Genomic DNA, 63,738 nt, shown 5'->3' with positions numbered 1-63,738 from the left:
TATACAGCAGGTTCTCATTAGTTATCTATTTTATACATATTAGTTAGTGTAGCTATGTCAATCCCAATCTCCTAGTTCATACCATCCCCCAACCCTTTGCCCCCTTGGTGTCCATATGTTTGTTCTCTATGTCTGTGTCTCTATTTCTGCCTTGCAAACAGTTTCCTCTGTACCATTTTTCTAGATTCCACATAAATGCATTAATATACGATACTTGCTTTTCTTTTTCTGACTTCCTTCACTCTGTATGACAGCCTCTAGGTCCATCCACATCTCTACAAATGACCTTATTTCATTCATTTTTACGGCTGAGTAATATTCCATTGTGTATATGTACCACATCTTCTTTATCCATTCATCTGTTGATGGAGATTTAGGTTGTTTCCTTGTCCTGGGTATTGTAAACAGGGCTGCAATGAACACTGGGGTGCATGTGTCTTTTTGAGTTATGGTTTTCTCTGGGTATATGCCCAGTAGTGGGATTGCTGGGTCATATGGTAATTCTATTTTTAGTTTTTTAAGGAACCTCCATACTGTTCTCCATAATGACTGTATCAATTTACATTCCCACCAACCGTGTAATATTAAGATGTTATTTGCCTTTTTCCACGTTGTTGACATTTGCACTGATGGTGCAGAAGTGATGGGGGTAAAACTGCCAGAGCCTGGCATAAATCAAGGCAGTGCCATTAACGCTTGTATTCTTCGCCACCACACACTCGCAGCTTTTTAAAAAAATTGCTAGTTCCACTTCGTCCCAGCTTACCCTTCCCCCCTCCCCCATGCCGTGTCCTCAAGTCCATTCTCTACGTCTGCGTCTTTATTCCTGTCCTGCCCTTAGGTTCATCAGAGCCATTTTTTCCTTTTGTTTAGATTCCATATATATGTGTTAGTGAAGTGAGAGAGTAGCATTGACATATACACACTACTAAATGTAAAATAGCGAGTGGGAATCAGCTGCATAGCTCAGGGAGATCAGCCCAGTGCTTTGTGACCACCTAGAGGGGTGGGATAGGGAGGGTGGGAGGGAGGCACAAGAGGCAGGGGATATGGGGGTATATGTATACATATAGCTGATTCACTTTGCTATACAGCAGAAACTAACACAACATTGTAAAGCAATTATACTCCAATAAAGATGTTAAAAAAACTGCTAGTTTCACACAGAGTGTCCTTGATGAAGAAGTAAAAATTATTAATTTTATTAAATCTTGACCCTTGAACAGATGTCTTTTTCACATGCTGTGTGATGAAATGGGAAGGACGCATGAGAAAGCTCTGCTGTTGTGTGCCCAAGTTCAATGGTTCTCTTGAGAAAGAACGCTCTGTGTGTGATTGTTTGAGTTATGAGTGAAATTAGCTGGTTTTTTTTTTTTTGCAGCTTGTGGGATCTTAGTTCCCTGACCAGGGATCAACCTGGACTCCTTGCTGTGGAAGCTCAGAGTCCTAACCACTGGACCACCAGAGAATTCCCAGGATTTTTTTGGTTTGTTTTGTTTTTTAATGAAACACAATTTTTACCCGAAAGAATGACTGGCAGACAAATCATGGTTATTCGAATTGGAACCTTTGGCAGATGATTTCTCAAAAATGAATGATGGAAAGCTGTCACTCCAAGGAAAACAATGGTCAGTAGTTGTTGCCAATGACAAAAATTTTGAGCTTTCAAGCTAAAACTAGAATTTTGGAAAGCCTGTATCTACCACTGTGAGCTTGTCAACTTCCTAATAGGTGTTTTTCTGATGATATCAGTAGGGATATAAGCAAATGTGATTATTTTGGGATATAGTATAATGAAACATGTCAACATTTGGAAGATCTGCTCAGTAAAATTATCTTTTCCAAATGACCACCATGATGTTACAAAATTACAAATGGGTTAAAGATCTATCCAAAGCACAAGATCAGTGGATTTTTTTTTTTTTTTTTTTTGCGATACGCGGGCCTCTCAGTGTTGCGGCCTCTCCCGTCGCGGAGAACAGGCTCCAGACGCGCAGGCCCAGCGGCCACGGCCCACGGGCCCAGCCGCTCCGCGGCACGCGGGATCCTCCTGGATCGGGGCACGAACCCGCGTCCCCTGCGTCGGGCAGGCGGACTCTCAACCACTGCGCCACCAGGGAAGCCCCAGTCAGTGGATTTTAACGTAATAGGGCTCAAAGAGTTCACTGAATAGTTTCAGATTCCACACTGCAACTAAACTTTAAAAACTGCCACTTGTTGAGTTTTGGTGTAGTAGCAAAGAATATCCATGATTAACTGCAAAGGCTAGTAAAATATTTCTCTTTCTTCTAACTACATATCTATGTGAGGCTGATTTTCTCCTTTAAACAAAACAACATATTACAACAGATTGAAAGTTTGTTGTTACTTATAAATTAATAAACACTAATTAATATATAATATAATTCATTGGGTCGGGCAATTCTGTGGTGTAATATTCCTGTCATGACTGATTTCAAGCTACCAACATGACTACAGAATGTAGTGTTGGCTCTCACGAACTGGTACAATCTGGCTCCAGACCACTAATATAATCCACATTTTAAAAAGCCCTTTGGGTCCTCAATAGTTTTTAAGAGACTAGAAATTTTGAGAACTAGTGCCCTAGAGAAATGGCTATATCTGGCTACTAGGAGACATGTTCTGTGTCCAAAAGTATTTAGGAACCACAGCTACGTGCAACATGGATGATCCTTAAAAACATTAACCATATTGAGGAAAAGAATTCAGACTCAGATGAATACATGCTAGAGGATTCCATTTAAAGTCCACAATCAGGCAATACTAAGCTTGAGTGTTTAGGAATGCATCCTTTGGTGCTAAGCATATACAGAAAATCAAGGAAGAGATTGCCACAGAAGTCAGGTTGGAGTGGAAGAAGGCATATGGGAACACTTCTGGGGTGCTGGGAATGTTTTATTTCTTGACCGACATGCTGGTGGGGTTTTGTATACTAGAATTCATTTTTTCTGTACCTTTATTTTTAAAGTAATTTTTCATGTTTGTGTTACATTTTACAATAAAAAGTTTTAAAAAATGGAATTATACAGAACACGTAGCTCTCTTGGGTTTTGATTGAAAGGATAACCCATCTTCCTGGCTCAAGACTTGCCCAGACTATGGTACCTGCCAAATAGAAGTTTGCTCTGCTCTATCTTCCATGTCCTTTCCCTGCCACATAATTAGTTTCAATATGGAACAAATAATTTCCTGGATTTCCTCTATTTTTGTTTAAAAGCCATTGGAAAACACTTTCTCTGAATTGCTTTCTTGAAATGGAATGTCTTCATTTGTGGCAAGCAAGACTACAGTGTACTGCTTCTTTAACTTAACCATATATTGCAGGCATCTTCCTATGTCAGCATTTTTTAACAGCTACAGGGTATTTTTTTATATGATGTGTCACAATCAGCTCTCTGCTGATAGATATCTAGGTGGTTCCTGATTTTTTGGCTTAATGAATAAGCAAGATCATGGTCTTTATCCCACTGGACTGAGCTCTATAGGGATGGGGCCCTGGTCTAGCCACTGATGCATTGTAGCCCCAGCTCAGTGCCAAGGATGTGGCATATGCTTGCTAGAATGACTCTGGAATGAATGAATGGAGATGATCTGAATGAACAATATTTATTAGTTTGACCACAAAGATAGGATTCTTCCTCAAGCCCCTTAGGCAAAGGGGCAGATGCGCAGTGAGTAGAGCCCAGTGGTTTAGACCTGAATCAGAGTGGATTTAAATCCCAGCTCTCCATATGTGTGACTTGAGGCAGCTACTTAATCCCTCCTTGCTTCAGTGTCCTCATCCATAAAATGGGTACAGTCATTGGCACCTGCTTCATAGAGCTGCTCTGAGGATTAAACAAGTGAGTACATGTAAAAGTCTCAGTATGGGCCTAGCACATCAGCACTCATTAAGTAGTAGAATGTGATCATCTCAACTCGTTCTAGTTGTAAAAATGCAGCAAAGATGATGCCTTTTATCAGGTGGTGACATAGAAACCAGGTCCTTCTGCCTCCTGCTTTTGTGGCGATTGTTGTTGGTTTGATTTGCTTTTGTGGTGTCAATTTTGCTCCTGAAGAATCAGCTGCTGCCTTAAGGAGAGTATTTATACTCAGAGTCTATCACCATGGAGACAGTCAACAGTAGGGAATCCAAGATCACATCACCTCTCCCTGGAGGCTGAAAGTGGACTCTCAAGGCCCTTTTATTCTGTGAAGTTAGTAGAGTTTCATCTACTACCACTCCTTTTGACTGATGAAAAGAAAAAAAAAAGCATCCCAAACTCAGCAACTTCATAACATCTCCCACCCCCGAAACCTTAAACTGTGTTAAGTCAAAGAAGCTTGGGGCAAATCCTTACCATGCAGTTTCTTACTGCAGTAAGTCCACAGTCATTCTCCACTCCGAGCTGGAAGATTGAGGCCAAGTATTCAACCAGAGTGCTCACTGGAAACTGGTTGGAGGAGAGGAAGATGGTAAGAAAAGAGGAGGTGGACAGAGGGCTCAGAGGGAGACCTGCTAGGGAGAGGGACGAGTTAGGACATTATTATTTTCAAAGGGCCATAGGCGACTGCATCTTAAGAAGGTGGCACTGTGCTATACATAGAAGAGTTACGTTCAAGCAATCATCAAGGTCCCTATTACATCTTGAAAACCTCATAGCACAGGTGTCAATATGGTTGTGCCTTGCAGTTCCATATTCAGTGGAGTGTTTCTAGGCATCCAGTGTTCCCTGTCCCTAATTCCACTGCACCTTGATTTGAAGAATGTCTGCTCTCCCTGGGCTGGCCCTTCCCAGGATGTGTTACCTGCCAAGGCAGGCTTGACACTCCTTGTGTTGATGTCCAGGGATGAACTGCTGTTCTCTGGCACCTGTTATGCAACCTTGCCCTGCCTGTGCATTTCAGCTTTCACTTTCAAAACAGAACAAATGGGCTTTTGGTGTTCCCATGTACCTTAAAGGTCATCACAAAATACTTTGCCTGAATTGACCTACTTAAAATAGAATATCTTCATTCGTGGCAATCAAGACTGACCCACTTAAATTTCTGCAGAGATGTCTAGACATCCTCACGTCTTCTTGGAAAATAGGCAAGGGAAAGAGGGTGAGATAGAATTGGCAGATTTGATGCAAGTGCGGGGAAGGTTGATGGTGATTTCTGAGAACTGGAAAAGGCTGTTTTCATGGGGGGAACATGAACATTTACCACCCCTCTGGTCAGATGTGGCTTTTGGCCATTTTTAGCCCTGACTGCACTTGGCTTTGTTTAGGGAGTAGGGGTGTGTAATCCAAGGGCAAGAAGGACTGGGTGAGCAGTCCCTTCAGGCTCCTGTGGGCAAGGCAGTACCCAGGGATATTATGGACTGGTCCAACACCTAGAGGAGATTGCATAAAGAGAGCAGAGTTGGAGTGATGTCAGAAAGATGGCAGACTAAGAAGCTCCAGGTTCCTTGTTCTCTCATGGAAACACTTAAAAAGCAACTATAGCCTAACTGAAACAACTATATGGGAGCTCTGCAAAACAAAGGTCTATAGCAAAAAATCAAATCAAAAAATCAAAAACCAATAGAAAAAGCCACATTCAAAATAGTAGGAGATTCCATGGCATTTTTACTTGCCCTTTCTGCATTCCCTCCCCAGCACAGTGTGGTGCAGTGTGGGGAAAGCAGTGGCTCAGGTCCCAGTTCCCTCCCTGGAACCCAGAGAGAGTGGAGCAACATTGTAACCTGTCTGGAAGCTGCCTGAGGGATTGGTCTCTGTTCTGCCTAACTCAAGAGACCAGACAGGGAAAAGTGGGTAGTTCATATTTTAGGCTAGGAAGAGCTTGAAAAGCAGCAGTGGTCACAGTTAATGAAAGCTGCCAGGGGACTACAAACTTGCAAATGTCTGGGGGCAAGAAATTATAGGTAGAGGAATGCAACAGAACATCGAAGGCTCTGAGAAGAAGCCAGGAAGAGACTCCTCAGATAATTAAGGCATTTTAAAGCAGCCATGTACACAGGGGAAATAAAAAGTGTGCGCATGCATGCGTGCACACACACACACACACACACACACACACACACACACACACAGAGGCCTAAGGAGGATGCATGCTCATGTTCAGAAAAGTCCTGAGAAGAACTTAAACCTTCATACCTGGCTGATTCCAAGGCTCAGAACATGCCCTGCTACTTAGTGGAGAACTTTCCTTGAGTGGAGCCAGTCTGCAAAGACTAGGAGAGATGGCTGTTTTTTTCAAGTGCTCAGTGTTCAACAAAAAAATCATAAGGCATACAAAGAAACAGGAAAAGATGGCCCACTAAAAGGAAGAAAATAAAGTGGCAGAAATGGTCCCTGAAGAAGCACAGGCAATGGAAGTACCAGAGAAAAACTTTAAAAAACCTGTCTTAGGGGCTTCCCTGGTGGTGCAGTGGTTAAGAGTCCACCTGCCAATGCAGGGGACACGGGTTTGATTCCTGGTTCAGGAAGATCCCACATGCTGCAGAGCAACTAAGCCTGTGTGCCACAACTACTGAGCCTGTGTGCCACAACTACTGAAGCCCGCATGCCTAGAGCCCGTACTCCTCAATAAGAGAAGCCACAACAACGAGAATCCTGTGCACCTCAATGAAGAGTAGCTCCTGCTGGATGCAACTAGAGAAAGCCAACCAACATCAACTGAGACCCAACACAACCAAAAATAAATAAATAAAGTAAATAAATTTAAAAGAATTAAAAAAAACCCCACCTGTCTTAAATATGCTTAAAGATCTAAAAGAAAATATGGACAAAGAATTAAATGGAATCGGGAAAATAATATACAAGCAAAATGAGAATATTAATGAAAGATAGAAATTATAAAAAGGAACCAAACAAAAATAATGGAATTGAAAAACTCAGTAACTAAATTGAAAAAAAATTCACTAGAGACATTCAACAGTGGATTTGAACAAGCAGAAGAAAGAATCAGAGAACTTGAAGACAGATCATTTGAAATTACTGAGTCCAGGGAGCAAAAAGAAAAATGAATAAGAAAAGTGAACAGATCCCAAGGACTTATGGGACATCATCAAGCTGACCAGTATACAGATTATGGGATAAAAGAGAGAGAGAAAGGGGCAGAGAGATTATTTGAAGAAATAATGGCTGAAAACTTCCCAAACTGGAAGAAAAGATATGGATCTACAAATCCAAGAAGCTCAATGAAGATCAAATAAAATAATCCCCAAAGAGACCCACACAGAGACAATTATAATCAAACTGTTGAAAGTCAAAGAAAAAGAGATCATCTTTAAAGAAGCAAGAGAAAAATGAATCATCACATACAAGGGAGCCCTAATAAGATTATCATTAGATTTCTCAAAAGAAACCTTGCAGGTCAGAAGGCAGTGGAGTGATATATTTAAAGGGGTCAAAAATAGTAACAACAAAAACCCCCACCCCACTATCAACTGAGAATACTGTTTTAGCCAGCAAAACTCTACTTCAAAAATGGAGAAATTAAAACATTCCCAGATAAACAAAAGCTGAGGGAGTTCATTACCACTAGGGCTGCCCTACAAGACATGCTAATGGGAGTCATTGAAGTTGAAATGGAGAAATGTTAGACAGTAACTTGAAGCCATATGAAAACATAAAGACCTCTGGTAAAGATAAATACACAGACAAATATAAAAACCATTATTATTATAATTTTGGTTTGTAATTCCACTATTTTCTACATGATTAAAAAACCCAAGTGTATAAAAATAATTATAAATCCATGTTAGTGCATACATGGTAGATCAAGATGTAATTTGGGACATCAATAACATAAAATGGGAGAGGGCAGAACTCTAAAGGAGTGGAGTTTTAATTAACGAGTTAAGGCAAGTTAGGATCAATTTAAAATAGATTGTTACAAAGTACAGCTAACATCATACTCATGCAAAAGAATGAAGTTGGACCCTTACCTCACACCATATTAAAAAATTAATTCAAAATGGATCAAAGACCTAGATACAAGACCTAACACTATAAAACCCTTAGAAGAAAACATAGAAGAAAAGCTGCATGACCTTGAAGTTAGCAGTGATTTCTTGGATATGACACCCAAAACATAGGCAGCAAGAGAAAAAAAATAGATAGATTGGACTTCATCAAAATTAAAAACTTTATGCATCAAAGAACTCTATCAACACTATCAACAGAGTGAAAGCAGGATCTTGAAGAGAGATATTTGCACATTCATGTTCTCAGCAGCATTAGTCACAGGAACTGAAAGGTAGATGTAATCCAATGACGAATGAATGGATAAACAAAATGGAGCATGTACATACAATGGAATATCACTCAGTCTTTAAAAGAAAATTATGACATATGCTACTGTGTAGATAAAACTTGAAGACACTATGCTAAGTGAAATAAGTCAGTCACCAAAAGACAAATACTCTATACTTCCACTTATCTGAGGTACATAGAGTAGTCAAATTCACAGAGACAGAAAGTAGAATGATGGTTGCCAGGGGCTGAGGGAGGGGAGATTGGGGAGCTGTTGCTTAATGGCGACAGAGTTTCAGTTTGAGAGGATGAAAAAGTCCTGGAAATGGAGGGTGGTTGTGGTTGCACAACACTGTTAATGTACTTAATGCTACTGAACCACACACTTAAAAATAGTTAAAATGGTACCTTCTATTATGCATATTTTACCACAATGAATTTCAAAAAAAAATCAACCACAAAAATGTAATATAATGGGGGAAAGAAAGAGTAGAGTTGGGAAGAGTGAGCAACAAAGGAGAAAAAGAAAGGGAGGAGTCGAGCAGGGAGAGAGAGGAGAGAACAGAAACAGGAGTGACCATGAGATATGGTCAGATGACACCAAAACAGCTTTCCCAAGGGCTCTTGGGGGGTTGCCAAGTCCCTGAGCACACTCCTTTTCAAGTACTGGAAAGGAGGGGGGCACAATTAAGCCTGTGTTGTGCAGGATGCCCGGGGTCCATATTTACCCTTTTTCTGCCCAGCTTCCAATGGTTGGGAGCTGAGGGGATGCAGCAGAAGTTTGAGAAGGGGCATCACAGAAACTGTCCTGAATATTTGGTCTTTTTCAGTTCACCAAAGCCACTGAGAAAACACCCCAGACCATTTATAGAAAAGAGTATATCCCCTTCCCAGGCCACAGACCGGACCAGACCTCCAGGTGGTACAGCAAGAGGAGAGTTGAGGTAAGAGGGCTCGGGACCCCCCACTCAGGCCTGACTCCCTCCCAATGCTCAGGAGACACTAACAGCCAGACTCTTTCTAGATGCATTTCCCTCTTAGAAACTCAGGAGTAACCTCATTAAATACCCTCCCCAGCCAGATGGCTGCCAATGTCACTTACCCTTATTTACTGGGCGGACAGATGTCAATCTAATCTCAAGCTGGTAGCATTCCCCTTGGCTGGTATCCTAGCACTTTCCTGGGCCATTTCCCGCCTTCCTTCACACTTTTCCAACAGGGTGCAGGCAAAGAATATGGGAAACAAACAAAGGTAAGTGTTCAATTAAGGTGAATGTAGTCAGGAATCACACAAAGTACTCCAAAAGTTAAGTGGTGGTGATGTTTGAACAGTGTTTGTAGCAGCTATGCCCAAGCGTCCTGTTCTTTTGTATGAAAAGTCAAGGACCGTTCAGTGCACTCTCACTTCTTGGTTGCCTGTTTGTGAGTGTGGCTGTGTTCCAGGCTTTCAGAACAGGGAGCAGGGCACTGCAACCTCAGAACATGCCTTCCACGCCCAAGACCAGGCATTAGAGACATTTATCAAATTAGGTGAGAGTGTTCCGGAGGCTCAGAGATCCTGGCCCTTCCAGGAACAGGAGAGAAAGCCTCTTCCTATATCAACTCTCATGGGTACTTCCCACCAGGTTCAGCCTGGAGAGAATAAGCTTGTAGGTGCTCACCCACTGGGTGCACAACTATGCCCTGTCCCCACCATGATCTGGGTGTTCCCCCAAGTTATTTCTTCTGCCAGCCTGCTGCTCATAGAGGTGATTTCTGTCCCCTCACTCCCACCCCACACAACCCTACCTTTGCCTAAATTCAGGATGGGGGCAGGGAGGCACAGAATGAGGGATGGACATCCTTCAGAATGGAGCATTTTAGAGCTGGAAGGGACCCAAGGGATTGTCCAGCTCAGCACGCTCATTTTCAGATAAAATGTGCCCAAGGGTGGCGAGTGTCCTGTCTGAAGCTGTGTAGCCTGTCGGTAAGGGACTGAACAGGGGGCTGCTCAGAAAATCGAGAAATCAAGCAAAAAGTCTCCTCAGATCCCTTTTCACCACCTGCCAGAGTTGACTCTTCAACGTCTGCATTTGGGGATGCATGTCAGTATAAACAGTGCCAGATGTTCAGTTCTGTGCTAGCATCCCTGGACCATGATGGCATCTCTGGTTTGTGCTGTCATATCTGGGTCGCACTGCATGGTCCTCGGACCGTGCTGATGCTTTGGTGCTGCCAACCATTAGCATTAGTGTGCACTGAAGACACAAACATATTTGAATACAAGGAAGTCAAAATTAGAATCCACAATCTTAACCATCCCCTAACCATCAATGTGCATGGGGCATTTAGCCTAACTCTCAATACACCTTTGGTGCCCTTTTTTTTTTTTTTTTTTTTTTTTGCGGTACGCGGGCCTCTCACTGTTGTGGCCTCTTCCGTTGCGGAGCACAGGCTCTGGACGCGCAGGCTCAGCGGCCATGGCTCACGAGCCCAGCCGCTCCGCGGCATGTGGGATCTGCCCGGACCGGGACGCGAATCCGTGTCCCCTGCATCGGCAGGCGGACTCTCAACCACTGCGCCACCAGGGAAGCCCCTTGGTGCCCTTTCTTAAAGACATTTGTTTTCCCATCACAAACCCTGATGAGGGATAACCACACACACATAGAGCCTGGATAAAATCAAGATGCCTCCTCCAACACATACACAAAACAGAACCCAGCAACTGGGTATTCGTTTCTAGGGATTCTGTTCAAATAGCCTGTTTGTGTGCTGAGGACACTGGAAACAGCATCGCTTCCACATCGCTGCTTCAGTTCTGTCGGCTCCTCTGTGTGCTCCATCCTGTGCTCCCCTACTGGGACAGCCTCCATTTCCATCTCCCTCCCCACTTTACTCTCCTCCCTTTGGCAAATGCTGCAACTGCTCTTCAAACTGACCATGGATCAATGGAGTTTTTACCCCCTAGGCAGGTGTTTTAATCATGTTTTTTATCTTCTGTATTTTACTTTGATATTTTAGGGGTCTTGCTCATCCTGGAGAGGCTGCCCCTCCCAGGGTTAGCTAATTCCTAGGGACAGTAAACAACTTGCCTGCCATCATGCCTTTCAGATGCAAACCAACCAATCCAGAGACCATCCCTCCAATCACCTCCTTTATCTAAGGCTCACATGCGAGGCCAATATTCCCCATTCCAGGCCCAGGCAGTGACAACCAGAGACACCCTGAATTTATTCAAACTGTGCAATCCACACTTCTCAAACATGCCTACCCTGCTTTGCCCATTCCTTTGTTGGAAAGCACAGCAAAGGCTCTGGGCCATGTTCTATCTTCAGTCCTTCTGCCTCCTGACTCACCCTTGTGCTTCCCATGTGGTCCTGTGCGATGTGACATGCCCCCTCCTCTTGGGAATTGTAAGTGATAGACTTCTTTCAAAGGTAGTTGTCTCTATGTCTGTCAGCTTACCATACCTGATCAAAACAAAAATCTTGTGTGCATGGTCAAGATAGCTGAGAACCCCTCCAACTTGCTTTCCCTGACCTTGGAAATATACTCCAGACACCTGGTGATGTGGACCTTGGGAACCCCTGCTTAATGTCTGTGCCCATCCCCCTTTGTCTCCCTCTGGCCTTGTGATCTGACGGATTCATGGAACCACCACTTGAAATATTCGGTGCAGCCGGTGTTTTTGGGCTGTAGTAGGCACAGACCTCCCCACGACTCCAGACAAGAGGACGAGCATGGAAATCCACATTATCTTCCCTGTAGATCAGCCCAGTCCTCTAGGATTCCCTTTTAGGGCCAAGAGGATTTTCTTAGGAAAAGCACCGATTCAGGCAAACGTCCCAGAGTCGGGAGAACACGGCTTTCTTCTCCCTGTGAATAACTCCCCACCAAAGAAATCACTCCCTGAGTTGCCAACTGAGGGAGACATAAATCCTTTGCAGAAGAAGGCAATTTACGGAGCATTCTCTGACTCTTCCCATAGTAACTGATCGAAATAGAAGGTGCAGACGTCAGGCTCGGCATTTAACATCTTTCACTTGCCATGGAAATCGGCGCTTGGAAGGATGAGACTTGAGACAGATCAAAGGGGGTAATTTCAGATCACCAGGGCATGCAATGAGATGGCCCGGACTCCCCTATTCAGCTGGGTATCCTGACTTTCATGTTACTGCATCCCCCTAGCTCGTTCTCGGGATGAGTTGTCTTGGCATAGGCTGGGAGCTCCTCACGCAGAGAGCGGACTGCAGCTGAGGTGGGATGTGTGTTTGAAGGTGAACTGCGTCATGGTGGGCAGACAAGTGTGTTTCCTGTTGGTGGCTCCCAGGACTCAGGCAGCCACCCTCCCATGGGGGACCTGTCTCCTTCAGCACCACGGATCTCCATGGCGGGCAGATTCTGTCTCCAGCCGCAGCCAGGTGGATGCCTTCATCTGATTGGTAACATGTGCCCTGTGTCTGTCCTTCCAGGGGCTCCCGTACAAACACCTGATCACCCACCACCAGGAGCCCTCGCGCCACCATCTGATCAGCACGTACGACGACCATTACAACCGGCATAACTATAACCCAAGCTTGCCCCAGCTCCGCACGTGGGATAGACATAGGTTGCTGTGGCTCCCGGAGAAAGCTGACTTCCCCCTTCCCGGTATTTTTATAATTCGGGATCGCCTCCTTTATTGGGCTCTAAAGGATTCATAGCTGCATAGGGCTGAGGTGTGCCTACCTGGTGCAGAAGAACCTCACAGGTGACTCAGACTCCAGAAAAGCATTAGAATGAGAAGATAGGGAAAGAGTCCTATTTACCTCCAGGCCACCTGCCCTCTCTCTGTGTTGCTGGATGATGTTGCTGTGTGATGAAACTGTCACCTGCAGCACCATGTTTACCTGGAGCACAGGTGGTGGGGCGCAGCGTCACTGCACACTCAGATGCATCATCCGTTTCATAAATACTACTGAGTAATCCCCAGGTGCCATGCCCTATTGTAGCATCTGGGGACACAGCAGTGACAGATAGGGAGGAATTCCTGCCCTCAGGGAATTGACACCCTCATGAAGAGACACAGAAGACATCATTAATGAATAAGATAACGTAAGATCCAGTGCACTGCACCGGGATATGTGGTATGAAGAAAAGAAAACGGGTAGCGGAGAGAAAGTGAGGCCGGTATATTGATTCTCGTTGGGATGGGATGACAAAGGACGGTCTTTCTGGAGGAAATAACTGAATTGAGAAGGAGGGAGCCGTGCAGGAATTGGAGGGAAGGACATCCCAGGGGAGGCAAGAGCGAGTGCCAAAGCTGCTAAGCAGGGGTAGAGGAAGGCCAGGTAGGGGCTCACAGGCCACAATAAGGAGTGTGGACTTTGTCCTTCCCTCAGTAACAAGACTTTGCGCAGATTTACCAGGAGAGTGCCTTGATCTGACTTACATTTCAAGCTGCCCCTATCCTTTGCACTTATCTTTTTGTGGAGAGTGAGCGCTTGTCACAACGCATTACTTTGCAAGGGTTTCTCTCAAGGTCACTCTCGCAAGCTCGCGCTGCTTCCTTCCCTACTGGGGTGGGGCAGTTATTATCCAGGAACTGATGGGGCCACACTTTCAATCAGGTCATGGGGCTGAATTTTCCAAGGCTTCTCACAGCGTCTGGTCCCTCCTAGGTACACAGGGAGCAGGCCACACCCTGAGGCTCTCGGGGGGGTTGGCAGGACCACCACCCTCCTGCAAGCCTCCTTCTCCCCTCTGGTGCACGGCCAGCCTAGCTCCCTGGTACGGCAGCCTGGGAGAACCTGCAGGGTCCAACCAACCATTCTCCTGTCCCATCAACACTAGCCTCCTCCTCTAAGCCCTGTTCACCCAGACTCTGGTTTGCCTTGCAGCTCCCCCTACAAACTACGGACTCTATGAGCAGTTGAAGCAGAGATGGCTCCCATCACCCGAGGCCACCCGGAGGGAGAGCATTTACACTTCTTCCTACCCCAGACCACCTTCTGGTGCTACGTCTCAGCGGGAGCATGCGATTCCGGGGCCTCCGCATCGCCTGCAGCCTGTCCCACACTCCTGAGAACTGCCACCCCATCACAGCACAGGTGGAATCACGTGGAGACCCACCACACCGTCGGACCTGCCAGACAGCAGGCGGCTGCACGTACTTCCAGAATTTTAAATCAAGCCGATCTGAGCGGCCCTTGGAATCATGGTCTGTGTTTTATACTTTCTACCCCTCCTCCAAACCCACAGGTCCTTTCTTTTCCAGCCCACAAATAAAGCCCTTTGACACAAGGAGTGTCATGTATGTGCAGAAGACAGACTTGAAAGTCAAGAGTAACTGGAAGAACCCATAAGTTCCCATATTTCACACAAGGGGAAACTGAGGCCCAGAGAGGTAACATGACTCCAAGTTCTCACAACTCGGTACATATCCTCCAGGAATGTTTGTTGAATGAATGAGTGATATGATGAATGTGGAATAGAGGAAGGGTGGGTAGAAGACATAAGAGATAGCTGGCATGGAGCCAGCTGGCCTCCTCACGCCTCCTGCACCATCCATTCACCCCACAAACATCCACTGAGCCATGGTCAAGGCAGCCTCTGGCCTCACAGCCTTCTGTCCAGCAGGAAAGGGATGTGAATGCATCCCTTTCCTGCATTCAGGAGAGGGTGACGTTGGGGGACAGGCTTACAGAAGTGAGGACCTTGGGGGCCAGTAGGTCATAAGGGAGATCACTGGGGTTGTGCTGAACTAAAGGGGTGCATGAGAGCAGTAATGGGGGCATGGAGACATGAGCTAGTGAGCGAGGGCTTCCCTGAGGAGGGGACATTTAGGCTGAGACTAGAATGTTGAGCTGGATGAGCCAGGTGCAGGGACAGGTGGGAGGGAGGACAGGGTGGCTCAGGCTGCAGGAATGGCATATGTGAGGCTTCGAGTTGGGAAGGAGCTCGGCAGGTTTGTTAAAGGTCCAGAAAGGTGGTGTACTAGTTCTTATTGCTGCTGTAACAAATACCACAAACTCACTGTCCTAAAGTAACACAAGTTTATTCCCTTACAGCTTTAGAGGTGAGAAGTTCACAGCGAATTCTCGGGGCTGGGTTCCCTGTAGGGGTCAATTCTTTCCTTGCCTTTTCCCGCTACCAGGGGACACCTACATTCCTTGGCTTGTGTCCCCTTCCTCCATTTCCAGACCCAGCAGTGTAGCATCTTCTTTCCTCTCTGTCTCCCTCTCTAAGGATCCTTCTGATTATGTGAGGCTCACTGGATAACCCAGCGTCATCCCCCATCTCAAAATCCCTCAATCCATCTAATCCTTTCCAGGCAGTTGAGACGGTGGAGGGACAATGGTTAGGGGTGGAGGTGGGACTGAGTGGATCCCAGAGCCCATGGATGTCCATACGTGGTCAGCGTTCCATGACCTTACACACACACACACACACACACACAGACACAGAGTCTAAAAAGTGGCTGTTAACACTGTAGTGACCGGAAGAATCTGTGGGATGTGCGTGTGTTTGGTTGTGGCAGGTGGAGGAGGGGACGGGGAACAAACATTCAGGTCATAGCAACCCATCACCGTAAAGAGAACAAGACTTCAGTGGACCAATCAGCATTCCAGCGGCCCTCCTTCTCTGGACGCCACCCTCAAGCCTCCTGTAAACTGCCAAGGCTATGGGGACTCCTGTGTCTTTCCACCTCTGTGGGTCTCCAACCCGACTGCTCTGTCCAGGCCAGCATGCAGGCTGTGCTCTCTCCCTTCTTGCTCCTTTGTCCACGGACATTATCTCCAGGCACCCATGACAGTGGGTGTGAGACTCTTAATCAGATCATGGAAATCTTTCAAAGGATCCCGTCTTCATTCCAACTCCCATGTGACCTGCCTCTGCTCTCCCTGCCCAGCATCAGTGACTTTCACCTGTTCCCAAGTTGGCCGCACTTTTCACTAAATCAGCGTTTGCACAGTCTACCCAGTGCCCCAACACAGTCCCCTCAAATGAAAATGTTCTTTGTTTGAGCAAAATTTATTCAGCCTCCTGAATCCTCTCCTGGGATTGTCTGTGTACTTCCTTGTAAAATCTAGTTTCAATAAGAACCAAAGGTCAGTCCAGCAAGAATCCCCATGCTTGATATCTGATGACCCCAAAAATCTGATCAAATTTCCTCACTGCCCACTATTGGTATCAGATCATGCTGGGCTGCCTTTAGCAAGAAATCTGTTACATTGGTTCAGCCAGAATCCCTCCCAGACTTTATTAATTTACCAGCCAGTAACCCCCCTGCTTTTGGATGTGAATCCCTATTCCTATCTGTTGAAGTTTGAATGAAGCCAAGTCACATGCTGGGGTATCTTTCCCTCTATTGTCATAGCCCTGAATAAAATTTGCCTTCACCATGTAAACCTGTGTCTGTCTCTGATTTCCTTCTGACACGCCTCGCTCAACAGATGACTGCTCAGGCAGGAAACCTTCTGATTTTCCCACAAATGCCCACAAATCTGACAACGACCAACTTGGAGTCTAGCCACTTTTGCTATTTTCCATATCAGCCCTCGAGTTTTTTTCAGAGAATTAGTTTCAACTTCTCACTTTAAAACAGTGGTCTTTTTGGACCTCATAGAAACTGCCACCCCATAGAAACATCCCCAGCTTAAACTCTGCACTTTCCGCATTTCCGCTAACATCATGTGAAGGCTCTCTGTCAGTCCTTTGCAACATGTAGGTTGTCTGACAATTTGAGGGGTCCTTCTGATCCTGTCACCTAATTATTCACTGTACAGAAATGGGAAGATTCCTCTACCTGGAAGAAACCTTGATTCACCAGCCTAAAATTGGAGAAAATAGCAGCAATGTTTAGATTTTCTGTGAAGGTGATCAGAGGTAGTGAATAAAAAGCGTCCGCACCATTCTTACCCAGTTTTTGTTCAATAAACAGAGATGTTTATGATTATCAGTGGTACTAATCTCACTCTACCGCAGGTCTTTAATAAAAGGGATGGTTGGGGGCTTCCCTGGTGGCGCAGTGGTTGAGAGTCCGCCTGCCGATGCAGGGGACACGGGTTCGTACCCTGGTCCGGGAGGATCCCACATGCCGCGGAGCGGCTGGGCCCGTGAGCCATGGCCGCTGAGCCTGCGCGTCTGGAGCCTGTGCTCCGCAACGGGAGAGGCCACGGCGGTGAGAGGCCCGCGTACCGCAAAAAAGGGATGGTTGGCCTGGGAGTTAAAATGCCTATTGAGTAGAATCCAATTTAACCCTATTTTATGCAAAGATCATTTATACCCATGGCAGAAATGTGGTGAAAGGAATCTTCTGGAATGTGACCCAGAGGGAAAACACCCTTAAAGAATCTTTGACTTGGTGGCCAGTGCTATATAAGAATTGTTTGGGCATCAAATAAATGGGGTGGGAGAGAGGCATGGAAAATTCTTAGAGATAGAGAAAGGGTCTCCCTTTATTTGTGAACTTAAACTTCAAAAGAATCTCTGTGTGATGCAGCCCAGGTGGGAGTCATCCCTGAATGTGGTAGAACCTTAAACACCAAATAGAAGAGAAAAACATTTCTCTATTTATGAAGAGAAAAGAATTTTATTTCTGTGCCTAATGGTGTCTCCTTGTTCAGAATCTGTCTTGAACTTAGCTAAGTTTGAGAAAACAGTAATTATCTAAATACATTTGCAAAGTGGCCAATGGGATTATGGTTCGGCTTCCAATAACCAGAAAAATGTCTGGGGCTATTTGCCATCTGGAAAGTGTCTTCAGTGAGAAAAAAACTTAAAGAAAACCTCTCCTGGTAGCACCTGCCCCTGGATGACCGTGTTATTTGCTACTGACCCACGTTTATTTCTTCCCTGGCTCCAAGTTCCCAAAGAGCCCACAGTGCCCACCCTCACTGGCTCTCAGTCTTGGAAATGTCTGATTCCAGGACTCACATCTCTTCCTCTTCTCACATTCTTAGATTTAGTCTTTTCATGGTGTTTGCTGTGCTGATCCCAACTTTCTAGGAGGAAACACCCTCAAGGGTGACACTGTTTCCTCCGAGCCACTCTCTTTTACTTTCCAAATATCACCCAGAGAAATGTCTTTAAGTCTGCAACCTCCTTAGGAGAATAAGAACTCTTTATTTTCAATTGTTGCAGTCATTCAGTGGTCCCTTCAGGAATGCTCAGCTCCGAGAGGTGAAGCCCCCTTACTCCTTACTGGAAAACCAGCCACATCCACAAAAGCTCTTCCCTTGCTCCCTGAATAGGCTCATCATCTCGTATCTTTGCTACATAACATCCAAGTGACAAGTTGATACAGAAACACGTTTATTTTGTTTACTTTGGGAACAATACCACTGTCTTAATGAAGCTGTTTTAATTCAGGGACATTTCGATAACTTTGATATGGCCGAAGATCCCCCAATAAGAATGGTTTCAAGTTATGTTTTTTTCTCGTTCGATGTCAGGAAGCAATAATCCCTTTCCTGTTTGAGCCCCCAGGAATATAACTGTCTGTATTGGTAGAATTCAGTCAATGTTTGTGGAGTGAATCCATGAATGGGTCCTTGATTCCCCCTCCATCATTCTTTCTGTTTCCTGAATGGATATCTGATTCAATCAAGTAATCTGGAGAAGAATGGAGATCCAATCAGGATCAATCCAATGGGCAGTATGGAATATAATCAAGGATGCTTTTCTGATTGAGTTAGTAGATGGCCAGAGGGATGATGGGATTAGAAAGGTGTATAAAAGCCTCAGCCTCTGAAGAAGGAATGCAGACTCTTCTGGCTCCAGCGTCACTGGCTGGGGTCTCCACATGGTCTGAGGTCTGAGCACCCTGCCAACCCCATCACAGCAGTAAGTTACCAACCTCAGCTGAGGACACCCTCTTCTTACCCACGGTAAGCTGATCTTGAAGGGTAGCATGGATGTCTGGATGGCACAGAGAGTTTTTGAAAAATCATTTTTTTCAGATGAACACATTTCAGGTTTTGGTTTTGCCTCTCAGTGTGGTTTTGCCTAAATCTCAAATATTCTGATTTGTTCTTTGGCTTATCTCATTTTTAACTGTCCCCACCAAGCAGATATTATTTTTAAAAATAGTTATTTATGTATTTGGCTGAGCCAGGTCTTAGTTGCAGCACGTGGAATCTTCGTTGCGGTATGCGGGATCTTTAGTTGCAGCATGTGGGATCTAGTTCCCTGATCAGGGATTGAACCCCGACCCCCTGCATTGGGAGTAAAGAGTCTTTTTTTTTTTTTTAAACATCTTTATTGGGGTATAATTGCTTTACAGTGGTGTGTTAGTTTCTGCTTTATAACAAAGTGAATCAGTTATACATATGGGAGTACAGAGTCTTAACCACTGGACCACCAGGGAAGTCTCTCAAGCAGATATTCTTAATAAAAAACATCTGTTTGGAATGTTATTTCTTGAAATTTAAATTTAAAATATATATTTTGTGGACAAATAGCATTCACTGTAGGAGTATCTCCTTAATCTTTACCAGCCAATTAACTGAGGTAACTGAGGATGTAGGCTGTGTTGGTCCACCGGACACTCCTCTTCCCACAGATTTAGGGCTCTAAGTCATGGTCTACAAGTCTTTCCCAAATAAAGATTGGAGTCAGCTCTCAGGCTCCTTGGTACCCACTTCCCAGTAGGACAGGAATTAAGCAGAGCAGTGGATGGAACTGAATGAGCTAGTGGTTGCCTTTCCTCCTCATTGGTACTTGTGAGATGCTTGTTCTGGATCCAGTAGGGAACATGTTATAGTTTTCTGCCCCCTGAGTCCACAGTGTAATATGGGCTAATTGAGACACTTCCACCTCTGCCATGGCAGTGACCTTAGCCTGAGTAGGTACTTCTGAAGGTTTGGGAGACAGTCTGAGGTGTGCTCCTGCTTGGCCTGAAATCGATGCCTTGTTCCCTGGCAGTTTCCACAGGATTCCTTTTGGAGCAGAGTCAGGATGAGTGTCCAGACCCCACCCAGACTCCTGGACCTGGCGGGAACAAGCCTGCTGAGGGATGAGACCTCAGCCATTTCTGCTGTGGAAGATCTGCCCACTGAGCTCTTCCCACCACTGTTCATGGAGGCCTTCCATGGGAGACACATCGAGACCCTGAAGGCCATGGTGCAAGCCTGGCCCTTTGTCCGCCTGCCTCTGGGGGACCTGATAGACATGCCTCATGTGGGGCCCTTACAAGCAGTGCTGGAAGCACTTGATGTCCTACTTGCCCAGAAGGTTCGCCCTACGTGAGTCTGATTTGCATAGCCTGGTAAAATCCTGGGCTTCCTGGAAGAGACAGGTGGGATGAGGGAAAGTAGATGGACAAGGGATGGACAAGAGGGTTCTGATGATGACAGTGAGGGAGCTCAGAGGCCTTGGCTCACTATGGGAAATGCCTTCCTGATATGTAAGGGTACCTAAGATGCAAGGGGGGTTGAAAGAACATGCCCCATCTCCTTCCTGTGACGCTTAACAGTACTAGAAGTGAAGAACTAGAAAGGGGGGGAAGGGAAAGGGAGATGGAGGAAAGTGAGGCAGAGAGGGAAGAGGGGGAGTCAGCAGGTGATGACAAGAATGTGAAATAAAAACACAGGTGGACAGTCTGTTGTCAATTCTGAGACAGTGGTTTTATTCTGTGTGGATTTTAATGCACCCCCACTACTCTGTTCCTCATAGGAGGTGCAAACTGCAAGTGCTGGATTTACGGGATACTGGCCAGACCTTCTGGAGCATGTGGTCTGGAGCCAGCACTCACGGGTGCTCAAGCTCAGGAATGGTACCAGTGGCTGAGCACAGGTCAATGACACAGCAGCCCTTGGCTCCCTTGGAGGTGTTCATAGAACTTTGTCTGAAGAAAAGGACCCTGGATAATTTCCTCACCTACCTCATCAGGTGGGTGGAGCAGAGAAAAGTTTCCATACACCTGTGCTGTAAGAAGCTGAAGATTGTTTCAATGCCCATGGAAAATATTATGACGGTCCTGAGTAGGGTGCAACTGGACTGTATCCAGGAGGTGCAAGTGAATTGCACCTGGCATCTGTCCACCCTGGCCGCGTTTGCTCCTCTCCTGGGCCAGATGGGTAATGTGCAGAGACTCTTTCTCTCCCCCATTCTTGTGTCTGCCTTTGAGGAGCTGGAACAGCAGCACGTTGTCCAAATTACCTCTCAGTTCCTCAGGCTGCACCACCTCCAGGATCTCCGTATGGAATCTCCCTCCTTCCTTGAAGGCTGCCTGGACCAGATGCTTAGGTGAGAGTGGGCCACTGACCAGGTAACAGTGAACACAACACTAGAATGTCACGTGAACTGTGTCATTTGCTGCTCTATCCTGTAGTGTGGTATCCCATAACCACACAAATCAAGGTAGAGGAACAAACTGCTATAGAGGTTCCGTAATGGGACACCATAGTAGAAAGCTATAGATCATAGGGTTAGGATCAAGTGAGGGTGGACATAGGTTCTTCCTTAGAAAGAGATATCTATGTCAGATGACTTAGGAAATTAGGTAAGTGAAGAGGTAAGAAACTACCTCAGATCCGAGCAATTCTAAAGAGAAGCTCTGGGGAATTCCCTGGATGTCCAGTGGTTAGAACTCTGCACTTTCATGGCTGAGGGCTTGGGAAACTACCATCCCACAAGCTGCGTGGCAGAAAGAGAGAGAAAGAGAGAGAGAATCTCTGTGCTTACCAGGTTTGTGAACACAGTGAGCTTGTCTGAAATTCCCAGTCTCTAAAAGGCTGTCTTCTGCTCCAGAAAATTAATATTTAAGAAATGCATGACTCTGAGAGGATGGCAGTGGAGCAGCAGCCACAGATAATAGAAAGTGGAAGGTGGTTTGCAGATGATGCAGGGGTGTAAGTGAGCCCCTGCAGACTGGCAAACCCTGTTGATGATGTGGGATCTTGTCCAGTTTGATTCTCTATACATGTCTCCCACCAGCGTCCACTGGCCCAGAGATACAGGTGCCTAGGGCTTAAGCATGGTCTGAAAGAAGCCTGAGTTGAAAGCATTTTATATTTTCTCTCCCAATATTCAAATTCAGTGATGCCCACACTTGATTGGGACTCAGTGTTAGGCTCTCTGCTGAGTAGGTTCTAGTGCATTTCATTATCTTCATTCATCATTTAAAAGAGGCGAAGTAAGTTTCACCCTGCTTGACCCATAATGAAAGAGAGCTTTCAAGATACTGTAAAGTTGACCCACTCACACAAAGAAGATGACAGGAGTCAGTCTAAAATGAGACTAGTCATTCTAGGTATTGACCTTCTTAAGGCAGTTAGTAGGACCTTGGCTTTGGGCAAATCAACTATCTGCCAACTTTAGCTCATGCCACCCTGGATTCTCAGACCTAATTGCTTGTTTTCCCCCCAGATGCCTGAACACCCCCTTGGACAACCTCTCAATAACCAACTGCCAGCTTACAGATTCAGACTTGCTCCATCTGTCTCAGTGCCCAAACATCTGTCAGCTAAAAGGCCTGGATCTGAGTGGTGTCACGCTGACTGACTTTAGTCCTGAGCTCCTCCAAGTTCTCCTGGAGCAAGTTGCAGCCTCCCTCCAGGAACTGAACTTAGAGCAGTGTGGGATCAGTGACTTTCAACTTGAGTCTATCCTGCCTGTCCTGAGCCACTGTTCCCAGCTCAGGACCCTTAGTCTGTGTGGGAACCTCCTCTCTATGACCATCATGGAGAAGCTGCTGTGTCACACCACTGGTATGCCCCATTTAAGTGATGAGTTTTATCCCGCCCCTCAGGAAAGTTACAGCCCTCATGGAGCTCTCCACCTGGGCAGACTTGCCCAGCTTCGGGATGAGCTAATTGAGATTATGAGGAATTTAGGATGTCCCAGGACCATCTGGCTTAGCTCTAGCCCATGTCCTCGCTGGGGCAATAAGACATTCTATCAAGAGGAGCCCTTTCTATACCACTGCTATATCTCTGCCTAGTCGGGTACATCTATCAAAAGCTTTCTTCTGGGCATTTGGAAACAAAAATCTAGACAATAGATGCATCATGAAAGGAAAACAGACCTGTCATTTCAGATATCAGCTCAATGTGAATGGGAAAAGGAAAGGTGATCCAGCACAGGAATAGGATTGCACTGGAAATGCAGATGCTGGGAGGTGAGGGGACTTTCAGGGACATGTGCTTATAGCATCAGAAATATGAATCTAAATTTCTGGATGGAAATTTGGGCTGGAGACACACATGTTGGCATTATCCCTGAGGGGGGGTGATTGTAAAGAAATGGTCAGAAATAAAGAGACCTTCAGTATAAATGGACTAATGTTCTCCATGGTATATTCTGTTTTCACCTCCAGTTACTGATGAAAGAAAATGCACCAACTTGTCTATGATTGGGAACCCTACTATTCCCATCAGTTCTCTATTCTGTCTTGGACATCTTTGACCTCCTTACACACTTCTGTGGCTGTTCAGTGGGTTAATACACACAACAAGGGAAAAATACTCAGTGGTCAATGACAAGCTCTTGACAGGGCCCTTACTGTTGACTCAGGCCATGACCCTGGACATGAGCAGTCCCCATAGTTCTTTAAGTGGGTTCATTAGTCCCAGTTCCTGGCCTTTGTGTGTGCTGGGAAAGGGCTTCACTACACAGGTCAAGACCTCCAGTTCTGGAAGGGGTCGTCCACACTGCAGATGAAACAAAGTCTCTTGTCCTTGTCAACCCATGCTTGTCATGAGGGGGTAGTGGTCTTCATTGAATTAAACTAGTTGTGACCAGTAAAGACATACAATTTCCTTTTAGCATAATACTAAAATCTTACGGGCATATAACAGGGTTTTAGTATTTCCAAACCACATTAAGAAATTATGTCCTTTTGTAGGGTTACGTCATGTCATTGAAAGACTGACATTAATCCTATAACACCTACTATCTCTCCCTATCAGGGAAGACTAGTATAGCATGCTTTATTATCAACATATCAGCATGTGTAAAAAGACACCTCCTATATACCTCTTATAACCCATAGTCAACCTTCCCTACCCTCAGTTCCACAGCCTCAGATTCAACCAGCTGCAGATGGTGTAGGGCTACACTTACTATAGAAAAATATTCGCGGGTAAGTGGATCTGAGCAGTTCAAGGGTATGTTGTTCAAGAGTCATCTGTATATACAGATATATATTAGGAGGGATTTATTATGGGAATGGATTTACATGGTTACAGAGACAGAGGTCTCACAGTCTGAAAGCTAGAGTACGAGCTAAGCCAGTTTTATAACTCAGGCCAAAGCTTAGGGCTGAAAACTGGGGGAGCTGATGATGTAACTCCAAGTGTGAGGCTAAAGACTTGAGAACCAGGGGCCACTCATGTAAGTCCTGGAGTCTCAAGTCTCAAGAGCCCAAAGCTGCTATGTTCATGGTCAAGAAGAGAAAGAGGGAGAGAAGACTGTCTTGTTCACTCAGGCCCCCAAGATATTGGATGATGCCCACCCACATTGGTGAGGACAGCTCCCAGCCCCGCCCGCCCCGGCAGGTGAGCAGACAAGCCTCTCGGGCTGGTGAGTGCCTGTCGGCACCGATCCTCTGTGCTGGAATCTCTCCGCTTTGCTCTCCGCACCCCTGTTGCTGTGCTCTCCTCCGCGGCTCCGAAGCTTCCCCCTCCGCCACCCGCAGTGTCTGCCCGCGAAGGGGCTTCCTAGTGTGTGGAAACCTTTCCTCCTTCACGGCTCCCTCCCACTGGTGCAGGTCCCGTCCCTATCCTTTTGTCTCTGTTTATTCTTTTTTTCTTTTGCCCTACCCAGGTATGTGGGGACTTTCTTGCCTTTTGGGAGGTCTGAGGTCTTCTGCCAGCGTTCAGTAGGTGTTCTGTAGGAGTTGTTCCATGTGTAGATGTATTTCTGGTGTGTCTGTTCGGAGGAAGGTGATCTCCGCGTCTTACTCTTCCACCATCTTGAAGCTCCCTCCAGTAGTATTGATATTTTAATAGCAATTTAAAGAAATAAGATGCAAGAGAAGTCCCCACAAGACAATGCAAAGGATGTAGACTTCACAAGGTCTAGAACGTTTACTCCTAAAAATAGTCTAAGAAAGTAAAAAGTCTTTGTTGTATAGGTGGAGGCAACAAAGGTTAAGATGACAAAGACCTCTGAAAGTTGGCACAGCCAAAAATGCTGCTCAGAACCCCACTCTATTTGACTGGTTGTCATATGGACACAATATGTGTACTTTTTGAATGGCAGAGACCAAGCTCTCAAAACCCAGAAGAAAAAACAAACAGCTAAGAAGATCAGATAGAACATTTACCTCTCAAAGAAATGGGGAGATAAATGCACCTTACTCCTAGAAGGGCTTTTGTTTCTGTAAGTTTAGGATTCTGAAAAGATATTTTATCAAGCTGGCTTTTCCTGACTGTGTGTGCAGAACGATCAAATTTGGAATGTCAAAAGAACCCCATTTGGTCATTTAAAATTGAGATCTCGGGCTTGCCTGGTGGCGCAGTGGTTGAGGGTCCGCCTGCCGATGTGGGGGATGCGGGTTCGTGCCCCGGTCCGGGAAGATCCCACGTGCCGCGGAGCGACTTAGGCCCGTGAGCCATGGCCACTGAGCCGGCGCGTCCAGAACCTGTGCTCTGCAATGGGAGAGGCCACAACAGTGAGAGGCCCGTGTACCACAAAAAATAATAATAATAATAATAAAATAAAGAAATAAAATTGAGATCTCCCTTAATATAATTTCCCCAAGTAAGTAGTTTCTTGCAAGTGTAAGCTCCATGCATATTGTAAGTGAATCAGGCTCGGGTGTTAGTCGGAAGTCGGCTTTCTAACACCCCTCATTTCTCTATTTGAGAGACTTTGTTTCCCATTTTAAAGTTGAATTTGTTGGGAATAAAATTTACTAAAGAGATTGTGTGGTGAGCCAATGTGCCGCTTGTGAGCTTACCTCCTGTGGGTGTCACTGTAGAGTGATTTCAACTGTCTTTTGCGTCTTTGTTTCTCCCTCTGGCCATCTAAAACCACTGTGGGAGCTCAGATCACTGAATAGTCAATTCATATACATGATCTGAGGATGAGCAAGTCTTTTAATTAATGAATGGTTGTCCCTATGGGACCACTGCACAGTATGAGGACTCTGCCTCCACCACTCCCTCAAATTTTTCAGTTTCCAGAGAAAGCTGTGACTGAGTGGGAGGAATCTAGTCCCTCTTCTTCAGAGCAAGTCTCTCATGTCATATTTTCACTTTTATCCCTACAAATTCTGTTAATACCAGGGAAATATGGAAATTAAATCATTATCTCAAAAAGATTTCTGGAACCTCATATTCAATGCTGCATTATTTACAATAACCAAGATTTGGAAACAACCTAAGTGCCCATCAATGGATGCTGGAGAAAATGTGATATATTAATATAGAGGAATATTACTCAGCTATAAAAAAGTAAGAATATTACTCAGCTATAAAAAAGTAAGAAATCCTGCCATTTGCATCAACATGGATGGACCTTGAGGGCTTTATGCTAAGGGAAATAAGTCAGAGAAAGACAAAAACTGTAAGATCTCACTTATATGTAAAATCTAAGAAAAATAGAATCATAGAGACAGAGAACAGATTGGTGGTTGCCAGAGGCAGGATGGGAGGATGTAGGAAATAAATGAAGGTGGTCAAAAGATACCAACTTCCAGTTATTAAAAAGTAAGTCATGGGCAAAGCGAGAGAGAGGCATGGACATCTATACACTACCACACATAAGGTAGATAGCTGCTGGGAAGCAGCCGCATAGCACAGGGAGATCAGCTTGGTGCTTTGTGACTGCCTGGAGGGGTGGGATAGGGAGTGTGGGAGGGAAGGAGATGCAACAGGAAAGAGATATGGGAACATATGTATATATATAACTGATTCATTTTGTTTTAAAGCAGAAACTAACACACCATTGTAAAGCAATTATACTCCAATAAAGATGTTAAAAAAAATCTAAAAAAAAAAAAGTCATGGGGATGTACTGTATATAGTACTCTATAGTGTGTTTGACAGTTCCTAAGAGAGTAGATCTTAAAAGTTCTCATCAGGAGAAAGAAAAGTTTTTGTACCTGTATGAGGTTATGGATGTTAAGCAAATTAATGGTGGTAATCATTTTGCAATATATACATATATCAAATCATTATGTTGTAACCTGAAGAAGAAAAAAATCATGTTTTTTTCTACTCCACCTTTGAGAACAATGGTTCCTTTCTTCAGATGCCAGCATTTCAATTTTAAGATTAAGTTTTTTCACTCATAAAGCAGGTCACATTGATCAAAGACTTTCTCTGTACATGCATGACTGACCAAAAAAAATCTTTGAAGAACGTTATGTACAATAATAACATGTCAATATGACACACAAATTCTTTGTCACAAAAATGTATAAAATTGCATCTTACCTCCTGAGCAATGGAAGAGTTCTCAGAGCTTCTGAGAATCTGTTTCCTGGTTATAATCCTCAGTTTGGCTGAAATAAAAATCTCTTTTCTTTCTTCTTAGTTGGTTTGTTATTTGCCTTATTGTCAACATCTTCTTAGCATAGTTGGCAGGATATCAGAGACACCCACCAGAGGATACCTGGAGTCTATCCCAAATCGGCACTTGGTGTCAGCATGGGACCTTTGGGCTCCAGTGGCTTCTTCATACTCCTCTGGTGCTTTGGTGAGTTCTCCTGATACCTGTTTTAAAGGACATCCTGAATTTCATTTGAAATGTTTTTGCTTTAACTTGGAATCTTAAGGGTCACCAGTGAATTTCCCAAAATGGGGACCTAGGAGGAGCTGGGCAGGAAGCCTAGAGAAACATAAAATCTTTGTTAATTTTGGCTTAAATTGAGAACAAAGTATCATACGGTCAGAACAAACTATTTGCTATTGAAATAAGAGACTGTACCTGCTCAGCTCCAAAGAAAATGTGACATCTGCCCCTTCTGGCCACAAGGCATTCTCAGGCAATTGAGAACCTAGCGCTGAAGTGTCTGAGGGTCAATTCTCATGACATTTAACAGTCCCACAGAGGATCCCGCTACAATCATTAAGTAAATTCTGCTTGCCACGTGACATAAAAATGCTGATCACCTAGTATCCCAGGCACCCATGGCAGTTTTAGATTGTCAGAGGGAGAAACGAAGACATTTAAGACAGTTGAACTGACCCAAAAGTAACTCACTGTGAGGTAGATTCAGAAGCAGCACATATCCAATCCATCACATCGTCCTAGAAATTTGTTCAGATCATATTTCATATCTGAATTAGACTACCAAATGAATAAAGGGAAACTGTGCCTTGAAAGCCAAACAGCTCCCAGAGGGGTAGCCACCTATGGAAACACCAGCTAATTTTAGATATAATACTTATGGAACAGACACTTGCAAGTATTTAACTAAATGGGAAAATCTGACCAAAGATAACTTTTCCCTGAGATGGCCAAAACTGGACATTTCTTTTTTATCTGAATTGATTTATTTGTATGATAAATTAAAAAGAGCCAGCGATAAAATCAAACAACCAGAATGGGAGGTATATTTTAATTGTTACCTGGAAACCTCAGTGAGGGAATAATAAAATGGCTTCATTGCAAGAAACAAACTGAAAATTTTTAGAAATGGTGGCTAAATTGGAAAAAGCCTCAGAACCAGTGTTTCTTTTCTACAACTTTATCCTCAACCTCCTTCTCAGGCTTCTTTATATCCTCTCCTCTATGAGTTCCCCAGCCCTGACCTTCCTGCCCTCCCTCCCACCAAGAGAAAAAAAAAATTATTGAGTCCACTGTAGAAAATGAAAGGAATTCCAAGGTAATGGCAGCTCCCTTAAAGGGCACAAGCAGAGGGGAGAACTGCCATTACTTATACCCTTTGGACAAGGACAGGACTTAGGAATTCAACTAAGGATTTTCCAAATCCTTTACGTGATCCTTTAGATTTTGCTAAGGAATTTGATCTTACATTAAGAACTCTGGAGCCTGGATATTCAGACTGGTACCAGCTCATTGAGCAAAAGAATGGCTCCAAGACATAAACTGAAAGACACCTATGAAGGATTTTTATAAACATGAGGCTACAGATCACCAGAAATTTAAATAAAGCCCAAAACTTGTATCAGCCTATCCCCCAAATTTTCCCTCAGAAAATAGATTGGGCCAAGGTCGATCAACACAATCAGAGGCCAGGAGAAACTATTTGATTATTTTAAAAGGTTTGAAAAGACATACAAACAGCACTCTGGCATTGATCCAGAGAATTCCTTGAACCATCAGAATGATCCAATATTAAATTCCATTGTTCTAGAAGGATTAGATGAATAATTGTCCAGACTAGTGAAAAGACATGAACTTTATGGGACTTCCCACTGATGGTCCAGTGGTAAAGAATCCACCTTCCAATGCAGGGGACGTGGGTTCGATGTGGTTGGGGAACTAAGATCCCACATGCTGCAGGGCAACTAAACCCATGCGCCACAACTATTCAGCCTGTGCGCTACAACTAGAGAGAGAAAACCTCATGCCATGACTAGAGAGAAAGCTGAGCACCCCAACGAAGGGACCACACACCGTAAGGAAAGATCCCACATGCCTCAACAAATATCCCGTGTGCTGCAACTATGACCCGATGCAGCCAAAAAGAAAAGAAAAGAAAAGAAAAGAAACAAAAAAATAAAAGGCATGAACTTTATTGTACTACCGTGCGTACTAATGCCCTTATCACAATTGCTGGTAAATTTCTAAAACCTTACAGAAATGAGAAAATGAAAGAACTGCCAAAAGTATGAATGTACAGATACTGCAGTTTGGGGGCCTTCCAAAACTAACCTGCCCAAGTTCCAGCCAGGCTGGACATGAGTGCACCTGTTTTATTGCAAGAGACCTGGACATTTAAAAAGAGTTTGCCACAAATTCAAGCGAGACTTTAAACAGGCAAAATTAAAAAGGAATCCGAACCCTTTGAGGATTGTGAGAGGGCATTCCCCTGTTCCTCTTCATGAATACCTTAGGGGAAATTGAAATAACAATTAGGGGAGAAACTTTTAAAACTCTTGTAGACACGGAGGATACATTATCTGTTTTTAACCCTTCCCTTATTCATTGCCCTCTCCCTCAGAATAATCAATCTATTCAAATTATAGGGGTTTAAAAATTTTCTATGCCGGTTTTAAAATCAGAGTTAATAACCTTTCAGCTAGGAACTGTCACAGAAAGACACGTGTTCCTTTTGGTGAACTGTGTTCCAATTCATTTCTTAGGAAGAGAATTTTTAGAGGCATATAATAAGGTGAAATGATTTTAGATTTAGAAGATGTAGGTGCAGATCAGAAGAGAATTACTGATAAATCGATGGTTATGAAAATGAAAATTCAGACAAATCAAGAGGAAGTTAATGATTTACTGTTACAAATGCCTGAGGAATTATGGTCACCTTCTTTCATCAGGTACTGGGAAAATTAAAATAGCTATTCTTATTAAAGTAACTATTGATAATTCCAAGCCTCTACCCAATATCTGACAATAGCCACTCAGACCAGAGGCATTAAGTGAAATAAGACCCATTATTCAGAAATTCCTTAAGAAAGACTTATAATTCGTTACACCAGTCCTTGCGATACTCCCATTTTACCAGTAAGAAAGCCAAATGGAGAAGGCTGGAGATTGTTCAGAACCCGAGAGCTATAAATAACATTGCGATCCCTCGCCAATCTGAGATTACTAATCCTCACTCTCTGCTCTCAGCCGTTCCAGCAGACACTTGTTATTTTTCAGTAACAGACCTATGTAGTGCATCCTTTAGTACTCCAGGAGAACAAGAAAACAATGCATGCAAAGATTGTCAGTGTACCTGTACGGTTATGCCACAAGGCTATACTGAGAGCCCTATTTATTTTTCTCAAACACTTAAAGCTGATTTAGCTGATGTACACTTTCCTAATGTCTCTGCTTTAATTGAATAGGCAGGTGATTTGTTTTTGTGTTCTAGAACTGAACGGGGCTCTCAAAGAGACACTATTCACCTATTTCAACAATTAGCTTCTATGCGGTATAAGGTGTCCAAAGACAAATTACATTTCTACTTATCAATTGTGAAATATTTAGGTCATTTAATATCTAAAGAAGGATTATTGATTCATTCTGAAAGAATTAAGGGAATCCTAGCTTTCTCATTTCCCAAAAGAAACAACAAAGAAGATTTCTAGGTCTAACCAAGTATTGACATAATTGGGTACCAATTTATTCCCTCATTGCCCAAACTCTCTATGCATTACTTAGGTCTGACCAACTAGACCCAATTGAAAGGACAATGGAAAAAGAAAAGGTTATAAATGCTTTAAAATCTGCATTAGCCCAGGCTTCAGCATTAGGCCATCCTAATGATAAATTTTTCCATTTTTCCTCTTTGTGCATGAAGATAGAGGAAATGCCCTGGGTGTATTAACTCAGTGGTATTGTGACAAGCTCCAACCCATAGGATGTTATAGTCCCTATGTTTAATTGCTGTATGAGGGGTATATCAATGACTTATCTCTTATGCAAAGCTACTGCAGAACTCATAATAGAGTTTATTTTTCTCACTCAGTTGAATCTCTTTTCAATTCTCATGATACCCAAAAATATTCTGTGACTTGATTGACCCCTTATGAAGTATTGTTACTCTCTTCACTCAATGGTACTTTGGTTTGATTTCATAGACTTAACCCCGAAACTTTACTTCCCACAACTCAAGATGACAATAACCATGACTGCATTGTGCTAACTATCTTCTTACTCCTAGGACTGACTTACAGGAAGTTCCATTGCTAACGCTGATTTAAGTCGGTTTACAGACGGATCCTATTTAAAGGATGAGCAGGGACCTTACCAAGCTGGGTATGCAATAACTTCCATTGTAGAAATAATCAGAAGTTCTTATTTACTGGACACCAAATTGACCCAAAAAGCTTAATTGATTTCATTAATTAGGGTTTGTCAATTAGTCAAGGATCAACGCGCAAATATTTATACTGACAACTGCTATGCCTTCGGAGTAGCTCAGAATTTGGGAATGCTATGGAAACAGAGAGGATTTCTCACCTTTTCTGGCCAGCCCATAAAGAATGGACAGCTAGTCTCAAAACTATTAAAGTCCGTTCAATTGCCCAAACAGCTGGCCATCATTAAAATACCTGGACATTCCCAATAAAAATATGATTCAACAGAAGCCAAAGGAAATTGATGGGCTGACGCTGCAGCTAAACAAGCTGTCTTAAGCCTTACCTCTACCCAGTTTAGAAGATGTCCTCTGCTGAGACATAACTGTTATGAAACCATTAGGAAATTTCCTTTTCAGGCTCAAGGACTTGTTTCAGAAAATGAAAAGTAGACCTGGAAGAAAAAAGGGGGATTTGTCAATCCCATATCACAGATGAGGTCTGGACCAAATAAAAGGCCTATAATACCTATAAATACCCCAATACCCTTCCTCCAGCATGTACATTCCTTGACCCATTGGGCACCTGAAAGCAATATATTTGAAGAACTTCTCTCACTATAGCCCATAAGGTTTATGACCAATGTTCTATTTGTCCTAAATGTAGTCCTGGTAAACTCCTTCATGGTTCTCAAGGTCACTTTCCCCTCCCCAAGGGACCTTTTGAAGTTTTGCAACTGGATTTTATCTAGGTGCCTTCCTCTCAAAGCTACAGATACATCCTGGTAATGGTATACATGTTTTCACACTAGGTGGAGGCATTTCCTTGCAGATGAACAATGGCCTTGACAGTAGGCAAATTACTATTGGAAAGAATATTTCCAGTTTGGGGAACTCCTTCAGAGCTGTGTAGTGACCAGGGAACCCATTTTACTGGACAGATTATTTAATACAATTGTAAGATTTGGCCAAAAATGTACCATTTTCACTGTGCCTATCACCCTCAAACCTAAGGCTTAGTAGAAAGGAACAGTAGCACAACTAAAATACAATTGGCTGAATTTTGAGAGGTATTTAATATTCCATGGCCAAAACCTCTTCCTTTGGTACTCCTTAACCTGAGGTCCACCCCCTTTGATAAACATCAATTGTCTCCTTTTGAAATAATGACTGGGCAACCTATGCATCTGATGAACCAGCACTTCTTGAATGTGATATTTCACATTATTATCAGGGACTCATCAAAACACTTAAAGAATATGAAAAATTAGTAACCAGTTCCTTCCACAGTGAGCTCCTGGGAGACCAAGACCTTGAGGACCATGGGTTACAACATGGAGATTTTGTCTATTAGAAAAATACACCAAATAAAGGACACTTTACAACCTCATTGGAAAGAATCATATCAGGTATTGTTAACAAAACCCTGTACTGAAAAAGGTCAGCACCTCTTTAAAGAAGTAAGGTCTTGGGCTTCCCTGGTGGCGCAGTGGTTGAGAGTCCGCCTGCCGATGCAGGGGACATGGGTTCGTGCCTCGGTCCGGGAGAATCCCACATGCCGCGGAGCGGCTGGGCCCGTGAGCCATGGCCGCTGAGCCTGCGTGTCTGGAGTCTGTGCTCCGCAATGGGAGAGGCCACAACAGTGAGAGGCCCGCGTACCGCAAAATAAAAAAAAGAAGTAAGGTCTTGGATTCACATTTCTCACCTCAAAAAGCCTCCTGTCCTGAATGGGCTGCAACTCCTATTTCTGACACCTGGATGTGATTAACTAAGAAAAGCCCCACCATGCCAGGACGAGAAGATTACAGCAATTGTAGACAGCTAACCCAAGAGTCTGGACCGGGCTTGTAAGATCGATCTTACTGGTTTGAAGTGTACTATTTATCAAATGTCTGCTCTCTATCAAAATTGAAAGTTATTGTTTACTTACTAGCTATGTTTTATTCCCAATGTTTGGGATGGAAAGAAAACTCTTTAGTAAAACATCACAAAGGATAGCTACTAAGGACAGTTTAACTGATAGCTTGATATTTCATCAAATTCCTTGGTCAATACAAGGTCGATTTAAACACCTCATAATTCCTGTCACTGACTTTTCAAATGTTCCTAATGTTACCACTTATTTAGATCAGCCTCTGTCTGGCTTAACCTTTCAGGTTGAAATTCTCCAACATATTAATATGTCCATCTCTTGTCTGACACTTGTTCTTAGAGACCAGTCACAATTTACCCTGGGACCTCACTCCATATCTGACTTCTTAAAGAGAAAAATACCAGTCACTCGTGTCAGCAACTGTCTCGCATCAAATATCATACTGATAGCTCTTAGAAAGCCTGCAAGTGAGATGACCAATGGTCTCATACTGTCTTAACAAAATTTTCAATTAACAAAACTATCAATGAAAGCATTCAGGGAGGAATCAGTTGTGCTCCTCCAGACTTTGCCTTTATATGCGGTATGGGAACCGACCCACCTTCCCAAGGGTGGACACATATGTGTCTTAATAGATGGCAAGTAGAAAGTTTATGCTTATTGGGACATTATGTTGCCCCATTGTCTAAATACAAAGAGACAGATGGACCTACTTTTTTCCCCCCATTACAGAGTCAAGAGATCCATGCTAGCAGGATACTAAGACACCTGATTGCAAAGTCTTTTGGTAATCTAGGTTCCAAGTGCATGAGTATATGTAAACAGGGATACGCTTAGAAATCAATTAGTCACCATTGGTCAAATGGCATAAGAAACCACAAAAAGTATTCCAGGACAACTGAAATGTGTAAATTCCTCAGCCCAAGTAGTGTTAGATAATAGAATTGCCTTAGACTTTCTACTGGCCAAACCCAAACACATTTGTGCTATTGCTCACACTACTTGTTGCACCTTCATCAATACCTCTGAAGAAGTTGAGACATGGCTAGAAAAAAAATTTCCAAAAGGCAAAAAGGTTACAACATGTAAGAAAGCTTTACCCTTTGGATGACCTGTTCAGATGGTTCCCCTCCGGTCCAGGCAACGTTATCTGCTCTGCTTTACAGACAGTAGTTATTTTCATAATATGTATTATTACTCATTTCCTAGCTATCAACTTACTCATGATATATACCACTGCTTGCTTTAAGGCTGCTGCCAAAAGCACACATACAATGATTGTACAGCAAACTGAGATGATTGAACTAGCGTATAACTATAAAACTTCTTTCTCTCTCTAATATACACACAGATATACACATATATACATATATATTTCTATGTTTGCTTACTGCATTTAGTTAATAGACTACTTCTAAAGTTCTGTGATGAGAAAAATAGTAATGCTTAAATGAATTGTAACTACTGATCACATCTATAGTTCTACATAAGGTAATGGACATACAAAAAGTACATAAAAGTTAACATTAAAATAAAGTCTATTGGATAGACCTTATTAGAATTGACTGTCAGTCCTTGACAATTATCCTACTAACAGAACCCCCTAAAAGGAAAGAAATAACTGGGCTATCAAGATCAAGCATTGAGAGACATAATGGATCCAGAGCAGGTATGCAACCACCTTGCCATTCTAAGAGTTGTCTTTTTGTTTTGTTTATGGTGTCCATTGCTGTGCAAAAGCTTTTACATTTAATTAGATCCCATTTGTTTAGTTTGTTTTTATTTTCATTATTGTAGGAGGTAGATCAAAAAGATCTTGCTGCAATTTATGTCAAAGAGAGTTCTGCCTATGTTTTCTTCTAAGAGTTTATAGTGTCCAGCCTTACATTTAGGTCTTTAATACATTTTGAGTTTATTTTTGTGTATGGTGTTAAGAAGTGTTCTAATTTCATTCATTTACATGTAGCTGTCCAGTTTTCCCAGCACCACTTATTGAAGAGGCTGTCTTTTCTCCATTGTATATCCTTGCCTCCTTTGTCATAGATTAGTTGACCGTAGGTGTGTGGGTTTATCTCTGGGCTTTCTATCCTGTTCCATTGATCTATATTTCTGTTTTTGTGCCAGTACCATATTGTCTTGATTACTGTAGCTTTGTAGTATAGTCTGAAGTCAGGGAGCCTGATTCCTCCAGCTGCATTTTTTTCCCTCCAGACTGCTTTGGCTATTTGGGGTCTTTTGTGTTTCCATACAAATTGTGAAATTTTTGTTCTAATCCTGTGAAAAATGCCCTTGATAATTTGATAAGGATTGCAGTGAATGTGTAGATTGCTTTGGGTAGTATAGTCATTTTCACAATGTTGATTCTTCCAATCCAAGAACATCGTATATCTCTCCATCTGTTTGTGTTGTCTTTATAATTAATAATAATTATAATTATTACAATAAATTAAAAAATCTTATAATTTTCTGCATAAGTGTCTTTTGTTTCCTTAGGTAGGTTTATTCCTAGGTTTTTTATCCTTTTTGATGCGATGGTAAATGAGATTGTTTCCTTAATCTCTTCTTCTCATCTTTCATTGTTAGTTTATAGGAATGCAAGAAATTTCTGTGTATTAATTTTGTATCCTTCAACATTACCAAATTCATTGCTGATCTCTAATAGTTTTCTGGTAGCGTCTTTAGGATTTTCTATGTATAGTATCATGTCATCTGCAAACAGTGACAGTTTTACTTCCTCTTTTCCAATCTGGATTCCATTTATTACCTTTTCTTCTCTAATTGCCATGGCTAGGACTTCCAAAACTATGTTGAATAATAGTGGTGAGAGTGGACATCCTTGTTTCACTCCTGATCTTACAGAAAATGCTTTCAGTTCTTCACTGTTGAAAATGATGTTTACTGTCATATATGGCCTTTATTAAGTTAAGGTAGGTACCCTCTATGCCCACTTTCTGGAGACATATTTTTTTTTATCATAAATGCGTGTTAAATTTTGTCAAGCTTTTTCTGCATCTATTGAGATGATCATATGGTTTTTATTTTCAATTTGTTAATATGGTGTATCACATTGATTGATCTGCATATATTGAAGAATTCTTGCATCCCTGGAATAAATCCCACTTGATCATGGTGTATGATCTTTTGAATGTGTTGTTGGATTCTGTTTGCTAGTATTTTGTTGAGGATTTTGTGTCTATGTTCATCAGTAATATTGGTCTGTAAATTTCCTTTTTTGTGATGTCTTTTTCTGGTTTTGGTATCAGGATAATTGTGGCCTTGTAGAATGATCTTGGGAGTGTTCCTTCTTCTGCAATTTTTTGGAAGAGTTTGAGAAGGATGGGTGTTAGCTCTTCTCTAAATGTTTGATAGAATTCACCTGTGAAGCCATCTGGTCCTGGACTTTTGTTTGTTGGAAGATTTTTAACTGCAGGTTCAATTTCATTATTTGTGATTGGTCTGTTCATTTTTTCTATTTCTTCCTGGTTCAGTCTTGGGATGTTGTACCTATCTAGGAATTTGTCCATTTCTTCCAGGATGTCCATTTTATTGGCATATAGTTGCTTGTAGTAGTCTCTTATGACCTTTTGTATTTCAGTGGTCCGTTGTAACTTCTCAATTTTCATTTCTAATTTTATTGATTTGAGTACTCTCCCTTTTTTTCTTGATGAATCTGACTAAAGGTTTATCAATTTTGTTTATCTTCTCAAAGAACCAGCTTTTAGATTCTTTGATCTTTGCTATTGCTTTCTTCGTTTCTATTTCATTTATATCTGCTCTGATCTTTATGATTTCTTTCTTTCTACTAACTTTTTTGTTGTTGTTCTTCTTCTTTCTGTAGTTGCTTTAGGTGTAGGTTGTTTGAGATTTTTCTTGTTTCTTGAGGTGGGATTGTATTGCTATAAACTTCCCTCTTAGAACTGCTTTTGCTGCATCCCATAGGTTGTGGGTCATCATGTTTTCATTGTCATTTGTTTTTAGGTATTTTTAACTTCCTCTTTGATTTCTTCAGTGATTTCTTGGTTATTTAGTAGCATATTGTTTAGCCTCCATGTGTTTGTGATTTTTTACAGTTTTTTTTTGTAACTGATTTCTAATCTCATAACTTGTGGTTAGAAAAGATGCTTGATATGATTTCAATTTCTGTAAATTTACTGAAGCTTGCTTTGTGGCCCAAGATGCAATCTATTCTGGGGAATGTTCTGTGTGCACTTGAGAAGAAAGTGTATTATTCTGTTTTCAGATGGAATGTCTTATAAATATCTATTAAGTTCATGTGGTCTAATGAGTCATTAAAAGCTTATATTTCCTTATTAATTTTCTGTCTGGATGATCTGTCCATTGGTGTAAATGGGGTGTTAAAGTCCCCCACTATTATTGTGTTACTGTTGATTTCCCCTTTTGTGGCTGTTAGCATTTGCCTTATGTATTGTGGTGCTCCTTATGTATTGTGGTGCTCCTTTATTGGGTGCAGCAATATTTACAATTGTTATATATTCTTCTTGGATTGATCCCTTGATCATTATGTAGTGTCCTTGTGTTTTGTAACAGTCTTTACTTTAAAGTCTATTTTTTTTTGATATGAGTATTGCTACACCAGTTTTTTGGTTTTGGTTTTTTTTAATTTCCATTTGCATGGAATATTTATTTCTATCCCCTCACTTTCAGTTTGTATGTGTCCCTAGGTCTGAAGTGGGTATCTTATAGACAGCATATATACGGGTCTTGTTTTTGTATCCATTTAGTCAGTCTATGTCTTTTGGTTGGAACATTTAATCCATTTACATTTAAGGTAACTATTAATATGCATGCTCCTAAAGATATTTTCTTAATTGTTTTGGGCTTGTTCTTATAGCTCTTTTTTCTTCCCTTCCTCTTTTGTTCTATTCTCCTGTGTTTCTTAACTAGGGTACTTCCTTTAACATTTGTTGTAAAGCTGGTTTCGTGGTGCTGAATTCTCTTAGCTTTTGCTTGTCTGAAAAGCTTTTGATTTCTTGATCGAATCTGAATGAGATCCTTGCTGGATAGAGTACTCTTGGTTGTAGGTTTTCCCCTTTCATCACTTTAAATATATCATGCCACTCCCTTGTGACCTGCAGAGTTTTTGCTGAAAAATCAGCTGATAACTTTATGGGGATTCTCTTGTATTTTAGTTATTGCTTTTCCCTTTTTGCTTTTAATATTTTTTTCTTTGTATTTAATTTTTGTTAGTATGATTTATATCTATCTCAGTGTGTTCCTCCCTGGGTTTATCCTGTATGGGTCTCTCTGCACTTCCTGGACTTCCTTCCCCATGTTAGAGAAGTTTTCAAGTATAATCTCTTCAAATATTTTCTCAGACCCTTTCTCTTTCTCTTTTTCTTCTTCTTCTGGGGCCCCTATACTTTGACTGTTGGTGCATTTAATGTTGTCCCAGAGATCTCTGAGACTGTCCTCATTCTTTTTTTTCATTCTTTTTTCTTTATTCTGTTCTGTGGCAGAGATTTCCACCATTCTGTCTTCCAGGTCCCCTATCCCTTCTTCTGCCTCAGCTATTCTGCTATTGATTCCTTCTAGTGTATTTTTCATTTCAGTTATTGTCTTGTTCATCTCTGTTTGTTCTTTAGCTCTTCTAGGTCTTTGTTAAACTTTTCTTGCTTCTTCTTAATCCGTGCCTCCATTCTATTTCTGAGATCTTGGATCATCTTTACTATCATTACTCTGAATTATTTTTCAGATACATTGCTTATCTCCTTAATTTAGTTGTTCTTGTAGGTTTTTATCTTGCTCCTTCCTCTGCAATATATTTCTTTGTTGTCTCATTTTGTCAGACTTACTGTGTTTGTGGTCTCCTTTCCACCGACTGCAGCATCATATTTCTTCCTGCTTCTGGTGTCTGCGCCCTGGTGGTTGAGCTTGATCCAGAGGCTTGTACTGTTATCCCCTTGATAGGGAGTTTGATTTGTGTTGTGGTGATCAGAGTCTGCCCTAGATATTGAGCAGGGCCTCCCCTTTGCTCTGTGGTTGTCACCACCCTGTCAGGGTCAGGGTCTGCTCCCTATTTGTTGGGGTAGGGGTCCCCAGATCTGTTTCTTAGCTGTAATTCTGATCTGTGGTGTGAGGTAGGCAGGATTGGAGCACTCCCACTGGGAGAGAAGCCAATGAGTATTCCTTCTCTGGAGTTGTTCACCTGTGAATGTGCTCTGTTGTGTCCCCTTTCACCCATTGTTCAGGCTCACAAAGTATACTCTTATTGGCACTGCTCTCAGTCCCGCCTTAGCTGTGGGTATGCTGGCAATTGGCTCTGGTGAGCCTCAGGCAGTGTTTTCTCCTTACCACCAGCACAGATTCACTGAAGTCAGTTCCCAGGACTGCAGTAGTCATGCACCTGGACCCACTGTGGGAGCTATGGAGGCAGCTTGGACTCTGGTGTGTCCCAACCCCCATGTATATGTACACACAGAGCCCATAGCTGCTAAAGCCAGACCCGTCCCAGCTGCAAGAGCACTTGTTCTTTCAGATGTTTTGCAGGTGCTAGATTTAAGAAGCCATGAGCAGAGGTATAATTCTGCAATTTGTGCAGCCATGAGAAGAGATTTCAGCTCTTCTTCTTTAGTCACGCAGCCCCTGGGGCTCAGCTGCAGTTTCAGCCTCTCCTCTGGGCAGATTTCCTAGTGGGAGGAGCTATTTGCACCCTCCTGGACAGCAGGGCAGATCTTGGCACCCGCTTATGGATTTCCTACTAGGGAGTTATCCATGCCCTCCTGGGACTGCAGGGCAGGTCCCAGCATCCACTGGCAGATTTCTTAGTAGTGAGAGCTATCTGCATGCTCCTAGGACAGCAGGGTGGGTTCTGGCCCCCAGTGACAGACTTACTAGTCGTGGAAGATATCCAGCTCCTCCCAGGACAGCAGGGTGGGTTCTGGCACCCACTGGCAGATTTCCTAATAGCACGATATTTCTGTGCCCTCCCAGGACAACAGGGCAGGTCCCAGTACCCACTGGTGGATTTCCTAGTAGCGAAAATTTCCACATGCTCCCAGGACAGTGGGGCAGTTCACAGCACCCACTAGCAGATTTCATAGTGGGGAGAATTATCTGCACACTCCTGGGACAGCAGGGTGGGTTCTGGCACACACATATACATATATCCCCATATCTCCTCCTTAGGACTTCTTTATATTGGGACTTTGTGGGGAAAGAAACCACTGTTTTCAGAAAGTTTTAAAAATTCTGGGACGTTTTGATTACTTTGATCTGGCTGAAGATCCCCCAACAATAATGCTTTTGGTATTATTATTCTCATTCAGGAAGAGATTAAACCCTTCCTGTCTCACACCCAGAGCTACAACTGTCCATATTAGTAAAACTCAGTGTTTGTGGAGTGAATCAGGAATGATTCCTTGACTCTCTTGCCGCCCCCACCCCCCATTCTTTCTCTTTCTTGAATGAATATCTGATTCAGTCAACTCATCTGAAGAAAGACAAAGATCCAATCAGGATTAACCTGATGGACAGTCTAGAATCTAATTGTGTATAACTTTCTGATTGGAAGATAGTAGTTGAAAAGGGGGATGATGTGATTAGAAAGTTCTACAAAAGCCTCAGGTACCAAAGAAGAGATGCAGAATGTTCTTGCTCTGGTGTCACTGCCTGGGCTCTCCAACAGAACTGAGGTCTGAATACCCTGCCAATCACATCAGAGCTGGTAAGTTAACAATCTCAGTTAAGGACACCCAAATCTCATCTATGGTAATCTGGTCTTGAATGGTGACATGCAGCTAGGGATGGCAGGGCGATTTTCCTTTTTCTTCCTTTTCAATGAATGGATTAAAGGCTTTTGTTTTGCCTCTAAGTGTAGCTTTGCCTTAATACCAAACATTTTGATCTGCACTTTGATGTATATCATTTTAAAATATCTTAACCAACAAGATTTACTTTTGAATGACAAACATCTATCTATTTGGAATTTTATTTCTTGACATTTAAAATATTTCGTTTGTGCACAAATGACACTCATATTAAGGGTATCTCCTTAATCTTTCCCAACCAAGTTAACTGTGGGAACTGAAGATGGAGGCTGTGTTGGTCCACAGAGCTCTCCTATTCCCATAGTCTTAGGACATTAAGTGATGGTCTGAGAGTTTGCCCCCAAAAAAGATTGGGGTCAGCTTTCAGGCTCATGATTCCCACCTCCCAGCAAGACATAAATAAGCAAAGAAATGGATGGAAATGGATAGGCTACTGGTTGATATTTCCATCTCCATGGTACTTGTGAGACTCTTCTTATGGTGCCAGAAGGGGCAGAGCTACGACTTTGTGTCAACAGAGCCCAGGGTGGAATTCGGATAAACAGAGGCTCTTCCACTGCTGCTGGAGCAGTGACCTTGGCCCTGAATTGGTTCCTCTGAAGGGTAAGGAGACACATGAAGGTCTGCTCATGCTTGGCTTGAGAAGGATGACTTATTCCCTGCAAATATTCACAGGATTCCTTTTGGAGCAGAGTCAGCATGAGTGTCTGGAACCCACCCAGACTCCTGGACCTAGCAGCAACGGGTCTGCTGAGGGATGAGACCTCGGTCATCTCCATTTTGGAGTATCTGCCCACCGAGCTCTTCCCACCACTGTTCATTTTGGCCTTCTATGGGAGACACAGTGAGGCCCTGAAGGCCATGGTGCAAGCCTGGCCCTTTGTCCGCCTGCCTCTGGGGGGTCTGATGCAGACGCCTCACCGGGGGACCTTACAAGCAGTGTTGGACGGTATTGATGTCCTAGTTGCCCAGCAGGATTGCCCCAGGTGAGTCTGATCCAGGTATCCTGGTAGAGTCCTAGACATCCTTGAGAGGCAGCTGGTGTCATAAGAGTGGATGGCCGGTTGATGGACTAGAGGCTTCTGATGATGCCAAATGAAGAGGCTCAGAGGCCTTGGCCATTGCTGAGTTCCAGAAATGTAGGAGTACCTAAGATGAAAGGGCACCTGAAGGAACATGTCCCCACATCTTTCTAGTGATGCTTAAGGTACTAGAAGTGGAGAACCAGGAAGGATGGAAGGGGAAACAAGATGGAGGAAGGTGAGGTGGAGAGGGAAGAAGAGGGCAAGGCAGCAGGTGACGTCAGGGATGAGAAGTAAAAGCTCGGGTGGGAAATGAGTGCTGCCTAAATGCTGAGACTGTGGTTTCATTATGTGCGGCTCTTAAGCCATCGCTGCCAATCTGCTGTTTCCCCACAGGAGGTGCAAGCTGCGGGTGCTGGATTTAAGGCATACTGGCCAGGACTTCTGGAGAAGGTGGTCTGGATCCAGTTACCATGTGTCCTCAAGCTCACTGATGGCACAAGTGGCTGAGGACAGGTCAAGAACAAAGCAGCCGTTAGCTCTGTTGGAGGTGTTTGTAGAACTTCACCTCAAGGAAAGTAACCTGGATGAATTCCTCATCTACCTTATCCGGTGGGTGGAGCAGAGAAAGGTTCCATACACCTGTGCTGTAAGAAGCTGAAGATCATTACAATGCCCACAGAAAACATCAAGGAAGTCCTGAGTAGGGTGCAGCTGGACTGTATCCAGGAGGTGCAAGTGAGGTGCACCTGGCATCTGTCCACCCTGGCCGTGTTTGCTCCTCTCCTGGGCCAGATGAGTAACGTGCAGAGACTCCTTCTCTCCCATGTCTACTTGTCTGCCTTTGAGGAGCAGCAGCAGCAGCATGTTTTCCAATTTACCTCTCAGTTCCTCAGGCTGCACCACCTCCGGGATCTCTATATGGAATCTCCCTCCTTTCTTGAAGCCTGCCTGGACCAAATGCTCAGGTAAGTGTGGCCATACTGGCTGAATAACAATAAACACAATAGAATGTGAATGCATTGTCTCCTTTGCTGCTCTATCTTTTTTTGTTTTGTTTTGTGGTACGTGGGCCTCTCACTGTTGTGGCCTCTCCCGTTGTGGAGCACAGGCTCCGGACGTGCAGCCTCAGCGGCCATGGCTTACGGGTCCAGCCGCTCTGCGGCATGTGGGATATTCCCAGACCGGGGCACGAACCCACGTCCCCTGCATCGGCAGGCGGACTCTCAACCACTGCGCCACCAGGGAAGCCCCAGCTGCTCTATCTTGAAGTGTGGTATAACATAACCACACAAATCAAGGTAGAGGGCTAAACTGGCAGAGAGGCTCTGGAAAAGGACACCATGGTACAGATTAGACCATTCAGATCTATCAATGGAGATTTTGTGATTTCTGCCTGAAGAAGAGATATCTATCTTTAATCAGATGACCTAGTAAAATATGTAAGCTGACCTGAACATTTTTAAAGAGAAGCTCTGTGCTCACCCGTTTAGTGACCACAGTGAGCCTGTCTCTAATTCGTTTCAGCAAAAGTTGTGTTGCGCTCCAGATAAGGTAATTAACATATGGGAAATGCATGATTCTGGAGAGGATGGTTAAGGAGCTAGAGCCAAAAGGATTATAAAAAGGGGTAGGTGGGCTTCCCTGGTGGCGCAGTGGTTGAGAGTCCGCCTGCCGATGCAGGGGACGTGGGTTCGTGCCCCGGTCCAGGAAGATCCCACATGCCGCAGAGCGGCTGGGCACGTGAGCCATGGCCGCTGAGCCTGCCCGTCCGGAGCCTGTGCTCCGCAACACGAGAGGCCACAACAGTGAGAGGTCCGCGTACCGCAAAAAAAAAAAAAGGGGGGGTAGGTGATTTGCAGGTGATGCAGGGGTGTAAGTGAGCCCCTGTAGACTGGAAAATCACAGTTGATGATTTGGGAACTTGTACAGGTTGGCTTTCTATGCTTACCACCCAGGACTGTCACTTGGCCTGAGATATAGGTGCTAGGGGCCCAAGCATGTACTGAAGGAACCTGAGTTGAAAGCATTTTTTTTCGTGTCTCCCAATATTAAAATTCAGTGGTGCCAATTGATTGAAACTCTGTGTAAGACTCTCCTCTGAGCATGTTTTAGTCCACGCCATAATCTTCATTCATCCTCATAAGGAAGTAGAGTAAATTTTATTCTGCTTGACAGATGAGGAAAGAGAGCTTTCAAGATTCTGTGAACTTGACCCAGTCACATAAGGAAGATGAAAGGACTCAGGCTAAAATAAGATTGGGTATTCTGGGAATTGACCTTTATCTGATGGTCAGAACAACCTTGACCTTGGGCTTTTCTCTCACCTGGAGTTCACCTGCCACTCCAGTTTTCAAGACCTAATTCATTGGTTTCTCTCCAGCTGCCTGAAGACCCCCTTGGACAACCTCTCAATAACCAACTGCCGGCTTACAGATTCAGACTTGTTCCATCTGTCCCAGTGCCCAAACATCAGTCAGCTAAGAGGCCTGGATCTGAGTGGCATCACTCTGACCAACTTTAGTCCTGAGCTCCTCCAAGTTCTGCTGGAGAAGGTTGCAGCCACACTCCAGGAACTGGACTTAGATCTGTGTGGGATCATGGACCCCCAACTTGAGGCCATCCTGCCTGCCCTGAGCCACTGTTCTCAGCTCAGGACCTTCAGCATGTGTGGGAACCTCCTCTCCATGGCCATCATGGAGAAGCTGCTGCAACATACCTCCGGGCTGCTCAGTTTAAGTTAAGAGCTGTATCCTGCCCCTCGGGAGAGTTACAGCCCTCAGGGACATTTCCACCCAGAGAGACTTGTCCAGCTTCAGGCTGGGCTGTTGAAGATTCTTAGAGACTTAGGACGTCCCAGGACCATCTGGATTAGCTCCAGCGCCTGTCCTTACTGTGGAGAAAACACATTCTATCATCCCGAGCCTGTTGTATACAGCTACAATACCCCTGCCTAGTTGGTATTCTGCCTGGTTCTCTATCAAAAACTTTCTTCTGAGCACCTGGACTGTGAAATCTAGGCAAAGCTGCATCCTGAAGGGAAAACTGACCCATGGTTTCCAACATCTGATCAATGTGAACGGGGAAAGGAAAGGTGATCCAGCAAGGGTGCAGGATTGCAGGGGGAAATCTTGACTCAGGTAGTTGATGGGACATTCAGGAATATGTGTTTATAGAGTCTGAAATATTGATCTAAATTTCTGGAAGGAAGTTCAGGCTTGAGATACACATGTTGGAGTTATCCCTGGGTGGATGGCTGTAAATAAATGGTCAGAAATAAAGAGACACCCAGTGTAAACCGACTGCTGCCCCCCATGATGTATTATTCTGTTTTTGCAGTTTATACCTCAGTCATCTTCAGTTACTGGTTAAAAAAAAAAAAAAGGCACTGAGTTGTCTATAATCTGAAACCTTATCCTTCCCGCAAATTCTTTATTCTATCTGGGGCATCTCTTACTGCATTGCTTATTTCTGTGGCTGTTCAGTGGGTTAATAAACACAACAAGGGGAACATACTCAGTGGCCAATGAGCCAATAGCATGAAGAGTTCTTGGCAGGGTCCTCACTGCTGGCTCAGGCCATGATCCTGGACATGAGCAGTCCTCACGGTTCTCCTGGTGCGTTCTTTAGTCTCAGTTTCTGGTCTTTGTATGTGCTGGGAAAAAGCTTCACTACACAAGGCAATGCCCATGGTTCTGGAAGGTGTATCTATACAGCTAAGCTGAGCCTCTGGTCCTCACCAACCCATACCTGTCATGGGTGGGTAGTGGTCCTTGTTGAATTAATCTAGTTGTGGTCAGTATAGACATCCAAATTCCTTTTAGCAAAAATTTAAAACCACGTAGGCATGTAACATGTTTTTAGTATTTTTATAGTGTGTTAAAAATTATACCATTTGGGCTTTCCTGGTGGCGTAGTGGTTGAGAATCTACCTGCTAATGCAGGGGACACGGGTTCGAGTCCTGGTCTGGGAGGATCCCACATGCCGCGGAGCAACTAGGCCTGTGAGCCACAACTACTGAGCCTGCGTGTCTGGAGCCTGTGCTCCGCAACAAGAGAGGCCACGATAATGAGAGGCCCACACACCGCGATGAAGAGTGGCCCCTGCTTGCCACAACTAGAGAAAACCCTCGCACAGAAACGAAGACCCAACACAGCAAAAATAAATTAATTAATTAATAAACTCCTACCCCCAACATCTTCTAAAAAAAAAATTATACCATCTGGGGGGACTAGTTCATGTCAGTTAGAGATTGACTATATTCCCTTAATACCTCCTGACTCTCCCTGTTATGGAAAACTGGCATAGAATGTTTTGACATCAGCATATCAAGATATATATCAAATACCTGTTATGTACCTCATACAACTCATAGTCTGCTGTCTCCGTCATCAGTTTCATGTCCTTGGATTCAACCAACTTCAGATGGTTTAGTGCTATATTTACTATCGAAAAATATCTTCATGTAAGTGGACCCAAGCAGTTCAAACCCATGTTTCCAGTGTCAGCTGTATATATAGTTATGTATTAAAGGGAGTTATTATGGGAATGGGCTTACGTGGTTCCAGAGGCTGAGAAGTCCCACAGTCTGCTGTCTGTACGCTAGACAACCAGCAAAGCTGATAGTATAACTCAGACCAAAGTTTAAGGCTGAAAAATGGTGGAACTGACAGTGTTATTCCAAGTCTGAGGCTGAAGGCCTGAGAACCAGAGGACCCCTGGTGTAAGTTCAGAGTATGAAGGCTCTAGAGCCACAAGCTTCAATGTTCATGGACAAGAAGAGAGAGTAGGTGAGAATTGGATTTCTTGTTCCATTCAGGCCCCCAAAGTATAGGATTATGCCCACCCACATTGGTGAAGGCTGATCTCTTCCCTCAGTCTATGGATTAAAATGCTAATCTCTTCCAGAAACACCCTCCCAGACACACCCAGAATTATTGTTTTACCAGATATCTGGGCATTCCTTCACCAAGGTGACTCAAAATTAACCATCACAGTCGCCCTAAACCAAAGGCACCAAAATGAAGACTCCTCGTTACAAAATAAAAAACTGGTGTTATTGGCTCAGGAGAGGAATAGGATATAAGGGTGGGAGGACTTTAGGCAAGGGCCTCATTTTTCTCATAATATGAAGAGACAATGGAGCACACTCAAGTTACAGGATTTCAGTACGAATCGATGAGACAATGTTAGTTGGTGGCCTGGCATAGGACCTGACATGTAGTAAGAGTTCAGCAGTAGGGTGTTTCTCTTGTTTTTTCCTCCTGGTGGACACACCCACTATCTTCATCCTCTAGTTTACCCTCTATTCCTGACAACCTCAAGGAGAGCAGAATCCAGGGTGTGAAGTGGGACTCAGCTTATACCTGTGGCACCAAAGAATCCTGATTCACCCAGGGTGCTTCAGCAGCCAGTGCAGAGAGGGGGACAGAGAAGAGACTGGATTCATCTCTAGTGATTATTAGGTAGACATTCTGAGCCTCAGAACTTATAGGCACCTACTGGTAGACCACACCAGAGGATATAAATTAGTTTTGCAAGCAGAACTATATAATTCAGTATTTTAAAAAAATCTTGAAACCGCTATGTGGCATTTTGGGGGGCTCTGAAGAGCTCGGGTCCATTATGTCCTCCATGCAGAAAGAATTCAGTGAGAGGCAAAGTGATAGATAAGAAGTGATTTATTAGAATAGGATGCTTATGAGGCTTATAAGTGGGTGGGCAACAGGGTGCTGCCCTGGAGAACTTAGTGGGCTACAGTTTAATAATCAAAGGAAAAGTGGGGAGGAAGAAAAGACGACCTTCTTCTTCATTCCTGAGTAGATGTCATGCCTCCATCATCAGCTCCTCCTCCAGGTTGGACAGGGGAGTTTTCTTTTTCCTACAAGGTCAAGCCTGGACTGTCATGGTACTATGGAAAAATTATTTTAGGTCTCAGTACAATGAGGGTCTTTCACTTTGAAATGCCACCTTTCCATAAATTATTGTTTTTCATGTGGGTAGAGAGCATGTCCTAGGGGCCATTAACTTACTGAGCTCACTGGGCAGGATGTGGGTCTCATGCCACCATTTTTTTATTGTTTGGGGGCATGGCTCATGTTTCCGTCACATGGTTTTGTTGCTAAGCATGCGTGCTTGGTTTTGTGGTCAAGCAAACCTGTTTTCTTAAGTGATCATTAACTTACAGGGGTTCCCCGTATATATTTTTTTTACTTAATCCCCTAGTGGGATTAACTATTTAATTACCTACTTTGTCCCTTTACTCTGTCCCTATCAATCTTATATTATGTAAATGCTAGTTGAGTAAATAATTACACTGTGATTTCTATAAATAATAAAGTTATAAATGTTCCTTAAAAATTATAAAGTATCCTTTATCAAAGATAAGATGACCATATGTGCATGGGCTTATCTCTGAGTTTTCTATCCTGTTCCATTGATCTATATTTCTGTTTTTGTGACAGTACCATACTATCTTGATTACTGTAGCTTTGTAGTATAGTCTGAAGTCAGGGAACCTGATTCCTCCAGCTCCGTTTTTCTTTCTCAAGATTGCTTTGGCTATTCGAGGTCTTTTGTGTTTCCATACAAATTGTGCAATTTTTTGTTCTAGTTCTGTGAAAAATGCCAGTGGTAGATTCATAGGGATTACATTAAGTCTGTAGATTGCTTTGGGTAGTAGAGTCATTTTCACAATGTTGATTCTTCCAATCCAAGAACATGGTATATCTCTCCATCTGTTTGTATCATCTTTAGTTTCTTTCATCAATGTCTTATAGTTTTCTGCATACAGGTCTTTTGTCTCCTTAGGTAGGTTTATGCCTAGGTATTTTATTCTTTTTGTTGCAGTAGTAAATGAGAGTGTTTTCTTAATTTCACTTTCAGATTTTTCATCATTAGTGTATAGGAATACAAGAGTTTTATGTACATTAATTTTGTATCCTGCTACTTTACAAAATTCATTGATTAGCTCTAGTAGTTTTCTGGTAGCATCTTTAGGATTCTCTATGTATAGTATCGTGCCATCTGCAAACAGTGACAGCTTTACTCCTTCTTTTCCAATTTGGATTCCTTTCATTTCTTTTTCTTCTCTGATTGCTGTGACTCAAACTTCCAAAACTATGTTGAATAATAGTGGTGAGAGTGGGCAACATTGTCTTGTTCCTGATCTTAGTGGAAATGGTTTCATTTTTCACCATTGAGGATGATGTTTGCTGTGGGTTTGTCATATATGACCTTTATTATGTTGAGGAAAGTTTCCTCTATGCCTACTATCTGGAGGGTTTTTTATCATAAATCGGTGTTGAATTTTGTCGAAAGCTTTCTCTGCATCTATTGAGATGATCATATGGGTTTTCTCCTTCAATTTGTTAATATGCTGTATCACATTGATTGATTTGCATATAGTGAAGAATCCTTGCATTCCTGGGGTAAACCCCACTTGATCATGGTGTATGATCCTTTTAATGTGCTGTTGGATTCTGTTTGCTAGTATTTTGTTGAGGATTTTTGCATTTATGTTCATCAGTGATATTGGTCTATATTTTTCTTTATTTGTGACATCTTTGTCTGGTTTTGGTATCAGGGCGATGGTGGCCTCGTAGAATGAGATTGGGAGTGTTCCTCCCTCTGCTATATTTTGGAAGAGTTTGAGAAGTATAGGTGTTAGCTCTTCTCTAAATGTTTGATAGAATTCGCCTGTGAAGCCATCTGGTCCTGGGTTTTTGTTTGTTGGAAGATTTCTAATCACAGTTTCAATTTCAGTGTTTGTGATTGGTCTGTTCATATTTTCTACTTCTTCCTGGTTCAGTCTCAGAAGGTTGTGCATTTCTAAGAATTTGTCCATTTCTTCCAGGTTGTCCATTTTATTGGCATAGAGTAGCTTGTAGTAATCTCTCATGATCCTTTGTATTTCTGCAGTGTCAGTTGGTACTTCTCCTTTTTCATTTCTAAATCTGTTGATGTGTGTCTTCTCCCTTTATTTCTTGATGAGTCTGGCTAATGGTTTATCAATTTGTTTATCTTCTCAAAGAACCAGCTTTAGTTTTATTGATCTTTGCTATCATTTCCTTCATTTCTTTTTCATTTATTTCTGATCTGATCATTATGGTTTCTTTCTTTCTGCTAACTTTGGTGTTTTTTTTTTTTTGTTCTTCTTTCTCTAATTGCTTTAGGTGTAAGGTTAGGTTGTTTATTTGAGGTGTTTCTTCTTTCTTGAGGTAGAATTGTGTTGATATAAAATTCCCTCTTAGAACTGCTTTTGCTGCATCCCATAGGTTTTGAGTCATCATTGTTTTCATTTTCATTTGTCTCTAGGTATTTTTAAATTTCCTCTTTGATTTCTTCAGTGATCTCGTGGTTATTTAGTAGTGTATTGTTTAGCCTCCATGTGTTTGTATTTTATACAGTATTTTTCCTGTAATTGATATCTAGGCTCATAGCATTGTGGTCAAAAAAGGTATTTGATATGATTTCAATATTCTTAAATTTACCAAGGCTTGATTTGTGACCCAAGATATGATCTATCCTGGAGAATGTTCCATGAACACTTGAGAAGAAAGTGTATTCTGTTGTTTTTGGATGGAATGTCCTATAAATATCAATTAAGTCCATCTTGTTTAATGTGTCATTTAAAGCTTGTGTTTCCTTATTTATTTTCATTTTGGATGATCTGCGCATTGGAGAAAGTGGGGTGTTAAAGTCCCCTACTATTATTGTGTTACTGTCAATTTCCCCTTTTACGGCTGTTAGCATTTGCCTTATGTATTGAGGTGCTTCTAATTTGGGTACATAAATATTTACAATTGTTATATCTTCTTCTTGGATTGATCCCTTGATCATTATGTAGTGTCCTTCTTTGTCTCTTGTAATAGTCTTTGTTTTAAAGTCTATTTTGTCTGATATGAGAATTGCTACTCCATCTTTCTCTTGATTTCCATTTGCATGGAATAGCTTTTTCCATCCCTTCACTTTCAGTCTGTATGTGTCCCTTGGTCTGAAGTGGGTCTTTTGTAGAGAGCATATATACGGGTCTTGTTTTTGTATCCATTCAGCCTGTCTACTCTTTTGGTTGGAGCATTTAATCCATTTACATTTAAGGTAATTATTGATATGTATGTTCCTATTCCCATTTTCTTAATTGTTTTAGGTTTGTTATTGTGGGTCTTTCCCTTCTCTGGTGTTTCCTGCCTAGAGAAGTTCCTTTAGCATTTGTTGTAAAGCTGGTTTGGTTGTGCTGAATCCTCTTAGCTTTTGCTTGTCTGTAAAGGTTTTAATTTCTCCATCAAATCTGAATGAGATCCTTGCTGGGTAGAGTAATCTTGGTTGTAGGTTTTTCCCTTTCATCACTTTAAATATGTCCTGCCACTCCCTTCTGGCTTGCAGAGTTTCGGCTGAAAGATCAGCTGTTAACCTTATGGGGAGTCCCTTGTATATTATTTGTTTTTTTTCCCTTGCTGCTTTTAATATTTTTTCTTTGTAGTTAATTTTTGATAGTTTGATTAATATGTGTCCTGATAAAGGAGACAAAAATATACAGTGGAGAAAAGATAGCCTCTTCAATATGTAGTGCTGGGAAAACTGGACAGCTTCATGTAAAAGAATGAAATTAAAACACTCCCTAAGACAATACACAATAATAAACTCAAAATGGATTAAAAGACCTAAATGTAAGGCCAGACACTATCAAACTCTTAGAGAAAACATAGACAGAACACTCTATGACATAAATCACAGCAAGATACTCTTTGACCCAACTCCTAGAGAAATGGAAATAAAAACAAAAATAAACAAATGGGGGGCTTCCCTGGTGGCGCAGCGGTTGAGAGTCTGCCTGCCGATGTAGGGGACACACGTTTGTGCTCCGGTCCGGGAAGGTCCCACATGCCACGGAGCAGCTGGGCCTGTGAGCCATGGCTGCTGTGTCTGTGCGTCCGGAGCCTGTGCTCCACAACGGGAGAGGCCACAATGGTGAGAGGCCCGCGTACTGCAAAAAAACCACAAAAAACTAAAAACAATAAACAAATGGGACCTAATGAAACTTAAAGCTTTTACACAGCAAAGGAAACCATAAACAAGACAAAAAGGCAACCCTCAGAATGGGAGAAAGTATTTGCAAATGAAGCAACTGACAAAAGATTAATATCCAAAATTTACAAGCAACTCATGCAGCTCAATATCAAGAAAACAAACAACCCAATCCAAATATGGGCAGAAGACCTAAACAGGCATTTCTCCAAAGAAGATATACAGATTGCCAACAAACACATGAAAGAATGCTCAACATCACTAATCATTAGAGAAATGCAAATCAAAATGGCAATGCGATATCATATCACACTGGTCAGAACGGCCATCATAAAAAATCTACAAACAATAAATGCTGGAGAGGGTGTGGAGAAAAGGGAACCCTCTTGCACTGTTGGTGGGAATGTTAACTGTTACAGCCACTGTGGAGAACAGTATGGTGGTTCCTTAAAAAATAGAAATAGAACTACCAAATGACCCAGCAATCCCACTACTGGGCATATACCCTGAACAAACCATAATTCAAAGAGTCATGTACCACAATGTTCATTGCAGCTCTATTTACAATAGCCAGGACATGGAAGCAACCTAAGTGTCCATTGACAGATGAATGGATAAAGAAGATGCAGCACACATATACAATGGAATATTACTCAGCCATAAAAAGAAACGAAATTGAGTTATTTGTAGTGAGGTGGTTGGACCTAGAGTTTGTCATACAGAGTGAAGTCAGAAAGAGAAAAAACAAATACCACATGCTAACATATATACATGGAATCTAAAAAAAAAAGAAAAAAAAAGATGAAGAGCCTAGGGGCAAGACGGGTATAAAGACCCAGACCTACTAGAGAATGGACTTGAGGACATGGGGATGGGGAAGGGTAAGCTGGGACAAAGTGAGAGAGTGGTAGTGTTTATATGGACATACATATATACATTACCAAATGTAAAATAGATAGCTAGTGGGAAGAAGCCGCATAGCACAGGGAGATCAGCTCAGTGCTTTGTGACCACCTAGAGGGGTGATATAGGGAGGGTGGGAGGGAGACGCAAGAGGGAGGAGATATGGGGATATATGTGTATGTATAGCTGATTCACTTTATTATACAACAAAGTGAATACAACAACTTGGATACATGCAGAAACTAACACATCACTGTAAAGCAATTATACTCCAATAAAAATGTTAAGAAAAAAAATTATAATGTAAATTTAATACTTTTAAAGAATGAATGTTTACTTCTAGGAAAAGTTTAACTTGATTTGGAGCCTCTAAACAAATGAGACTTTAAAACTGATTTTAAACATTAATGAACAAGAATGGTTTCTTCTTTAAAAAAATTAGAATAATAAAATTTTAGGGCTGGAAAGTTTACAATTATATTTTTTTACAGTAGACTTTATTTCTTGGGGGAGTTTTAGGTTCATCTTGAAAATGAGCAGAAAGTACAAAGAGTTCCCATTTAACTGCTACCCCACCACATGTACAGCCTTCAGGACTATAAACTTCCCTCACCAGGTTGGTACATTTGTTACATTGATGAACCTACATTGACACATCATTATCAGCCAAAGTCCATAGTTTACATTAAGGTTCACTCTTAGTGGTGTAGTTTCTATGGGTTTTGGCAATCATATAATAAGATATATCCATCATTATCATATCATAGAGAGAAATTTCACTGCCATAAAAGTCCTATTTGCTCTTTTTCATCTCTCCCTCTCCCCCATTCCCTGGCAACCACTGATCTGTTTTGCTGTCCCCAGAGACTGGTCTTTTCCACAATGTCACATAGTTGGAATCATACAATATGTAGCCTTTTCTGATAGGCTTCTTTGAATTATTAATACAAATTTAAGGTTCCTCCAAGTATTTTCATGGTTTGATAACATACCATTGTCTGAATATAGTGCAGTTTATTTATTCATTTACCTACTGAAGGACATCTTAGCTGCTTCCAAGTTTTGGCAATTATCAATAAAGCTGTTATAAGCATCTGTGTGCACATTTGTTGTGGACATAAGGTTTAAACTCATTTGGGTAGCTACCAGGGAGTGAGATTGCTGGATTGTATGATTAGGGTGCGTATTACAATTATTTACCTTGACAATCTCACCTGTTAGAGATTGTCCCATAAAGGGCAGGTACTGTGTCTCTCACACTGTGGTAGTATAGCTGAACACAAAGCCTGAACTGCATGATGTGTGGAAATCTTTAACATCAGTTTATAGCCAAATGATACTTTTCACTGAAATGCAGATTTGTGCAAAATCAACATTTTCTGGCTACCAATAACGTAGATAAGTTGATATGGAAGAAATAGCAATTGTAGTCTATATATTTGTACATGTAAATGTACATGAAAGAAAAGTTTTGTTTTCCATACTATTTTAAAATTTATTTATTTATTTATTTTTGGCTGTGTTGGGTCTTCGTTTCTGTGCGAGGGCTTTCTCTAGTTGCGGCAAGCGGGGGCCACTCTTCATTGCGGTGCGCGGGCGTCTCATTATCGCGGCCTCTCTTGTTGCGGAGCACAGGCTCCAGACGCGCAGGCTCAGTAGTTGTGGCTCACGGGCCTAATTGCTCCGCGGTATGTGGGATCCTCCCAGACTGGGCTCGAACCCGTGTCCCCTGCATCGGCAGGCGGACTCTTAACCACTGCGCCACCAGGGAAGCCCCAGAATTCCAGTTTTAACACTTACTCTTGTGTGTCCTTGAAGAAGTTTCTGTCCTTCTCTGAATCTATGTCTTCCGCTATTGAATGGGTACCATGATGATCTCTAACTCAGATACAAACACTGAGCCCAGAACTTGTTGCCGAATAAATCCTCCAAAAATGGCAGCAGCTGTTTCTTGACATTCAAAGACCACAGGCATAAATAGCCAGGCCCCAGGGAATGGCCCGGCTCTGCAGCAGCGTCCAGTAACCTGCCAGCTGGTCCCTCTGCCAAGATGTGCTGGTTTGACTGTGGAGCCCGGCACCTTAGGAGCCAAGCCTGGATGACCCCCTAGAGTTCAGCCCATTGGCTGGCACAAGCCCCCTGGTGGCCAATTTGACACCAATGTGCAGGTGGCTATGGCTTCAGGATCAGGGTCTGTCTGATTTGGCGCTAACTCATGGGAGCAGATGTGAAAATAAGTCAACACCTGATTGCCCCCTGCCCCCAGCGATTTTCTATTTCTTCTTGGCAAACGTCTGAGGGGCTGTTGGTGAACTCGGGTGTGCCAATGCTCAGATAATTCATCCATGAATTTGAAGGCATAGCCGTGTTGACCTGCAAACCCTGTGGGGCTCACTCCGAGGTCCCAGTTCTGGTCAGACATTTCTTGCTGACACATTTCATGCTCTGGGCCTCCGGTTCTTTGTCTGAAAAGAAACCGTCTCTGAGGTCCCCAGTTCACTGGAGTTTCCAGATACACTCCTGAATCTGGATTTTGTGCTAGATTTCTTTTTTTTTTTTTTCTTGAACTAAGGTTCCCATAGTCACTGGAGCAGGAACAACTTGGACACATGCAATTTCTGTATCCCAGGTCCCCACATCCCACTTTGGGGTCTTCCTACCCTTTTCCCACTGCAGGAGTAGGTGAACAGTTTCCTTCTCTCCCAGTCTCAGGTCAAATTGCCTGGGCATCTTCCTACATGAGACACAAACTCCACAGAACCCAGGGCCAGGCAGGGGGTGAGTGAAGGATTACAGGCAGGGACCATGGAGATCTGGAGGGCACGGGCCCCCACATCAGGGAAGCTGCCTCACAGTTCGTGCCCAGTGATACCCCTTAGGGATGTGGGTTCAGTGATGCTACATTTTTCTTTTAAGATTTTTTCTTCAAGGGATATTGGGGAGTAAATTATGATACAAAACTTGATTTTTAACCTCTGGCCACAAATCTTATTTGTTAAAACATTGTCCCAAAACATGTCTGTAGGACACATTTGGCTTCTGGAGTGCCACCCTGCAGCCTCTAATATGGAGACAAAAATGTCCTGCATAGCATTCTGACCTGACCCACAGTGACGCTGAAGACAACAGAAAAGAAACCACATGACTTTGTTTTTCTGGGCCAGAGATTGACCTTACTCAGGAGCCTGGCTTTGAAACTGCAGGGCCTATAATCCCCTTTGCACCCCACAGTAGTGCAACACCATGTATAAATATAAAGTCCATGGGAGGCATTTGCAAATAGCTCTTGAATAAGAATATATATGATGATATATGTATGTGTGTATATATATATATTTCAGGTGTTACTCTGTACTTCATCTTTTTTCATAAAATGATGTAATCATCTGAAGAATAACATGGCCCAGCAGACTCTTTACTTTTTTTTCATACCTGCTCCTTCCCCATTCCTCCCAATTTTAAGAAGTCACCACAAGGCTCTAGGAGGTCCGTCAATCCCTGTTTTACCCTCATGCCCCACCTTCACTCTAAGAGCGAAGTGCTGTTGATTCTGCCTCCAAGTATCCCTGAAGTTGTCCCCAAGGTACCTAAAGTGCAAGCCAGGATCTGCCTCCAGGAGCCACCAAGGGTCTCTTTCTGGCATCCCTGCTTCCTTGTTAACTCCCCCAGAACACTAACCAACAGCATCCAGGGGGGCTGGGAAACACCCATCAGATTATGTCACAACCCTACTTACAAAATTCCAGGGTCCCCTAACAAGCCCCTGCCTGGGCAGTCTCCCCCCATCACCCCAGCCTCCACTCCCTGGCTGCCCCCTAGTTCAAGGTGATGCAATCTCTCTCGCCTCCCTCCTGGAACCCTGCACTGCAGCCAATTCTGGGCCCACAGTGTCCCCTGGTGGCTGGAGATGCAAGATCATCTAGACTGCTGGACAAGGGGTGAGGCCTGGAGGAAGAAAGGTGAGAGAGGACAGGATAGTAGATTTGGGAAAAGACTTGGAAGAGCAAAAGCTTAGGAGAAGACCAAGAGCGTCAGACAGAGAGGAAAGTCTAACTGAGTCCCCTCTGGGATGGCCCTACTCTCTGGGTTACGGAAATGGAGCTGGAACAAGAATGCTGTTGGCCTCAGGATGGGCCTATAGCTCTTCTCCAGGGCCTCCCATCAGACCAGCACCCATGTCTGTGCAGGAGAGGACACTGGACTGTGTCCGGGTCAGTTATCAAGGAACTTTCTGTGTCTTGGACTGAGTCACCTCCTTCCTTATCAGAATATTACACAGAGGGTCAGTGATGGTAACAGGAATGGGGGATGGGAGTTTGGGGATTTGAGACAGCCCTGAGGACAACCTTGCAACCCTCCCCATGTGCCTGATTTTGCAAGATCTGAAGAACTGTGTCCTGAGAACAGGGATGGGAAGAGTTCTGAGGCAGCCTCAGTGAGCGTGCACAGTGAGAACCAGGGATGCTTGGGAGGAAATTCCAGTTATAGAGATGAGGTCTTGTGCTTCTGTTCATTAGTTCAGGGGACAGCATTTACTTCCCAAGACACTTGCGACTTTTGTTGATTTGCTTTTTTGGTGGCATCCCAGGAGGTAGTGTGTGTTCCAAGGGTAAAGCACAATAATGAAAGGGCAGAACAGATGAGCCGTTCAGGTACTCCCAGGCTGGCTTGAAGCCAGGGGATGGAACTGAGTCTCTTGAGCCCCACTGTTGAGAGGCCTGCAGGGGAACTACCCCCCATCCCAGACCCCAAGTTCTCCACCTGGTTTGCTGTATCCTACAGAAAAAACACACTTCTGGCTGACCTGTATCCTGTATTTCTCTACGCTCTACCAATTTCAGGGGACTGCCCATTGCTGACTTCATTCTGGCAAAGAAGACATGCAGATGGCCAACAGGTACTTGAAAAGATGCTCGGGAAATGTACATCACAACCACAAGGAGATATCACCTCACACCTTTTAGAATGGCTGTTATCAAGAGGACAAGAGATAACGAGTGACGGTGAGGGTGTGAAGAAAAAGGAGCCTTTGTGTAGCCACTGTGCTGGGAATGTAAGAATGTGCAGACAATGTGGAAAACAGTATGGAGGTACCATAATATCCAGCAATTTCAGTTCTGGGTATATATATGAAGATAATGAAATCACTTTCTCAAAAAGACATCTGCAGCCCTAAGCTCTCTGCAGCATTATTTACAGTAGTCAAGAAAGGGAAACAATCAATGAATGATGAAGAAAATGTGAATATATATATAATACATATATATTCATATATATATATATATGAATATTATTCAGAATTAAAACCATAAAAAAGAAGAAAATCCTGCCATTTTCAACAATATGGACAGATCATTAGGGCATTATGTTAAGTGAAACAAGTCAAATAAAGATTTATGGGGAAATGAATAAAGGCGGTCAAAAGGTACAAACTTCTAGTTATAAAATAAATGTGTCATAGGGATGTAATGTATAGCACAGTGACAAAAGTTAACAATTCTGTATTGTGTACTTGAAAAAAAAATGCTAGGAGAGTAGATCGTTAAAATTCTCACCACAGGAAAAAATTTTAACTACGTGAAGTGATGGATGATAACTAAATTTATTGTGGTGATAATTTCACAGTATATACATATATCAAATCATTATGTTGTACACTGAAAAAGAGGTCAATCGTATCTCAATAAAACTGGAAAAAATCTTCTAGGAAAATATGCCAAAAGAAAACTGAAAAAAGAAAAGAGTCAAGGCTTTTACAATGGAAAAGAGAAGAGCAAATATTTGCACTTAGGGTTGATTTAGCTGTATAAACTTAAAAGAACCAACTGAGAAGGAATACACAGAGTGTGGCTGTATCACCCTGTGCTAACCCTCACCACTCAGACCATACCAGGTGCGCTTGGATGGTGTGTACCAGAATAAATAACAATATAAGAATAAAACAATCTTCCCCTAACTCTAAGTCAGTCTCCTGACCTTCTGCTAGGCCCATCTGTGCACATCCTTGTAAAATCCAGCTTTAGGAAGAACCCTGATTCGTCAGTTTTAGAAGAATCCACACCTTTGATACCTGCTATTCCAATAATATCTGATCCAAATTCCTCACTCCCCACTCTTGGTATCTGATCACAGGATTTGGTAGGAATCCTGTTACACTGGTTTAGCCAGATTTCCCCCAGATCTGAAGTCTCCTCATAGTAATTTTCCAGCCACGAACCCCCCTGCTTGTTGGTTGTGAATTCCCAAATGTCTTCATTGTATTGTGAACGGAGACCAGTTGCATACTGGTGTATCTTTTCCTCTGTTGCAATAATCCTGAATAAAATTCGCCTTTACCGTATAAACCTGTGTCTGTCTCTGGTTTTCTTTGACACAGCTCCCACAGTTGATTACTGCTCAGGAAAGAAAGCTCCTTCCCAGTATCCTGCAAATTCCCAAATATCCCAGAGAGGCTCAACTTCGAGTCTGCCCACTTTGGACTTTTCCATTTCATCCCTGGAGTTTTCTTCAGAGAATTAGTTACAACCTGCCACTTTAAAACAGTGGTCTTGGGCTTCCCTGGTGGCGCAGTGGTTGAGAGTCCGCCTGCCGATGCAGGGGACGCGGGTTGGTGCCGCGGTCCGGGAAGATCCCACATGCCGCGGAGCTGCTGGGCCCGTGAGCCATGGCCGCTCAGCGCCTGCGCGTCTGGAGCCTGTGCTCCGCAACAGGAGAGGCCACAACAGTGAGAGGCCCGCGTACCTCAAAAATAAATAAATAAAATAAAACAATGGTCTTTTTGGATCTCATGGAAGCTGCAAACCCATAGAAACATCCCCACCTGAGACACTGCACTTTCCCCATTTCCACTAACATTCGAGTGAAGTCTCTCAGTCAGTTGTCTCCAAAATTTAGGTTGTTTGACAGCTCAGGGTTCCTTGGTTCCTTCTGATCCCGTCAACAAAGGGAATCTACCAGTTATTCACTGCATGGCAGTGGGCAGATTCCTCTACTGAGTAAGACCCCAATCCACCAGGTTAAAAATGCAGAGAAATAGCAGTGACCTCTAGATTCTGTGAAGGTTAATGTCTTAACTAGTGGATAAAAAGTGTCAGCACCAGTGGTCACCCAGTTTGTGTTCCATAAACAGAGATGGTTATGATTACTGTTGTTGCAGATCTCACTATACTGCAACTCATTAGTAAAGGTGCTTGATGGCCTGGGAGTTAAAAGTCTATTGAGTACAATTTGGTTTAGCCCAATTTTATGTAAAAGCCATTTATACCCATGGTAGAAATATGGTGAAAAGAATCTTCAGGAAAGATACCAAGATGGAGAACAATCTTCAAATAATCCTTGCCTTGGCAACCAGTGGTATACAAGAATTGTTTGGGCACTGTATGGAATGGGGGGTGGGAAGCATGGAAAATTCTGGGGGTGGAGAGAAGGTCCAGCTTTCTTTGTGTCCTGAAACTTCAAAAGAGTCTCTGTGTGGTGTAGCTGGGGTGGAACTCATACCTGAACGTGGCAGACCCTTAAACACCAAATACAGCTTCTGAATTTTGTTTGGAAGAGGTGTTGGTATTTGTGAACAGTGCTTAATATGAAGAGAAAAACAGAGTTTTATTTCTGTGCCCATTGCTATTACCTTGATCAGAATCTGTGCTGAACTTAGTTAAGTTTTAGAAAACAGTAATTATCAAAATATACTTGGAAAGGGGACAATGGGACTATGGTTGAGCTTCCAAGACCCCTGGAAAATGGGTGGGGCTATTTGCCATCTGGGAATTATCCTCTGTGGGGAAAAAACCTAAAGGAAAACATCTCTTTTTAGCAGCTGCCCCTGGATGACAGGGTTATTTGTGACTGACGATGTTCATGTCTCCCCCTGGTTCCAAGTTCCCAAACAGCCCACAGTGCCCACCCTCAGTGGCTCTCAGTCTTGGAAATGCCTGAATTCCCAGGGCTCCCAGCCTCTCCCTCTTCTCACATTCTCAGATTAACCTTTTCATGCCTGTTTGCTGTGCTGACACCATCTTTCTGGGAGGAAACACCGTCAGAGATGACACTGCCTCCTCTTAGCCACTCCCTTTTAATTTCCAAACTTCACCCAGAGAATAGCCTTTAAATCTTCTCCCTTCTCAGGATAAAACAACAACAACAACAACTATGTTTTCCACTGTTTGGCTCATTCACATGGTCCCTTTAGGAATGCCCAGCTCCATGCTGCCCAGCCCCACCCTTCTCACTGTGATTTTGACCTGACCTCCTTCAGAGAAGCCTTGACATAAGGCTGGAAAACCAACCACATCCCCCAAAGAACTTCCCTTGCTGCCCGAATCAGCTCATGATCTCGCATGTTTCCGACATAACACCTAAGTGACACTTGATACAGGGATGGATTTATTGTGTTTCCGTTGGGAACAACACCACTGTCTTCATGAAGCTCTTTTTATTCTGGGACATTTTGATAATTGTGATATGGCCAAAGATCCCCCAACACTGATGCTTTAAATTTTTGTTTTTCCTATCCAATATCACAAATCAATAGCCCCTTCCCTGTCTCATACCCACAGGTATAACTATTGGTATTGGTCAAACCCAATGAATATTTGTGGAGTGAATCAAGGAACGTGCCTTTGACTCCAATACCCCTCCTTCGTTCTTTCTCTTTCCTGAATGAATATCTGATTCAATCCATTCCTCTTGAGATAGACAAAGATCCCATCAGGATTAACCTGATGGACAGTCTGGAATCTAATCAGGTATGCTTTCTGATTGGAAGTTAGTAGTTGGAAAGAAGGAAGTTGTGATTAGAAAGGTATATAAAATCTTCCTGTACCAAAGAAGAGATGCAGAATCCAGTCACCTCCTGGATTTTCCGAGGAGTCTGAGGTCCTAGCACCACCTCGCCAATATCATCAGAGCTGGTCAGTTACATACCTCAGCTAAGGACACCCTCATCTTACCCATGATCTCTGTGTCTTGAATGGTGGCATGTAGCTTGGTATGGAAGGTTTCTTATTTCTTTTCAGATAAACTGATTTAAGATTTTGGTTTTACCTCTAAGTGTAATTTTGCCTTAATCCTAAATACTTTGATTTGTGCTTTGGTTTATATTATTTCTAAATGTCTTAACCAAACAGATATTCTTTTTAATGAAAAGTATCTCTTTGGAATTTTATTTCTTGGCATTTAAAATATTTACTTTGTGCAAATAGCATTCATTTCAGGGGCATCTCCTTCATCTTTCTCAGCCAAGTTAACTGTGGGAATTGAAGATGGAGGCTGTTCTGGACCACATGATGCTCCTATTCCCATAGTTTTGGGGCCCTAAGTGATGGTCTGAAAGTTTTCCCCCAAGAAAGATAAGGGACATTGTTAAGGCTCATGGTACACACTTACCACTGGGACATGAATTAAGCAAAGCAGTGGGTGGAAATGGATGGACTAGTGGTTGCCTTTCCTTTTCCTCGGTACTTGTGAGATACTTGTTCTGCTGCTAGTAGGGAAAGAGTTATGGCTTTGTGTCCGCTGAAACTAGAGTGGAATTGGGGAAAATTGAGGCACTTCTACCACTGTGCTAAGTCCCTCTGAAGGGTGGGGAGACAATGGAGGCTTGCTCATGCTTGGCATGAAAAGGATGTCTTGTTCTCTGATGGCTTCCACAGGTTTCCTTTTGGAAAAGATCAGAATGAGTATCTGGAATCCACCCAGACTCCTGGACCTGGTGGGAATGAGCCTGCTGAGGGATGAGGCCTTGGCCTTTGCTGCTCTGAAGGATCTACCAACAGAGTTCTTCCCATCACTGTTCATGGAGGCCTTCCATGGGAGACACAGTGAGACCCTGAAGGCCATGGTGCAAGCCTGGCCCTTTGTCCGCCTACCTCTGGGAGGCCTGATGGAGATGCCTCATGTGGGGACCTTACAAGCAGTGTTGGATGGGCTTGATGTCCTGCTTGCCCAGAAGGATTGCCTCAGGTGAGTCTGCCAGGTAGGCTGGTAGGGTCCTAGACATTGTTGAAGAGACAGCTGGTGTCGTAAGAGTAGGTAGCCAAGGGATGG

The 63,738-nt window shown here is 43.1% G+C and overlaps 4 protein-coding genes across 4 annotated transcripts in view; all 4 read left to right on the top strand.

The window, feature by feature from the left end:
- The first annotated feature begins 4,154 nt into the window (after positions 1–4,154).
- Positions 4,155–14,506, top strand: CFAP107 (cilia and flagella associated protein 107). The gene is made up of 4 exons (XM_027110725.1): positions 4,155–4,476; positions 9,074–9,187; positions 12,695–12,872; positions 14,102–14,506. Exons 1-4 carry the CDS (start codon positions 4,363–4,365, stop codon positions 14,284–14,286), a joined length of 591 nt encoding a protein of 196 aa, XP_026966526.1. The 5' UTR covers positions 4,155–4,362; the 3' UTR covers positions 14,287–14,506.
- Positions 14,507–20,162: 5,656 nt separating this feature from the next.
- LOC113621475 (PRAME family member 9/15-like) lies at positions 20,163–29,206 on the top strand. Its single transcript, XM_027108304.1, has 4 exons — positions 20,163–20,449; positions 20,880–21,452; positions 22,575–22,915; positions 29,109–29,206. Exons 1-4 carry the CDS (start codon positions 20,163–20,165, stop codon positions 29,204–29,206), a joined length of 1,299 nt encoding a protein of 432 aa, XP_026964105.1.
- Positions 29,207–42,441: 13,235 nt separating this feature from the next.
- LOC113621474 (PRAME family member 27-like) lies at positions 42,442–45,721 on the top strand. The gene is given in 4 exon segments (XM_027108303.1): positions 42,442–42,728; positions 43,161–43,390; positions 43,393–43,732; positions 45,148–45,721. Coding segments are annotated over 4 exon segments (1,431 nt in total).
- A 17,646-nt stretch (positions 45,722–63,367) lies between these two features.
- The window catches only part of LOC113621473 (PRAME family member 27-like), a 2,954-nt gene continuing 2,583 nt past the window's right edge, over positions 63,368–63,738 (top strand). The window contains exon 1 of the mRNA XM_027108301.1: positions 63,368–63,654. Coding sequence (XP_026964102.1) covers positions 63,368–63,654 — 287 coding nt within the window. The remainder of the gene's footprint in view (positions 63,655–63,738) is intronic.

Source organism: Aethalodelphis obliquidens, unplaced genomic scaffold (assembly GCF_003676395.1).
Source record: "Aethalodelphis obliquidens isolate GAN/ISIS:26980383/991018 unplaced genomic scaffold, ASM367639v1 scaffold9, whole genome shotgun sequence".
Classification (NCBI taxonomy): domain Eukaryota; kingdom Metazoa; phylum Chordata; class Mammalia; order Artiodactyla; family Delphinidae; genus Aethalodelphis; species Aethalodelphis obliquidens.
This window is presented reverse-complemented; position numbering and strand designations above follow the sequence as displayed.

Excerpts from the sequence above, each read along its gene's own strand:
- CFAP107 (XM_027110725.1), top strand. The coding sequence starts at position 4,363 with ATGCAGTTTCTTACTGCAGTAAGTCCACAGTCATTCTCCACTCCGAGC. Across the intron at positions 9,188-12,694 it reads ACAGCAAGAGGAGAGTTGAG|GGGCTCCCGTACAAACACCT; the intron begins GTAAGAGGGCTC and ends CTGTCCTTCCAG. Across the intron at positions 12,873-14,101 it reads AGCTGACTTCCCCCTTCCCG|CTCCCCCTACAAACTACGGA; the intron begins GTATTTTTATAA and ends TTTGCCTTGCAG.
- LOC113621475 (XM_027108304.1), top strand. The coding sequence starts at position 20,163 with ATGAGTGTCCAGACCCCACCCAGACTCCTGGACCTGGCGGGAACAAGC. Across the intron at positions 20,450-20,879 it reads GCCCAGAAGGTTCGCCCTAC|GAGGTGCAAACTGCAAGTGC; the intron begins GTGAGTCTGATT and ends TGTTCCTCATAG. Across the intron at positions 21,453-22,574 it reads TGCCTGGACCAGATGCTTAG|ATGCCTGAACACCCCCTTGG; the intron begins GTGAGAGTGGGC and ends TTTTCCCCCCAG.